This window comes from Scyliorhinus torazame, chromosome 14 (assembly GCF_047496885.1).
Source record: "Scyliorhinus torazame isolate Kashiwa2021f chromosome 14, sScyTor2.1, whole genome shotgun sequence".
NCBI classification, from domain to species: Eukaryota; Metazoa; Chordata; class Chondrichthyes; order Carcharhiniformes; family Scyliorhinidae; genus Scyliorhinus; species Scyliorhinus torazame.
The window spans coordinates 8,442,118-8,514,206 of NC_092720.1; the positions used below are offsets into that span (position 1 = coordinate 8,442,118).

The window sequence follows — 72,089 nt, forward strand, 5'->3', positions numbered from 1 at the left end:
GTACCCCTCCAAGTCTGCATTCATCTTGTTAATTTTCCTCAAAGCCACACACCTTCCTCAGTTGGAAATATATTGCTGTTTCCTCACTGTCATTGTAAATACCCTCCCTAACACACTGTGGAGTTTCTACTACACATGGACTGCAGCATCTCCAAAAGGCAGTGCATTCTCAAGGGCAATTCATGATCCGTGATAGATGCTGCTTTAGCCAATGGCAACCACAGCCCATGAAAGAATTGAAAAATGCACAAGCACTACGCACACAGATGGTTGGTCACTCATTTCATTCACACTTCAAAAATTATTGTTCCTCCTGTGGCTACATAAAGGGTCTTTTACTCACCCAGAAGAGCAGCAGGAATGCTCACAATTCCAGTGCCCGCTCCAAGTTCAATCAGTTTCTTATCCAAAAATCTTGTTCCCTCTTTCTCAAAGTACTGACACAGACCAGCGGCCTTTAACAAGAAAAAAACATATTTTGATGTTACAGTGCAGGAGTTAGAGAGCATGGTACGAACATAGGAACATGTGAACATGCAAATTAGGGTCATGAGTAAACCATTCAGCTCCTCGTGTCTGCTTCAACATTTAGAAAAATATTACTGATCAGATGTGGTCTCAAATCTACTTTCCTAACTACTACCTATCTGGTTGACACTTATCAATTAAGAAACTAAGATATTCAATTACCTAGCCCACGTTAATCTATCGGGGGTAGAATTCCACAAACTAACAATCCTCTCAGAGAGAACAGATCGGTATATCCGCATTTTAAAAGGGAGGCCACTAATTTTGAAACTATATCCCTTAGTTCTAAGCTCTTCCATAAGGGGAAATATCCATCCAGTATCCACCTTGTTAATTTCCCGCAGCATTTTACAAGGTTCATTAACATCATCTCTCATTCTTCTAAACCCGAATGGATATAGGGCCAACCTGTCCAACCTTTCCTCACAACACAGCACCCTCATCCCAGCAGTCAGTCGAGTCTCTGATTTGTTTCTGAGTCTATTTTATAATTTCTCAAATAAACAGACCAAAACTGTACACAGTACTCCGGATCTAATCGCAGAAAAGCCTCGTACAATTTTAACAAAATTGCTGTACCTTCATTTTCTAATTCCCTTGCAATGAACTGTATCATTCCATCAGCCTTCCTAACCTCTTGCTGTGCCATCAAATTAACTTTTTGTGATTCATGTCGAAGGACAGTCAGACCCGTTTTGTTTTACAATCCTTCATCATTTCTATACTACTTTCCTATTGATCCTACAAGTTCACCTGACATCAGGAATGGTCCTGATTTGGCTGTAACGTTTGATGGGAGATGGTCAGAACTCTTCCCGATTGCAATGTTAAACAGACAGCAACTTTGGCTGACTGGGCGTATGCTTTGATAAGTGGGCTCCCGAAGATTGCTGTCAGTGACACCTTGCTCCTCCCAGGGCGACATGGTTGCATTCTTTGGAAAGGAAAGAAATAGCAAAGGAAAGAAATGTGAAACTGAGAGCACAATCAGGTGGTTAAAAGATTGTAAAAAAAAAAGAGCTCTCCGAAGGAAAGATAAACAGTTGGGTAGGTAGTCCTACTACTTTTGGTTACAATTGTTAAGATATCATTCTGTGATTCATTGTTTGTAGGAAATATATTCTACAATAACAAAGCAGAATGAAAAAGGACCTGGTTGATATTGTTTGATATTAAAAAGGATTATTTTTGTTTAAGGTGTAAGACCATGCAGGAGAACTCCAAACCATGGTTTATTCGGAATGTTCCATGTGTGAGACCAGGAACGCTTCCAGTTCCCAGGACCAGCATGTGTGCAGGAAGTTTCTCCAGCTGCATCTCCCGAACCCCGAGACACTGTGGAGTAACCCCCGAGGCAGAGAGTTTAGTGGAAAGCAGGCGTGGAGAGATGGTCACAATGCCGGTTAATACTCCCCAGGCACGAAGGGAATGGGTGGCCACCAGGCAGAGCAAAATGACGAGTCAAGCAGTGCAAAAATATTTTGTGTTTAACCTTATTCATGGGGGCATGGTTTGTGAACAAGCCTGATTTCAACCTTGCGGCCCTCTGAGATGGAGGAGGACAACTCATGTGGCCCACTCACTCGGCGAGTTTTCCCATTCATCCCAGTTGGAGATCATACATGAATGCAAGGGTAAAATTCAGAGTGGGGTTACCAGTGCATTGAACTCGAGCTGTAGCTGTTTGTGATCTACAGAAATAAACGGAATCAAAAACACAATACAATGTGATCTAATTTACTGATGATACAAGCTAACATGGATTGACCGGGGATAATACTGACAAAATCTGAAGCTGTGCAGGATAGGGACAGATGACACTGAAAAGGCTCATCAAAAGTGCTACAGTATGAAAGAACAATAACAGCATGCATATTTCTAGATAGCAGTTACACTTTTTCCATTCATTGTGTAATTCCTACATACACTGTACCTTCCAAAGTGCATTACCTCACACTTCTCCGGATTAAACTCCATCTACCATGTCTCCGCCCAAGACTCCAACCAGTTTCGATTTCGCTTTATCCTCTGACAATCCTCTTCATATCTTTTATTTTTATAAATTTAGAATACCCAATTAATTTTTTCCAATTAAAGGGCAATTTAGCGTGGCCAATCCACCTACCTACCCTGCACATCTTTGGGTTGTGGGGGCGAAACCCACGCAAACACGGGGAGAATGTGCAAACACCACACGGACAGTGACCCAGAGCCGGGATCGAACCTGGGGTCTCGGCCTTGTGAGGCGGCAGTGCTAACCACTGCGCCACCGTGCTGCTCTCCATCCTCTTCATATCTGCAAGTCCACCAATTTGTGTATTGTCTGCGAACACCCTAATCAGACAAACTATGTTTTCTTCCAAATCATTTACATACACGACAAACAACAAAGGTCCCAGAACTGATCCCTGTCGATCACAGCTACTCAGAGCCTTCCATTCAGAAAAGCACCTTTCTACTGTTACCCTCTGTCTTCTGTGATGTTGGGGACCTCTGGAGCAGGCAGAGATGGATCATCCACTCAGCACTTCTAGTTGAAATTGGTTGCGAATGCCTCAGCCTTGTCTTTTGCACGTATGTGCTGGGCTCCTCCATCGGGTGTTTAGCCTATTGAGTCTTGACCGACATGTGAAATGAAAAAATGAAAATCGCTTATTGTCACAAGTAGGCTTCAAATGAAGTTACTGTGAAAAGCCCCTAGTCGCCACATTCCGGCGCCTGTTCGGGGAGGCTGGTACGGGAATTGAACCGTGCTGCTGGCCTGCCTTGGTCTGCTTTAAAAGCCAGCTCTTTAGTCCTGTGCTAAACCAGCCCCATGTGGAACACCTGACCTAGCTACCGAATCCTATTTGCCAGCACTTGTCTCATAGCCTTGCATGTTATGACATGCCAAGTGCTCATATAGGTACTTTTTGAAGGATGTGAAACAATCTGCCTCGACAACCCTCCCAGGAAATGCATTCCAGATCCTGACCACTCTCTGGATAAGAATGTTTTTCCTCACATCCTGCCTAAATCTTCTGCCCCTCACCTTGAATTTCTGTCCCCTCGTGACTGTCCCTTCAAATAAGGGGAACAGCTGCTCCCTATCCGCACTGTCCATGGTCCTCATTATCTTGGACACCTCGATCATGTCACCCCTCAGTCTTTTCTTCTCCAGCGAAAACAATTATAGCCTATCCAACCTCTCTTCATAACTTAAATGCTACATCCCAGGCAACATCCTGGTGAATCTCCTCTCCATCCCTGCCTGTGCAATAAAATCCTTCCGATAATGTGGCAATCAGAATTGCACACAGTGCCTCGATTGTGGCCTCACCAAAGTTCTATTGAACTCCAACATGACCTCACTGATTTTGTAATCAATGCCTCAATTGATAAAGCCAAGAGACCCATATTCCTTTGTAACCACCTTCGTAACTTGCCCTTCCATCTTCCGAGATCTATGGACAAAAAGGTCACGGTCCCTTTGTTCCTCGGAAGTTCCCAGTGTCAGGCCATTCATTGAATACTTCCTTGTAAAATTACACCTTCCAAGGTGTATCATCTTGCAAGGTTAAATTCCATCTGCCACTCATCTGCCCATTTGACCATTATATCCATATATTCCTGTCACCCAAGACACTCAACCTCACTGTTAACTTCCTGGCCAATCGTTGTGTCATTCATACAATTACTGATCCTATCCCTGACATTGTCATCTATGTCTTTTATATAAATGATGAATAATAACGGAACAGCACAGTGGTACGTCACTGGACATTGGCCTCCTGCCCCTAAAGCAGCCTTCAGTCATCACCCTCTCTCACCTACAACTAAGCCAATTGTGAATCCACCTTATCAAGTTACCCTGTGTACTATTTCCATTTATCCTCTTTCTATTCTCTCATATGTGACCTTGTCAAAGGCATTGCTAAAATCCATGTAAGTTCCATCAACTGCACGACCCTCGTCGACACACCTTTCATCGTGTTTGGATGAGAGTGGGGGCCGCAAAGTGAATGCTGAAAACAACCACTGCCCCTTGGTGCAAGTCGGGGGAGTGGTTTGCAAACAGGAATGTAGCGGTGGTAGGGGACAGTGTGGTGAACGGGAATGACATTTCCCTGCAGAAAAAAGCGAGAATCCAGAAGGACGTGTTGTCTGCCCAGCGCCAGGGTTTGGGGCACCTTCTCAGGGCTGGCGGGGAACTTGCAGAGGGAGGGCAGGATCCAGTCATTGAGATCCATGGCAATTACATAGGTAGAACTGGAAAAGTGATTCAGCATAGAGATTATCCAGAACTGTTTGGATGTTTCACCACCTGAACCATGCTGGGACCAGTGTTCCAGTGAGCCACATAATGAGGGAAGTAGAGAGGCTTTTAAATAACATAGTCGGAGAAAGGGATACAAATTGGGAAAACGTGGTGAGCCTCAAAGAGGAGATAAGGCAAGTGATATACGCCTTAATACAAGAAATGATAAACAGAAGGTGACAGGAAGGGATAAAGATTACAAATCTAAGAGTAAACCAGCAGTCAAATCTAGAGGTTACAAAAATAATAAAATGTTAATACTGACAGCTCCATATCAATCTGATCGCACATAGTATTAAAACAAAACAGATGATGTGATAGCACAATTAAAAAATAATATGTACAATTAGATAACTGTTCGAGACAAATGGCTGAAGGATGCCATGTACTAGGACCTGTTTACTGAACGATACGTTGTGTGGCACGGTGGCACAGTGGTTGGCACTGCTGCCTCACAGCCCTAGGGTCCCTCGTTCAATTCCAGCCTCGGTCTGGAGCTTGCACTTCCTCCCCGTGTGTGAGTGGGTTTCCTCCGGGTGCTCCGGTTTCCTCCCACAGTCCATAAATGTACAGGTTAGATGGATTGGCTCTGCTAAATTGCCCCTTAGTGTCCAAAGGTTAGGTGGGGTAACTGGTTTACGGGGATGAGGTGGAGGCGTAGGGTGCTCGTTCCAAGGCTCAATGAGGAATAGATGGGCCGAATGGTCTCCTCCTGCACTGTAAATTATATGATTCTGAAGTGATTTAAAGGAAACTTGGAAAGGTGGAATGTCGCTCTGCTAATTAATGATGGCATAAATGCATTATGGACGGATGAATTAATATCAAGGAAACTGAAAGTGAAAGCAGTGAGTTTAGCTCATTCATGCCAGCAGAGCTGGTTTAGCTCAGTGGGCTAGACAGTTGGTTTGTAGAGCAGAACAAGGTCAAGAGCGCAAGTTCATAGATTATCATAGATTATCATCATAGATTATCATAGATTATCATAGAATTTACAGTGCAGAAGGAGGCCATTCGGCCCATCGAGTCTGCACTGGCTCTTGGAAAGAGCACCCTACCCAAGGTCCTCACCTCCACCCTATCCCCATAACCCAGTTACCCCACCCAACACTAAGGGCAATTTTGGACACTAAGGGCAATTTATCATGGCCAATCCACCTAACCTGCACACCTTTGGACTGCGGGAGGAAACCGGAGCACCCGGAGGAAACCCACGCACACACGGGGAGGACGTGCAGACTCCGCACAGACAGTGACCCAAGCTGGAATCGAACCTGGGACCGTGGAGCTGTGAAGCAATTGTGCTATCCACAAGGCTACCATGCTGCCCGATTGAATTCAGGTGCAGGTTCAGTCGGCATTGGTGATGATCTTTCAGGAATGACTGGAGGCAGGAAGGGTCCCAGAAGACTGGAAAGTGGCTAATGTAACACCACTGTTTAAGAAGGGAGGGAGGCAGAAGACGGGAAATTATAGGCCGGTTAGGCTGACTTCGGTCATTGGTAAGATTTTAGAGTCTGTTATTAAAGATGAGGTTGTGGTGTACTTGGAAGTGCATGGTAAAATAGGACTGAGTCAGCAGGGCTTTGTCAAAGGGAGGTCGTGTCTGACAAATCTGTTAGAGTTCTTTGAGGAGGTAACAAGAAAGTTAGACAAAGGAGAACCAGTGGATGTGATTTATTTAGATTTCCAGAAGGCCTTTGACAAGGTGCCGCATAGGAGACTGTTAAATATGTTAAGAGCCCATGGTTTTAAGGGTAAGATCCTGGCATGGATAGAGGATTGGCTGACTGGCAGAAGGCAGAGAGTGGGGATAAAGGGTCTTTTTCAGGATGGCAGCCGGTGACTAGTGGTGTGCCTCAGGGGTCTGTGCGGGGACCACAACTTTTCACAATATACATTAATGATCTGGAAGAAGGTACTGAAGGCACTGTTGCTACGTTTGCAGATGATACAAAGATCTGTCGTGGAACAGGTAGTATTGAGGAAGCAAGGGGGTTGCAGAAGGACTTGGACAAGCTAGGAAATCGGACAATGAAGTGGTAAATGAAATACAATGTGGAAAAGTGTGAGGTTATGCACTTTGGAAGGAGGAATTTAGGCATAGACTATTTTCTAAATGGGGAAATGCTTCAGAAAGCAGAAGCACAAAGGGACCTGGGAGTCCTTGTTCACGATTCTCTTAAGGTTAATGTGCAGGTTCAGTCAGCAGTTAAGAAGGCAAATGCAATGTTAGCATTCATGTCACGAGGGCTAGAATACAAGACCAGGGATGTACTTCAGAGGCTGTATAAGGCTCTGGTCAGACCCCATTTGGAGTATTGTGAGCAGTTTTGGGCCCCGTCTCTAAGGAAGGATGTGCTGGCCTTGGAAAGGGTCCAGAGGAGGTTCAGAAGAATGATCCCTGGAATGAAGAACTTGTCGTCTGACGAACGGTACTCGTTGGAGTTTAGAAGGATGAGGGGGGATCTTATTGAAACTTACAGGCTACTGGGAGGCCCGGATAGAGTGGACATGGAGAGAATGTTTCCACATGTAGGAAAAACTAGAACCAGAGGACACCCTCTCAGACTAAAGGGACGATCCGTTAAAACTGAGATTTGAAGGAATTTCTTCAGCCAGAGGGTGGTGAATCTGTGGAACTCTTTACCGCAAAAGGCTATGGAGGCCAAATCATTGAGTGTCTTTAAGACAGAGATAGATAGGTTCTTGATTAATAAGAGGTTCAGGGGTTATGGGGAGAAGGCAGGAGAATGGGGATGAGAAAAATATCAGCCATGATTGAATTGCGGAGCAGACTCGATGGGCCGAGTGGCCTAATTCTGCTCCTATGTCATAGTTCTTATGGTCTAATTCACGTACCAGCTGAGAATTCTGAATTCTCCCTCTGTGTTCCTGAACAGGCGCCAGAATGTGGCGACCAGGAGCTCTTCATTGCAGTGTTAATGTAAGCCTACTTGTGAAATGAACATGAAATGAAAGTCGTTTATTGTCACAAGTAGGCTTCAAATGAAGTTACTGTGAAAAGTCCCTTGTCACCACATTCCGGCACCTGTAAAAGATTAACAAGTTTATTACGGAGGGCAAGGTCGGGTAAAAGAGAAAGCTGGATGGAAATAAAAAGATGTATTGAACGAAATTCTATAGATATTTATCTAAGAAGTTAATTAACACAGGGAGCATTACTCCTGCGGAAAATAAGTCTGGGGACTTAATAATGGAAAATAAACAGGTACAACTAAATTGAAGAGGTATGCTGCATCGGTGTTCTTCGGAGGATATACAAGTAACATCCGATATCTGGTTTCACATTAGGAAGGGAGGGCGAGACTCAGGAAACACTTACACATGTCCAGATCCTGATGGATTTCATCCTTGCTTTTTTAAATCAGTGGAAAATGAGATAGTCGATGTGCAGGTTTTAATTTTCCAAACTTCCTTGGATTCTGGGAAGGTCCCATTAAAGTGGTAAATAGCAAAAACTAGAGGCCGTAATTAAAATCCTTTGCAGGGAAAATGTTGGAAGCTATTATTAGCTTATTATATGGCAGGACACTTAGAAAAATTGAGTAATAATAATAGCTTATTGTCACAAGTAGGCTTCAATGAAGTTACTGTGAAAAGCCCCTAGTCGCCACATTCCGGCGCCTGTTCGGGGAGGCCGGTACGGGAATTGAACCCACGCTGCTGGCATTGTTCCGCATTGCAAGCCAGCTATTTAGCCCACTGTGCTAAACCAGCCCCGCTGAAAGCACTGAAGCAGAGACAACACATCATTGTGAAATGGAAATCGTAGTAATTGAGTCATATATTTTTACAGCATAATATGAGGCCCTTCGGCCCATTGAGTCATCCCTGGATATCATGGCCAACCTAGTCAAACCACATTTTCCAGCACTTTGTCTGTCGCATTGTATGCTATGGAGTTTAAATTACTCATCTAAATGCGTCTTAAATATTCTGATGGTTCCCTCCTCTGGCACCATTTCAGGCAGTGAATTCCAGTCCACCTCCATTATCCTGTAATCTAATTCTTTCCTACTCGCTAGTTAACATGCCACCCATTTCTGACCCTGCTGCAAATGTACTGATCATACCGTCACATTCACGTCAACATAATTAATATACTCCCAGCAGCAAGAGACCCAGCACCGATCCTTGAAGTTCACCACTGGAAACAGTTTTCAAGTCACAAAAACAACCTTCAATCATTAATCTCTGCCTCCTGTCACGAAGGCAATCCTGGATTCAACTTTTCAAATTGCCCTGGGTGCCATGGCTCTTCCCTTCTTCAGCAGTCTTCTGTTATGGGAGAGGTGTTTTCAAAACCCCAAAATGTATCATGGAGTTCAACCAACCTCCCCCTTTAATAATGTCTTGTTGCTTTTGAAGCACATGGCTTGTTCTCCAGGTGTGGTATTGCAATTATGGACATGTGGTTTTTAACACAAAACAATGTTTATTCCATGAACTCAACTTAACCTTTTAAATAAACATTGGATCCCTTAACACCCCTGACTTCAAAGATAACCCCGAAAATAATACAACACTAAATAATCCCTCAAAATGTTCCTTCAAACATCCAAAAGGTTTCAAACCTTCAAAACAGTAATACACCAAGTCACAGTTAATATATATTTTCTGTTGGATGGCAGAGATATATCAGCTTGGTTGACTTCAGCTTCAGCACCTTGCTTTTTTTCCTGCAGCCCTCTGGAAACACACAGACACACCCAAGCTGCTTTCCCAAACTGAAACCAAAAGCAGAAGTGAGCTCAGCTCCCCCCCCCCCTGTGACCTCACTTCAGTAATATGATCAGCTTCATCTGTTGAAGGTACATTGCTTAAACATCCATTTCTTAAAAGTACTCTCACATGACACTTCCATGTGGGAACTTGTCAAATGCCTTATGGAGGTCCGTTTAGAAGACTACTTCAACTGCACTGCCTTCATCGACACACCTCATCACCTCCCTTAAAAAAATCATGCCTAACCAATTTATTGAAGTCCTCTGAAGGTGTAAAATGTGCTGTGGATAAAGGGGAACCAATGGGTATACTGTACTTAGATTTTCAGAAGGTATTTGTTCAGGTGCCACGTTAAAGTTTATTGCGTAAAATAAGCTCTCATAGTGGCATGGACATAATATTAGCTCGGTAACATGGTATTAATGGCATCCAAATGGGCCGCATGGTGGCGCAGTGGTTAGCACTGCTGCCGCACAGGGCTGAGGTCCCGGGTCATTGTTCATGTGGAGTTTGCTCATTCACTTTGTGTCTGCATGGGAATCGCCCCACAACCAAAAAATATGTGCAGGGTAGGTGAATTGGCCACGCTAAATTACCCCTTGGAAAAAAATAATAAACCTCGCCACTCTAAAAAAACATATTTTAAAATGGTATCCATGAATGCGTCTTATTCAGGCCGGTGAAATGCAGTGCATAATGTGTCACAGTGATCAGAGCTGATGCTTCAAGGATCTGTTATTTGTCTAAATGATTTGGATGAAGGGACAGATGGTATGATCACTAAATGTGGAACTTTGACAAGTTCCCACATGGAAGAATAAAATGTAGAATATTATCAGAATGGGAGTGAATATAGCGCTCTGAGATGTAGATGGATCTGCCTTTCCTTGCGCAAGAAGAACAAAAGGCCTGTGTACAGAATTGGTCTCCTTATTTAACGAAAGATGTAAATGTAGACAGATCTTTGAGAAGCAAGGTGTGGAAGGTTTGGGTGTGGGGGCGAGGTGGGTGGGGGGGTTAGAGTCAGATCCGCCATGCGTGTGGGGCAGGCAGGAATAGGCCCAATTGGCCAGTGGCCTCCTCCTCCCATACTTTGTACGTTCAGATGTACTCCTGAGTGTTAGTCGGTGCATTATGAATGACGTTTGTAGCGATTTGTAAGATTCCATTTGGAATTAAGGCAAAATATTGTTGGCAATAAATTGAGAATCGAAAAAGATGATGCTGGCTGACACGAGGGAATTGTTATTCTAAACTTAATGTGAGGAGCTTGTTCTTCAAGATGTTGAAACTTTTATGGATTGATGCATCAAGATGGGCTGAATGGACTTGCTCGTCTGTACAGTCGTGTTGTCAACAGGCGTTCTCCAGTACTGTTTCAGGAGTTTTCACCGCTATAACGTCCAGAAGTTGAGAACTTTAAACACGAAAAGTTTCAATCTTGGTCTCATGTCAGGTGGTGGCAGAGTGGTCCCACCTGAAAGATTATAAATGCATTAATTTCTTCAGTATATCGCAGGTGTTACAAGGGATACCTTGTGATCAGGAGCGACGCCAACAGCAGGGATTAAATTACCCGATCGGCAGCGGATAATCTTTATTCGTGTCACAAGTAGGCTTACATTAACACAGCAATGACGTTACTGTGAAAATCTCCTAGTCGCACACTCCGACGCCTGTTTGGATACACTGAGGGAGAACTCAGAATATTCAATTCACCTAACCAGCACGTCATTCGGGACTTGTGGGAGGAAACCGGAGCGCCCGGAGGAAACCCACGCAGACACGAGGAGAACGTGCAGACTCCGTACAGACAGTGACCCAACTGGGAATCGAACTCGGTCTTTGGCGTTTTGAAGCAACAGTGCTAACCACTGTGCCATTGTAGTTAGGAGAATTATGTAAGGCTGAGGAAACAAGGTTCAGACAGGGCGCTGGAGGGATACAAGATAGCCAGGAGGGAACTGAAGAAAGGGATTAGGAGAGCTAAGAGAGGGCATGAAAAATCTTTGGCGGGGAGGATCAAGGAAAACCCCAAGGCCTTTTACACATGTGAGAAATATGAGAATGACTAGAGCGAGGGTAGGTCCGATCAAGGACAGTAGCGGGAGATTGTGTATTGAGTCTGAAGAGACAGGAGAGGTCTTGAACGAGTACTTTTCTTCTGTATTTACAAATGAGAGGGGCCATATTGTTGGAGAGGACAGTGTGAAACAGACTGGTAAGTTCGAGGAAATACTTGTTGGGAAGGAAGATGTGTTGGGCATTTTGAAAAACTTGAGGATAGACAGGTCCCCCGGGCCTGACGGGATATATCCAAGGATTTTAAGGGAAGCAAGAGATGAAATTGCAGAGCCGTTGGCAATGATCTTTTCGTCCTCACTGTCAACTGGGGTGGTACTAGGGGATTGGAGAGTGGCGAATGTCATGCCCCTGTTCAAAAAAGGGAATGGGGATAACCCTGGGAATTACAGGCCAGTTAGTCTTACTTCGGTGGTAGGCAAAGTAATTGAAAGGGTACTGAGGGATAGGATTTCTGAGCATCTGGAAAGACACTGCTTGATTAGGGATAGTCAGCACGGATATGTGAGGGGTAGGTCTTGCCTGACAAGTCTTATTGAATTATTTGAGGAGGTGACCAAGCATGTGGATGAAGGTAAAGCAGTGGATGTAGTGTACATGGATTTCAGTAAGGCATTTGATAAGGTTCCCCATGGTAGGCTTATGCAGAAAGAAAGGAGGCATGGGATAGTGGGAAATTTGGCCAGTTGGATAACAAACTGGCTAACCGATAGAAGTCAGAGAGTGGTGGTGGATGGCAAATATTCAGCCTGGATCCCTGTTACCAGTGGCGTACCGCAGGGATCAGTTCTAGGTCCTCTGCTGTTTGTGATTTTCATTAATGACTTGGATGAGGGAGTTGAAGGATGGGTCAGTAAATTTGCAGACGATACGAAGATTGGTGGAGTTGTGGATAGTGAGGAGGGCTGTTGTCAGCTGCAAAGAGACATAGATAGGGTGCAGAGCTGGGCTGAGAAGTGGCAGATGGAGTTTAACCCTGAAAAGTGTGAGGTTGTCCATTTTGGAAGGACAAATATGAATGCGGAATACAGGGTTAACGGTAGAGTTCTTGGCAATGTGGAGGAGCAGAGAGATCTTGGGGTCTATGTTCATACATCTTTGAAAGTTGCCACTCAAGTGGATAGAGCTGTGAAGAAGGCCTATGGTGTGCTCGCGTTAATTAACAGAGGGATTGAATTTAAGAGCCGTGAGGTGAAGATGCAGCTGTACAAAACTTTGGTAAGGTCACATTTGGAGTACTGTGTACAGTTCTGGTCGCCTCATTTTAGGAAGGATGTGGAAGCTTTGGAAAAGGTGCAAAGGAGATTTTCCAGGATGTTGCCTGGAATGGAGAGTAGGTCTTACGAGGAAAGTTTGAGGGTGCTAGGCCTTTTCTCATTAGAGCGGTGTGGCCACCTGGGTTGGCCACTTCCCGACTTTAAAATGGAGATCCGCTAAGAATGCAGGGAAATTCAGCCAACGCAGGAGAAACAAGCAGCTACAAAGTTTCCTGTGTATCAGAACTTGCAGGAACCCAGACAGCACTGAAACTAACAACCATCTACATATTGATGAGCGATCCCCGGGAACAATTGGAAACAGTTAAGATAAACAAGGCCAAGCCAGACTCCTCGGCGCCAGCAGGAGCCAAGACAAAGGAAGGCCAACGGACACTTAGGAACCGCCCAGCGATCAGGGAACAGCTCCAGTATTGGAGAAATCGATCCAAGTGATAAGAACTTAGTCCAATCACTTGGAACCAGGTACGGGGTCCGCCCAAAAGGGCACGAAGCCCCTGGGGACTGTAAAATAGAGCCCCCAAGTTCAATTCGTCCTTCTTGGCAGGGCCTCTCAGCAGCACGAAACAACCCTTGACCGTGACCTGCCTAGTAGCTGCACCAACCAAGTAAGTCTGCAGTCAACGCACGCTACGAGATAGGCGCTCCTAGCTATCAGTCTATACCAGCTTTGAACCCTGCAGACTCAGAATCGAAAGGAAGGCCATTTGTCCCCCTGACCTGGTGGGCCAGTTCCAAAGCTAAGTATCTTTTAGTGATTTGCCATCACTAAAGCTAAGTATCATTTAGTAAAAGGAAGGCCTTTTAGTGATAGAGATAGTCTAGTAAGTAGAGTTTTATGCATGAGTAGTGATTGACTGTGTATAATAAATGTGTTTTGATTTGAAACTTACTAACTGGTGTATTGAGTTATTGATCAGCACTTGAACTTGAACCTCGTGGTGGTATCATAAAGATACCTGGCGACTCTAGAGCAAAGGTTATAACACAGAGCAAATTAAGTAAAGACACAACGAACAACATTTGGATAACCAAATTAAGCACCAACAAAAAATTAGCAACATTTACTGGCGACATCTGACGGGACTCGACTTAGAAGTGGCCTAACCACTCCGAGAGAACCCAAAATTTGAATTGAGGATCAAATTGTGAACAGAAACATTCACAAGTGTTCAAGCAGTTCTGATCAATCCTCATAATTAGGAAGTGTGTTAATGCATGCGTAACTAACAGGGCTATAAGGTAAAACTGATAGATTTTATTGCGAAAAACTGTCGGGGGTTTGTATTCCGGAAAGTAGCGAACGCCGTACCCGTGTTTACAGCACCGCCTTAGCACCCCTCGTTCCAAATTTTAAAAGAGAGCATTCAGATAGGAAAAATGGCAATGAAGGCAATGGAACGCCTCATGAACCCTCAAGAATTCGAGGTTGCAGCGACCAGCAGCAGAGTAGGTCAGTGTCCCGTTTGGGAAATTGAGATTAGAAGGTACCTCAAAGGGAAGGGATGGCCCCTTTGGAGTGACTTTTGTTCAAATGAGGAAACAGGTCCCGAGAGTATAGGATATACTTGGTGGGAGAACCTGAGCGAAATCCATAAGAGGAGCTTAGGGAAAGGTCGCAAGCCGATGGCAATCGTGTCCTGTCTGGCACAATTGCGAGGCATAGAGGAGGTCGTTCAGATGCTCCGCAAAGAGATAGAAGAGAGACATCGAATGAGCAAGGTTGATGTTAGTGAGATCGAGAGGGAGAATGTAGAATTGAGAAGGAAGTTGGCAGCAAAGGACGGAGATGTGGATGATACCAAGCGGGCACACCAGTCTTGTCTAGTGCATCTGAGCAGCTTCCAAACCCAATACGATAAGGCCTATCAGGAACGTGCAGTCCTGGTAAGAGAAGAGACAGAGAAACAGGTAGAGGCATTGCAAAGGCAGTGCAGCGATCTAAAAGCAGCGTTAAAAGCATTCCATGCTGCCACCACGGAGCACAGACAAAGCTCAGTGGATCATGCAAAATGCCGGAAGCAGATTGCGGAACTGCAGTATTTGCTTTCAGTGCAAAATGGGTTTCAAAACACCTTTGGATCCCAATTAGATGAAGAAGACGGCCCTGATTGGCAAGAACTAAACGAAACCACGCATAGATATGTACAGGGAACATGTGCGCAAGGAAAGCCCCAAAGGAGAAAAGCACCCCAACCCCCCACAGAGCAGATAGATCAGGCAACATGAATCCAGTAACTACCCACCGCACAGTCACCTCGGACGGAGACGCGGAATTCCTTTACACCACCCCCTTAACCGTGACCCAATTACGGGGCGCGTGCAAAAAGATCACACCGTTCCTCCCCACCTCAGACCCCCACCACTTCTTTGCTAGAGTGAAGCAGCAGGCGACCATGTACGGCCTGGATGAGCGTGAGCAAGTGAAGCTCACAGTTTTAAGCTTAGACCCTTCTGTTGTAGCAGGCCTTCCCGACCCACAGAATGTAGGAGGAGGCACCCTTGCAGAGATGCACACGGCGATCCTAAATGCGATCGGTTATAACAGAGGTGACCCAGTAGAAGGCCTGAATAAGTGCAGGCAGAAGAAAACAGCACACCCCACAGCGTTTGCTGGACGCCTGTGGATCCATTTTACAGCCGTTTTCGGAAACTTAGACCGGGCCCATTTGTCCCCAGACAACATGGCCAAATGGACCCGCACCCTTATCTCCCATGCCACAGAAACAGGACAAAAAGCTTGGACTAATTATGACCCCCTCGGAAGAAGCGCACAACAAAAAGTGGGTTTTAAAAAGGTTGTCCCGCTCCTGGGAGCAATCTGCCCACAACAAACCCGCGATTAGAAAACCCGAGGAACAGCAGGCAGAGGCAGACATTCAAGCAGTTAAAGCGCACCAGAACCCCGCATGGGTGAATGAAGGCAGGAACATCCCTCCACAGAAACCACAGGAATGTTACAACTGTGGACAATTAGGTCACTTTGCACGAGAGTGCAATGCCCCACGAAAGCCACAGAGAGCCCAGCAGGCAGGCACTCTGAATAGAAACAGGACAAAGCCCATACATAGTGTAAGCACCCTTTCAGACCAGACAGACATGAACAGAACTGACTGACGGTGTTCGGGCTCCCCCACTTGGGTCTGCGACACCCTTTGGAATAGGTCCGGTCAACCAGTCATTGCAGCAAAAATACGGGGACAGCCCATCAACTTTCTCTGGGACACAGGAGGGTCCCGCAACACAATTAATTCCTCCACCATGTTCCAAAAAGATACGTGGCCCACTACAGCCACAATCGCCCTCAGCGGCTTCACAGACAACTCACAGCAGGGTCACATCACAGCCCCTGTACCCATTCAAATTGGCAACATTACAACAAAACACCCCATAGTTTTGGTCGATCAGCCCCACACAGCAGAACACATTTTGGGCATCGATTTCATGAACTCCCACAACCTGTCATTTGACCCAGTAAATCAATGTGTCTGGAAATTGAGAAAGTCAGCAAGAGCCCCCGCAACGCTCACAGTAGGTGAGTATGCTAATAAGATTAGCGCAGTCGGCAATTTTTGGTTTGACCCGACCACGATTAGCGCAGGAAAACAGGTTAGGGCAGTTCTCCAGAAAAACAGGACCGCATTTGCAAGTCATTAACATGACTGCGGCAGGATGGCTGGTTCGGTTCAAATAACAGGACCTGACCCTAGACCCCAGAAGCAATATGGATTTCCCCAAGAGGTAGAGGGAGAAATCTCAAAAGTTATTGATAGTTTATTAGAACAAGGCGTACTTAGATCGGTAGCCTCTACTAATAATGCCCCGATTTGGCCAGTGAGAAAGCCCGATGGATCATGGCGACTGACCATCGATTACCGGGAACTCAACAAAGTCACCTCCGCAGCAGCCCCCACGGTAGCCACAAGTCCCGAGACCATGCTCAAACAGGGACTCAACTCACGATATGTTACGGTTTTGGACATCAGTAACGGATTCTGGTCCATTCCTTTGGCAAAAGCGTGCCAGTACAAATTTGCCTTCACTTTTAAAGGTCAGCTGTACACGTGGACATGCCTTCCACAAGGATTCCACAACTCCCCCTCCATTTTCCACCGACAGCCGGCCAATGGTTTATCAAACTTTTCTCGCCCCGAATGTCTGGTCCAGTATGTAGACGACCTATTACTGCAGACAGACACCAAGGCAGAGCACATCGCGCTTCTGTCTGAACTCCTGGAACTTCTACAGTGAATTGGATGTAAAGTGAACCCCAAGAAGGCCCAAATTTTGGAAAACAAAGTGGTATATTTGGGAACGATTATCACGCATGGTAAACGCGAGATCGAGCATAAAAGAATTGACTCGATTTTCAAATTGCCCCTTCCCCAGAATGTTTCCGCCCTCCGGTCGTTTTTAGGACTGGTTGGCCACTGCCGAACCCATATTGACGGTTTCGCCAACAAAGCAGCGCCCCTCTCGGAACTCCTAAAGAAAGAAGCCCCTTGGGAATGGCTTCCGCAGCACACGGATGCTGGAGATGCCTTAAAGCGCGCACTCATTGCAGCCCCCGCACTACTGGTTACAGACCCGGTTTCCCCCTATGCTATAGAGATAGCTAGCACAGACCGTACCCTTTCGGCCGTGCTCCTCCAGGAACGGCACGAACAGTTAAGACCCGTGGCTTACGCCTCCAGAGTTTTAGATCCTGTGGAGCAGGGATTTTCGGCCTGTGAAAGGCACCTGCTCGCAGTTTTCTGGGAAGTTCAATACTTTTCATATATCACCAGACTAAACCCCAACACAATCCTCACGGAACACACCCCCACCCAACTTTTACTAGACGGACAACTTAAGGACGGGACAGTAAGCCAGATCAGAGCAGCCAGATGGACTCTTCTTTTGCAGGGACGGGACATCACTGTTAAAAGGACCAAGACCCACACTTTCCTAGCCGACAACCTTCAGTACCCAGGCACCCCCCACGAATGCGAAATCATCTCACCGCACTACAACACAGACCCCTTTATCGTGAAAACACACCCCAAAAAGATAGGTAGTTCACCCCAGAGCCCCCAGCACACAGACACGTGCGAACCCTTGAGAATATATGTGAATGGTTCTTCCACTATATTAAACGGAAAGCGCATTACAGGATGCGGCATCTATGTTGAGGATGCGCAGGGACGCTCCCTAGAAGAAATCTCTTTATAACTGCCAGGACACTTAGGCGTGCAGGCAGCAGAACTAGCAGCCATTGCATACATTGTAGATCACCCAGATTCCTTCCCCAGCCCAGCAGACATATACCCGGATAGCCTCTATGTCTGTAACAGCCTCACAGAATTCCAGAAGCTCCAGGAAGAGAGAAGAGATTAAAAGGAAGAGAAGAGAAGAAAGAAGAGAACAATGAAGACATCATACATGTTGTTCGTTCTCATTATAATTTGTATTTGGTTACGCGCGAACGCGAACCCCCTGACCCCTACCCCCCCACCCCCCCCCCCCCCCACCCCCACCCCCGGCCATCAATGATTCACTTCCCCATAGCACCCAGAGCCCAGTGACAAGTAACAATACGCCATCATGGTACATTAGGTTTCTAACGTGGTACTCCCTTTCATATGTAATTGAATCCCTTTTAGTATTGGCGATATTCTGCAGCATCGTGCAGACTATCCGCATGAGAAAATGGCGAAGGAGAGCCTACCGCTCTCGCACCCCGGTATACAGGATAAGATCCCCTACTTTCGGTTTTCACCAGGCCCCCGAACCCCTTGATCTACAATAAAGGACATTTGTTTTGAGTCATTTGTGAATAAAGAAATAGGTCTCATTTGCAACTGAAAGATTGTACAACTCTGTGCTTGACCGCCAAGCCAGAGGAAAATGTGAATGCTGCTATTATTTTTGTATTGTTAGGAAGTTAGTATGATTCGATGTTTAAGTGAGTGTAGTTTATGGAAGATAGTTAGAGGTACCATTTTTTTTATATGCTGTACTGCATGTCCCTGTTGTGACATAGCGCCACTTAGAATTGTCAGTTAAAATTTTCATGCACAGTTATGGTCAGTGTAGAGGCTATGGAAGAGTGCTCACTGGGTCAGGGAGTGAAGACGACGCAGTTATGTGATCCTTCATGCTTCGCGTTAGGGATCACAAGGAGGCAGTGTAGCCACCTGGGTTGGCCACTTCCCGACTTTAAAATGGAGATCCGCTAAGAATGCAGGGAAATTCAGTCAAACGCAGGAAAAACAAGCAGGTGCAAAGTTTCCTGTATATCAGAACTTGCAGGAACCCAGACAGCACTGAAACTAACAACCATCTACATATTAATGAGCGATCCCCGGGAACAATTGGAAACAAATAAGAAAAACAAGGCCGAGCCAGGCTCCTCGGCGCCAGCAGGAGCCAAGACAAAGGAAGGCCAACGGACACTTAGGAACCGCCCAGCAATCAGGGAACAGCTCCAGTATTGGAGAAATCGATCCAAGTGATCAGAACTTAGTCCAATCACTTGGAACCAGGTACGGGGTCCGCCCAAAATGGTGCGAAGCCCCTGGGGACTGTAAATTGGAGTCCCCAAGTTCAATTTGTCCTTCTTGGAAGGGTCTCTCAGCAGCTCAAAACAACCCTTGACCATGACCTGCCTAGTAGCTGCACCAACCAATTAAGTCTCCAGTCAACGCACGCTACGAGATAGGCGCTCCGAGCTACCAGTCTATACCAGCTTTGAAGCCTGCAGACTCAGAATCAAATGGAAGGCCATTTGTTCCCCTGACCTGGTGGGCCAGTTCCAAAGCTAAGTATAGGCCTCTTAGCGTTAGATATAGTCTAGTAAGTAGAGTTTTATGCATGAGTAGTGATTAACTGTGTATAATAAATGTGTTTTGATTTGAAACTTTCTAACTGGTGTATCGAGTTATTGATCAGCACTTGAACTTGAACCTCGTGGTGGTATCATAAAGATACCTGGCGACTCTAGAGCAAAGGTTATAACACAGAGCAAATTAAGTAAACACAATGAGCAACATTTGGATAACCAAATTAAGCACCAACCAAAAGTTAGCAACAACGGAGAAGGGTGAGGGGCGACTTGATAGAGGTTTATAAGGTGATCAGGGGAATAGATAGAGTAGACAGAGACTTTTCCCCCGGATGGAACAAACCATTACAAGGGGACATAAATTTAAGGTGAATGGTGGAAGATATAGGGGGGATGTCAGAGGTAGGTTCTTTACCCAGAGAGTAGTGGGGGCATGGAATGCACTGCCTGTGGAAGTAGTTGAGTCGGAAACATTAGGGACATTCAAGCAGCTATTGGATAGGTACATGGATTACGGTAGAATGATATAGTGTCGATTAATTTGTTCTTAAGGGCCGCACAGTAGCATTGTGGATAGCACAATTGCTTCACAGCTCCAGGGTCCCAGGTTCGATTCCGCCTCGGGTCACTGTCTGTGCGGAGTCTGCACATCCTCCCCGTGTGTGCGTGGGTTTCCTCCGGGTGCTCCGGTTTCCTCCCACAGTCCAAAGATGTGCAGGTTAGGTGGATTGGCCATGATAAATTGCACTTAGTGTCCAAAATTGCCCTTAGTGTTGGGTTGGGTTACTGGGTTATGGGGATAGGGTGGAGGTGTTGATCTTGGGTAGGGTGCTCTTTCCAAGAGCCGGTGTAGACTCGATGGGCCGAATGGCCTCCTTCTGCACTGTAAAGTCTATGATTCTATGAAATCCATCATTTGGTCCCCGACCCGCTCGATATTCATCTCTCTCTGGTTCAATACTGCTGAGGGTGGACAGCATAACAGACAATTTTGGACACAGACAATTTTAATTCAACGACTGAGACGAATTTCTATATTAATGTGTCTGAACTTTTCCCAGACCCTGCTTGTTGTTCTGAAAAAAGAAACTGACGTTTACAAATCTTCCGTTTCAGAAATCTAATTTTCTTTTCCCAGAAAGAATCAAGTGAAGATACACGGCTGCCTCTGAGATTGATCCACCAGAAACTGAGGACAACCCAGAAAAATGTGTGAGACGAAGGTGATGAAACTGATGCAAAGAGCCTCTTCTCTGTATATCTATGGGGACGATAACCCCACCCAACACTAAGGGCAATTTTGGACACTAAGGGCAATTTAGCACGGCCAATCCACCTAACCTGCACATCTTTGGACAGTGGGAGGAAACCGGAGCACCCGGAGGAAATCCACGCACACACAGGGAGGATGTGCAGACTCCGCACAGACAGTGACCCAAGCCGGAATCGAACCTGGGACCCTGGAGCTGTGAAGCAATTGCGCTATCCACAATGCTACCGTGTTGCCCAATGTCACTTCTCTTCCACAACTGTTCAAGTGACTATAAATGAACATTGACTAAGGGAAGAGTAGAGCAGTGAGCGGATACAGTTATAACACTGACAGCTGTGGGAAGTAAAACCGTTCCAAAGAAATTGTACATTTTGGTCTGAACATGACGTCTCGTTTTGTTATAGGTATAAATGAAACTGTTGCAAGAAACCCCTGAAACATTTAACAATCACGAACAGAAAGTACGTTTAGTAATGAACCTTGAGGTGCTGAATGTGCTTCACATTTTGCTGATATTCATTTCCAAATTGTTGACCTTCAGATCCTGTGCAATCGAAATAACTAGCCAATAGCAGGAAGAGCAAGTGAATTGGAGCGATTCATCCAACCAGACCTTTAGATATCTTTCAGTTGCAACATCCAAATTCTTTCGTAAAAGGTTTATTTTGTCGAATCAGATATTTATCTCATACTCAAATCTCTCTCTCAATGCAGTGTCCTGATCTCCACACTGCCAATACACTTTGTCGTTTTAACTCATGTTACTGGGGTTATGCCGGCAATTTCATTACAAGCAATGTTCCGGGTTTGTAAATACCACATGGAGCCACAATTTCTGGTTGGAACTTCCACATTCATCCAATACTTTGCTCAGAAGACATCCCTTACATTGAAGATCAGTCTCTGCAGTGTCGCCCGCATGGGAATGCCTTTCTTACTTTGCAACGACCAGAATTGGACATGGTATTCCAGATTGAGTCTACCAATGCACAGTGTGATTTGATAATTATCCCCATTTACATCATCCGTTTTTTGATCATGTGGTTCGGAATTATATTGGTATCTGTGCGGTCTCAGTTAGACATATTGAATCCTGACTCCATTCTGACTCCTGGGTCTCCATGAGTCTCATCCTATTTCTACATGATTCCTGAATTATGTTTTTTATATTTGTTCTTGGGGTGTGGGCGTCACTGGCTGGGCCAGTATTTGCTGCCCATCCCAATTCACCCATGAACTGAGTGGCCTTGCTGGGCCATTCCAGTTGTGAGCAATTAAGAGTCAACCGCATCTCTGTGTGGGTCTGCAGTCACATGTAGGCCAGACCCCGCAAGGATGGAAGGTGTCTGTCCCAAAGGGAAATTATTGAAACAGGTGGGTTTTTTTTGCAACAATCAGCAATGGTTGCATGATCATCGTTGGATATTTAATTCCAGATTTATTTTGCATTCTGGCGGGATTCGAACCCGGGACTCCAGGGGAATACTCTGGATCTCTGCATTCCTAGTCCAGCAGCAATATCACTCTGTCGCCACCTGGCCAATAACATGAATCATTCATATTATTTCTTTCTACATTGCGCACATTGTACTTCTCATTTAAATATCTTTTCCAAGTTCATTGTATCATTTCTCATTTACCTGTCATCATTTAACTTTCCATTTTAGCTTGGCATCATGTGAAAATGTGGCAAGCTGTTTGTGAATTCGGGCCCATGATTCAAATTAGAAATACTAGTTCCAGTGTTGTATTATTATCCATTCCAATCACAGGTTTCCGACTCAGATGTAAGTGTTATGACACCATGGGCGGGTGTACGGTCAATTCCAGCCCACAGATCCCAGAGTCCCAACGTAAGGGAATTAACCCATAATTCGTATTTTCCGAAGATCTTTAACCCTTGACTGCTCAATGAGTTACAGACACCAGATTTATAAGTAAATCATTAACAAACTGCTGATTAATAAAAAAGAGAAAAGATGAATCTCTAAGGATATAACAGGATAAATGACTACCAGACTACGTAATCCCAAGACCCTGTCCCACCCTCTACCAAGACACAGTGAAGACAGCCACAAATTAAGGGCCAGTGGGGAATAAAATAAAATAGGGATTAAAGGGGTAGGTCTGAGATGAGTCTCCACTACTGTGGTCGCAGCCTCCTGGAAATAGATTTAGCCGAGAGGTTCAGTTTGGCGCAATTCCGTCCATTGACCACCAGATGTTGTTTCACCTAAGAATTCGAGGTCTGTGTGATTCCACTTTTTAGCCACCAGGTGGAGCTAAGCCCGGGAGTTCAGATCAGTGCAGTTCTCGTCGCCAGCCACATGATGATGCTGTACATGGCGGTTTAGCTCACTGGGCTAAATCGCTGGCTTTTAAAGGAGACCAAGGCAGGCCAGCAGCACGGTTCAATTCCCGTACCAGCCTACCTGAACAGGCGCCGGAATGTGGCGACTAGGGGCTTTTCACAGTAACTTCATTAAAGCCTACTTGTAACAATAAGCAATTATTATTATTACCTAATTCCAGGATTAGGCTCCCCTTCACGTTCCAGATGATTCCCACCACTTTCCAGTATCTTAAGTTGGAAGACTCGATCTAATTCTTTCTCATTTCCATCGCCATTTCTTTTTCCTTTTGCTCTTTCTCGCTTTCTTCTGTCTTCCTATTTGTTTCTATTTCTTTCTGGTATTCCTGTGTTTCACTTCTCTCTGTTTTTTGCTGCTTTTCCAATGTTTCATCTGTAACAGACAATTCGACTGACTGTGGATCTGGCCTTGGCTACATTGCCTTCAAATTTAAATGTTGAGCAATCATGTTAATTACCTCTGTCTACTGAGCTCTAGCTGGTACAACCAGTTTCAATTCCCTTGCCAATTCAATGAGTCTGTCTTTGTGAAGCCCCTCGGAAAATATGTCATCAAACTAGAGATGTTTCTTCGCAGTTTCCATCGCCACATTGTTATATTAGTACAAATCTGGTGTCATTGTGGAATTTACTCTGTACCCCCAAATCCACCATCGGCTGTTTACAATCCTGGACGAGCCCCCAATTTATTTTACGACACCCTAGGTGGGTGCGCGGTCATTTCCAGCCCCACAAACCCCAGAGTCCAATATATGTGAAGTAACCAATAATTTGTATTTTCCGAACATCTTTAACACTTGGTTGCTCCTTTGAATTACGGACACCAGATTTATCATCACACATTAACAAACTGTTTATGAATAAAAAGGAGAATGGATGAACATATAAGGAAATAATAGGGTAACCATGTACCAGACTACCTAATCCCAAGACTCCGTCCTACCCTCTACCCAGACACACACAAGACAGATGCAATGTGAGGTCGGAGGGGAATAAAATAAAATAGGAATTATAAGTGTAGGTTATATAGAACATACAGTGCAGAAGGAGGCCATTCGGCCCATCGAGTCTGCACCAACCCACTTAAGCCCTCACTTCCACCCTATCCCCCGAACCAAATAAACCCTCTTAACCTTTTTGGACACTAAGGGCAATTTATCATGGCCAATCCACCTAACCTGCACGTCTTTGGACTGTGGGAGGAAACCAGAGCACCCGGAGGAAACCCACGCAGACAATGTGCATACTCCGCACAGTGACCCAGCGGGGAATCGAACCTGGGACCCTGGCGCTGTGAAGCCACACAAGTGCTATCCACTTGTGCTACCGTGCTGCTCTGATATGAGTCTTCATTACTGTGGTTGCGATTTACTCCAGAGTTTCAGATTGGCGCAATCACCAGATGGTGTTTCACCTGCGAATTCCAGGTCCATGAAATTCTGCTTTTCAGCCGCTCTGCGAAGCAAGGTGCGGGGAGTTCAGATCGTGGGCAGCACGGTAGCATTGTGGATAGCACAATTGCTTCACAGCTCCAGCGTCCCAGGTTCGATTCCGGCTGGGTCACTGTCTGTGCGGAGTCTACACATCCTACCCGTGTATGCGTGGGTTTCCTCCGGGTGCTCCGGTTTCCTCCCACAGTCCAAAGATGCGCAGGTTAGGTGGATTGGCCATGATAAATTGCCCTTAGTATCCAAAATTGCCCTTAGTGTTGGGTGGGGTTACTGGGTTATGGGGATATGGTGGAGGTGTAGACCTTGGGTAGGGTGCTCTTTCCAAGAGCCGGTGCAGACTCGATGGGCCGAATCGCCTCCTTCTGCACTGTAAATTCTCTGAAATCTATTGCAGTTCTTGTCTCCGGCCACTAGATGGTGCTGGACAGAGGCTCCTCAAGTCCGTGCACTTCTGCTTTCTACCACCAGATGGAGCTTCCACCTGCCCGTGAGAACAGTACAGCTCTAATTCCGGACTTTTGCAATGTTGTTTCTGGCCTGTTTCCTGTATAAAACTCTGGTGGCTTTGTCACATTCATCCCCATTTTAATCATTAATCTTTCTGCTCTTCCCAGCCCCTGAGACACTTATCAAGGATCAGCTACTGCGTGTTCTTGATAAGTATGTACCTGTCAGGCAGGGAGGAAGTGGTCGAGCGAGGGAACCATTGTTTACTAAAGTAGTTGAATCACTTGTCAAGAGGAAGAAGGAGGCTTGTGTAAAGATGAGACGTGAAGGTTCAGTTCGGGCGCTCGAGAGTTACAAGTTAGCTAGGAAGGACCTAAAGCGAGAGCTAAGAAGAGCCAGGAGGGGACATGAGAAGTCTTTGGCAGGTAGGATCAAGGATAACCCTAAAGCTTTCTATAGGTATGTCAGGAATAAAAGAATGACTAAGGTAAGAGTAGGGCCAGTCAAGGACAGTAGTGGGAAGTTGTGCGTCGAGTCTGAGGAGATAGGAGAGGTGCTAAATGAATATTTTTCATCAGTATTCACACAGGAAAAAGACAATGTTGTCCAGGAGAACACTGAGATACAGGCTACTAGACTAGAAGGGCTTGAGGTTCATAAGGAGGAGGCGTTAGCAATTCTGGAAAGTGTGAAAATAGATATGTCCCCTGGGCCGGATGGGATTTATCCTAGGATTCTCTGGGAAGCTAGGGAGGAGATTGCTGAGCCTTTGGCTTTGATCTTTATGTCATTGTCTACAGGAAGAGTGCCAGAAGACTGGAAGATAGCAAATGTTGTCCCCTTGTTCAAGAAAGGGAGTAGAGACAACCGCGGTAACTATAGACCAGTGAGCATTACTTCTGTTGTGGGCAATGTCTTGGAAAGGTTTATACGAGATAGGATTCATAATCATCTACAAAGGAATAATTTGATTAGGGATAGTCAACACGGTTTTGTGAAGGGTAGGTCGTGCCTCACAAACCTTATTGAGTTCTTTGAGAAGGTAACCAACAGGTGGACAAGGGTAAAGCAGTTGATGTGGTGTATATGGATTTCAGTAAAGCATTTGATAAGGTTCCCCACGGTAGGCTACTGCAGAAAATACGGAGGCATGGGATTAAGGTGATTTAATGGTTTGGATCCAAAATTGGCGAGCTGTAAGAAGACAGAGGGTGGTGGTTGATGGGAAATGTTCAGCCTGGAGTTCACTTACTAGTGGTGTACCACATTGATCTGTGTTGGGGCCACTGCTGTTTGTCATTTTTATAAATGACCTGGAGGAGGGCGCAGAAGGGTGGGTGAGTAAATTTGCAGACGACACTAAAGTCGCTGGTGTTGTCGACAGTGCGGAAGGATGTTGCAGGTTACAGAGGGACATAGATAAGCTGCAGAGCTGTGCTGAGAGGTGGCAAATGGAGTTGAATGCAGAAAAGTGTGAGGTGATTCATTTTGGAAAGAGTAACAGGAATACAGAGTACTGGGCTATGGTAAGATTCTTGGTAGTGTGGATGAGCAAAGAGATCTTGGTGTCCATATACATAGATCCCTGAAAGTTGCCACCCAGGTTGATAGGATTGTTAAGAAGGTGTACGGTGTGTTAGCTTTTATTGGTAGAGGTATTGAGTTTCGGAGCCATGAGGTCATGTTGCAGCTGTACAAAACTCTGGTGTGGCCGCATTTGGAGTATTGCGTGCAGTTCTGGTCACCGCATTATAGGAAGGATGTGGAAGCATTGGAAAGGGTGCAGAGGAGATTTACCAGGATGTTGCCTGGTATGGAGGGAAGATCTTATGAAGAAAGGCTGAGGGACTTAAGACTGTTTTCGTTAGAGAGAAGAAGGTTAAGAATTGACTTAATTGAGGCATACAAGATGATCAGAGGATTAAATAGGGTGGACAGTGAAAACCTTTTTCCTCGGATGATGATGGCGAGCACGAGGGGACATACCTTTAAATTGAGGGGAGATAGATATAGGACAGATGTCAGAGGTAGGTTCTTTACTCAGAGAGTAATAAGGGCGTGGAATGCCCTGTCTGCAACAGTAGTGGACTCGCCAACATTAATGGCATTTAAATGGTCATTGGATAAACATATGGACGATAAGGGAATAGTGTAGATGGGCTTTAGAGTGGTTTCACAGGTCAGTGCAACATCGAGAGCCGAAGGGCCTGTACTGCGCTGTAATGTTCTATGTTCTATTTTCTATAGTTCGAAGGTTACTCAACTTTGGGGAAACTGGAATTTTCACACTCCAGATCTCTTTCCCAGTTCTGTCGGCTGTCTGTGCTCCTTTAACACAGGAAAGTCTTCACAGATTTGTTTAGAATACATCTTAAAATCATCCAGCACAAAGAGAGAAAGAGAGGGGCCGTCTTCAGGATGCTTGCTCCTTGGTTTTCCACACAAAACTGCGCAAAAGACAGCACGCTCCAGAAGACATGTCTTCTTCCCTGAAAGTTACTGACGGGTTTAACCAACCACACGCCCCGATAGAAGAAGGTTGAAAATCCTATCTGACATCCTATCCATCTGGATCAGGGACTTGTTTCCCATTTATTTTCCTTCACACCTCTCTACCCTCTCTGTGTTTGTCTGTTTTATGCATGTGCAGAGCATGGGCGAGTTCCAGATGGGGAGGGGTTAGGAATTAATCAATAGTTAACCAGTTGTACTTGCTGCCTATTTAATTATAATTATTGGCATTACGGAAAATTAATGTGTTTATATTTACAAACCTGATGACTTTAGTTATTGGATGAGAGCAAAGGCTTTGGGTATTTTTAAGAATTAGTGTGTTAATTTCAATGGTAATTGTATTGTGACTCCAGGACAAGTGGGGCTAGACTGCTCACAGGTCCACGCCGTGAATATATTGGTAAAATATCTGAGTTTTGTAAACTTTGCTTGCTAATCTCTTTCATGCCTTCCCTTAGATTTCCTTATTCCCTTTCTTACTTTGTCCCTATACGTCCTATAAAGTTTGTGGATCTTCATGTCTATCGTGCGCTTTCATTTTCAGTTTGATCTTCCGCTGTATTGCTCTAGACAACCAGGATGTTCTTGATTTGACAGTGCCACTCTTATTTATGGAGGCGGCATGTCTAATAATTGCATTTAGAATCTCACGTTTTAGTGCTTCCCACTGGTTTTCCACTGATTTGGCATTTAGTAGTGCTGTCCAGTCCACGTCAGCCAAATCCCTTCTCATTCCTGCAACATTTGGCGTCCCCCAGTTGAAACCTTTTAGTCCTGTTTTATCTCTGTCCTTTTCCAGGTTCATACTGAATCTAACTGAATTGTGGTGGCTATCCCCGATATAGTCGGCAACTGTCGTTTCACCCATTTGCCCTCCTCTGCACTCTCTCCAAAGCCTCCACATCCTTCTGGTGGTGTAGCGACCAGAATTGGCCGCAATATTCCAAGTCCGGCCTTACCAAGCTTCTATACAACTGTAACATGACTTGCCAGTTTTTATACTCGATGCCCCTTTCAATGAAAGCAAGCTTTCCGTATGCTTTCTTGACCACCTTGTCCACGTTGGTTGCCACTTTCAAACATCTGTGGACTTGCACACCCACATCTCTGCTTTTTTATACATCTAAGAGTTTTTCCATTGACGGTATATTTTTCCTCGATGTTAGACCTACCAAAATGCATTACCTCATTTGTCTGGATTGAACTCCTTTTGCCACTTATCTGCCCACGTATCTATGTCCTGCTGTAACCTCTGACAAACCTCAACACTATGCACCACTCCACCAACATTGGTGTCATCCGCTAAATCAGACCAGCTAGCTTTTCCTCCAAATGTGGAACACCATTAGTCACAACCTTCCATTCAGAAAAACACCCTTCTACTGCTCCCCTTTGCCTTCTGTTAACGACCCAGTTCAGTATCCATCTTACCACCTCACCTCTGATCCCGTGTGACTTCACCTTTTGCCCCAGTCTGCCACGAGGCACCTTGTCAAAGACTTTACTGAAGTCCATGTAAAGAACATCCACCACACTCCCCTCATCAATCATCTTTGTCACCTCCTCAAAAAACTCGTTCATGTTAGTTAAGCACGACCATCCCTTCACAGAAACATGCTATGTCTAACGCTAATGATTCCATTTATTTCCAAATGGGTATAAATCCTGTCCCTGAGAATTATCTCCAATAATTTACCTACTACCGACGTGAGGCTCACCGACCTATAGTTTCCAGGATTATCCCTGCTACCTTTCTTAAACAGTGGTACAACATTCACTATTTTCCAGTCCTCGGGGATCTCACCTGTAGCCAATGATGATACAAATATGTCAGTCAAGGCCCCAGCAATTTATTCCCTTGCTTCCCTCAGTATTCTGGGGTACATCCCATCCAGCACTGGAGACTTATCTACCTTAATATCTTTTAACAGACCCAATACCTCCTCCTTCTCGGTGTGACAGAGGTTTTCTACACATAAACTATTAATTTTGATTGGAAAATCATGTATGAATCTACTGTGAGAAAACAGTAATGTTGCATTTAAATGTGAATTACTGAACAGCATAATTCTTGCTTCAAGTTACTATGCTAGACTTGTATGCAGAATTGGAGAAAAGTAAATTACAACATGCAAACCATGAAAAATATTTAATGAGAGCGATCCAGCTTTAGAATGATCCAATCGAATGGCAAACCAACTTCTCCTCTATTAATTGGGGAGATGTACTTTGGTAGGAGTATTGAGACGCATTCTGTAAACGTTAACATCTTCGACATCGTACCTGCAAACAAGCTCAGTTTGGAAATACTGAGACAGGGTCACATGGCCCTCTCTGGTCACATTCGTGCCATAGGACAACATAGAGGCAAAATAAATGGTTGTCTTTTCGTTGCTGAGGTGCAGAAGCGTCTCGAGAATTGAAGGAATACTGTCATGAAAATACATAATGTCCGAGCAGAGGATATAGTCGTAGTCTGAGGGGAACAGGCTGTTGTCAAGGCCCCAGCGGAGGGCACGGACTTTGACCTGAGGTTTGAAGGAAGAAGGGATGTTGAAAGACACATTCCGTTCTATTCGATTCAGCAGCTCCGGTTGGTCTGTAATGGTGACATCGCCACCTGAAACAAGAAAAAGAGAGACCTATCTCCGTTACAGGTATCCCCTTTAATAGGGGAATATCCTAAACTTTATTGCCAAGCAGTGCGACTATAAGTTACTTTCTTCCCATTTTGCTAACATTCTCTGGAGGTAACATCACAAGCCATCAGTGACTCTCCGGGTCTGGGGACTCGCGGAAAATAATATTGGTAACAGGGAACAGCAGGCTAGGAGCACTGGTGTATCATCCTATTAAATTTATGATTGGAAAATCAGGTATTGGTGGACCCATTTGGAGATAGTTTAGTTCTGGAAACATGGAACAATACAGGCAGAGCGGCAGGTTACTGAACCCGAAGAGCAGGTTCTGTTATAATATGTATGTAAGTGATTGCAGCATGGCATCACTAGAAAGTAAGTGTGTCATGTGATACAGTTATTGTTTCACTTTTGCTGTTAGCGAGCTCACACACGAGCTTAATAGCTCTGACATCATCAAGCTTTATGTCCATAAATGTCTTCACATGTGCGTATTCTTAATAAATGAACCCAAAATGTGCCAACTCACCCCTATGCAAAATTAGTGATTACATATCATTATTACAACACCATGCGCCTCAATAGATTCTATCTAATGCATATTTTTAGATTATGTCCCAATTTTGATCAATATCCCTTTCGAAATAAAAAATCATTCCGTTAAAGTTTTCTATCATTCAATTTTCTAGACATTTTCACAGATATTTGGGGGACATTTTCAGATATCTTTTGGTTGGGAAAATAATACACCTTGATTTTTTTCACTGACATTTTTGGCTCTAATTTTTATGTGTGTTTTGTTAGACGTTTTAGTTGCTGTGATACGAATAGTCTAAAGTTCTGTTCCTTTTTCACCAACACACATTTATTTCATTCCAACTGCCTTTGCACAAAACTCTCACCATACATCACCTGACAGAGGCCACCTGAAGCCCCTTTACATATCAGTGTCAATTAATGGATACTTAACATAAATGAGACAACTAATTGCAATGTCTCTTCACCCATTACTTAACATGTTTCCTTGTTTTGAATTTCCAAATAATGAAAATAATTTCCCTTTGACTCCATTATGAAGCCCTTTTATTATCCTATCCATCTAAGTTACATCACCCTGTAATCTTCATCGCTCAAAGTAATGGAGACTCTACTATGCAATCTGCCCTCATAATGTACCTCTTTTAAATCTGGTATTATTCTGCTGAATTGGCACTGTGCCCCCTCCATTGGCACTGTATCCCCTCCAACGCTGCTGTATTCTTCTTAAGGTACAACAACCAGGTAAATAGTATCCAAACAGAGCAAAGATATACTGGCATTGGAGGCAGTCCACGGAAGATTCTCATGGTTGATTCTGGATATGGAGGTACACTGTTATCAGGGGATGTTGAGTATTTTGGGCCTGCAATCACTGAAGTTCAGCAGAATGGAAGATGTCATCATATTGGATCAGAGAGGATCATCAGGGGACTTCTCCCAGGGTAGATGCTGAGCTGTTCCCACTGTGGGAGAGTTTAGGATCAGAGGGCGTAATCTCAGAGTAAGGGGTCGCCCATTTAAGACAAAGATTTGGAACAATTTATTTTTTCAGAGCGTAATGAATCTATGGAATTCTCTACCGCATAGCTCTGTGGAGGCTTGGTGATTAAGTATGTTCAAGGCTGATTGACACTAATACGATTATTATATTGATAATTTGTATGTAGACAAGCTGTTAAGGATTTTGTGTTTATAACCTAAAAATACATTCCTAGCTGGCAAAATTCAGCTGCAGTGGTCCACAACGCATGACATGACATTACATCTAATCATACCGAGCAAAAAGAATGATGGTCGTGGTTCTTGGCGATCAACTAACTCAATCGCAGGGCATGATTCCAAGAGTTGCACAGGGTAGTGTCCTCGGCCCAAACATCATGAGCCACTTAATGAATGACCATTCAACCCTCCCCCCGCCCAATCATATGGTCATAAATGGGGATGTTCGCTGATGATTGCACAAGATTTTGTACCATTCAAAACTCCTCAGATACTGCCCATAGACAGCAAGATTTGTACAACATGCAGGTTTGCACAGAGACGTATCCCAGAATCACAGAGCGCAGAAGAGGCCCTTTGGCTCATCGAGTCTGCACTGACATGTGGAAAATAACTGACCCACCTACCTAATCCATTTACCAGCACGTGGTTCATAGTCCTGAATGTTCTGACTTGCCAAGTGCTCGTCCATGTACTTTGTCGGGGATGTGAGGTCTCCACCACCCTCCCAGGCTGTACAAGTACCATGTTACCATATTTCAACCGATAATCCAACAATCTCCCCTTGACAGTAAATTGAATTATCCTCACTGCCAACATCCTGCGGATAAAGATTGGTCAGAAGGAGAACTGGACTAACCATTGAAATACTGCGGCTGGAATGCAGACCAGAGGCTGAGAATTCTATTGTTAGTAACTCATCCCAAACACTGTGAAACCTGTTCATCATCTACAAGGTACAAGACAGGAGTGTGATAGAATATTTTCCAGATGCCTGGATGCGTGCAGTTCCAGCAACACTCAAGAGGCCCAGCATGAGTCCAAATGTGCAGTTTAGATGGACTGGCCGTGCTAAATTGCCCCTTAGTGCTCAAAGATGTGCAGGTTAGGCGGGGTTACAGGGATAGGGTGGGTGAGTGGGCCTTGGTAGGGTGATCTTTCAGAGGGTCAGTGCAGACCAAATGGTTGATGGCCTCCTTGTGCACTGTACGGAGTCTGTGGTTTTGTGACAAAGCAGCCAACTGGACTGGCAACCCATCCATCATCATCCAACATCTTCAATATTTACTCCCTCCACCAGTGCTGAACAATGGCGGTGCTGTACAGAATCTGCATGATGTCCTGCAGCAACTCACTAAACCTCCATGGACAGCACCTTTCAAACCTGTGACCTCTACCAGCGAGAAAGACAAGCCCAACAGACATCCAGGAGCTCCACCAGCTGCAAGTTCCCCTCTTGGCAATATATTGCTGTTCCTTCACTGTCACTGTGTAAAAGCCCTGCAGCTCCCTCCCTAACAGCACTGTGGGGTTTCTACTGCACACGGACAGCAGCAGCCCCAGAAGGCGGTTCATCATCACGTTGTCAAGGGTGTGGTGGTATGTATTAGGGGTAATACGGTACCTGTGAAGCCGAGAGGCTATTGGCTGACAGGTCCCGGGTCCTGGTTGGATCTGCCGCTTTCTGGCTCCGCCCTGAAGGCAGACATTAAGAGCTCGAGTTCTCCCAGCAGCCGCATTCTGTAAATGAGCTGCTGGGGAACTAGTCTTGCTTAATAAAGCCTCGATTGACTTCATCACTTCTCGACTTGTGTAAGTCATTGTTGTGCTACAATTTATTAAGCAAGCTTAAAAGACTATGGAGCTCCGGATCGCCTCGGAGTGTCTGCGAATCAGCCCCCATGCAGCAAACTCGGCGGCTGTGTTTAAACACTGGCTAGCATGTTTCGAAGGTTACCTTCGAACGGACCCCGGCAGGAACGGAAGATCAAAAAATGCAGGTCCTGCATTCCAGGGTGAGCCCGGAGATCTACACGCTCATCGAAGACGTGGAGGATTTCCCGAAGGCGCTCGCCATGCTGAAAGGAGTCTACATTCGCCCCATAAACCAGGTCTACGCACGCCACCAACTCGCGACGAGACGGCATATCCCCGGAGAATCGCTCGACGAGTTCTACAGCGCACTGCTGATTTTGGGACGGAACTGCAACTGCCCGTCGGTGAACGCGATCGAGCACACGGAGCTGCTAATCAGAGTTGCGTTTGTGGCAGGTATGACTTCTTCGCAAATTCGCCAAAGACTGTTAGAGAGAGACTCGTTAGGACTCACAGAGGAATGGGCCCTCATGGCCTCTCTCGATGTGGCCTCACAAAATGCCCGCGCCTACGGCCCCGACCGCGCGGCAGCCCCTTGGGCTCCGTGGACCCCCGTTGTGACCGACTCACCGGCGCACCCTACCCCCCCGCAAGCCTGCGCGGCCAGAGCACCAGACCATCCCGGTGGGGCCCCGCTGCTATTTTTGCGGGCAGGCGAAACACCCCCGGCAGCGCTGCCCGGCCCGCTCAGCTATTTGTAAAAGCTGCGGCAAAAAGGGGCATTACGCAGCGGTGTGCCAGTCCCGGGGGGTCGCCGCAATCTCCGGGGGAGAACGGGGACAGCAGATCCAACCCCCCCCTCAACCCCCCCCCCCCCAACGATCCATGTGTGACCCGCGGGCGCCGCCATTTTGGGTCCCGGACACCACGCGGGAAGGATGGGCGCCGCCATCTTGTGACCCCCCCCCCCCCCCCAGCCACGTGCGATTCATGGGGGTGGCCATTTTGTCCATCCCAGACCGCGTGTGATCCATGGACGCCGCCATCTTGGCTGATAGCCAAGGATCCCAGCATAGACGGCTCCACGGGTCCTGAAGAAAACGCCGCGATGCTACAACCACGACGGGCTTCGGTGACCCTGGACCAATCGCGGCCCCGGACGCTCCAAACGGAAACAACAACGGTGCTGGTCAACGGGTACGAGACGCCATGCCTGATCGACTCTGGGAGCACGGAAAGTGTTATCCACCCGGATACGGTAAGACGCTGTTTTCTTTCCATTCGTCCGAGCACCCAAAAGATTTTCCTGGCAGCGGGATCCCATTCCATAGAGATCAAAGGGTTCTGCATCGCGAACCTAACGGTGCAAGGGAGGGAGTTTAAGAATTATAGGCTTTACGTCCTTCCCCAACTCTGCGCTCCCACACTATTGGGGTTAGATTTCCAGTGTAACCTCCAGAGCCTAACATTCCAATTCGGCGGCCCTATACCCCCACTGACTATCTGCGGCCTCGCAACCCTTAAGGTTGAACCGCCTTCCTTGTTTGCGAACCTCACCCTGGATTGCAAACCCATCGCCGCTAGGAGCAGACGGTACAGCGCCCAGGATCGGACGTTTATCCAGTCTGAAGTCCAGCTGCTGCTGAGGGAAGGCATAATCCAGGCGAGCAATAGTCCCTGGAGAGCCCAGGTGGTAGTTGTGAAGACCAGGGAGAAGCAGAGGATGGTCGTAGGCTATAGTCAGACCATCAATAGGTACACGCAGCGAGATGCGTACCCTCTCCCCCGCATATCCGACATGGTCAATCGGATTGGACAGTACAGGGTCCTTTCCACCGTGGACCTCAAGTCCGCATACCACCAGCTCCCCATCCGCCCAGGTGACCGCAAGTACACGGCCTTCGAGGCAGACGGGCGGCTCTACCAATTTTCAAGGGTCCCATTTGGTGTCACGAACGGGGTCTCGGTCTTCCAACGGGAGATGGACCAAATGGTTGACCAGCACGGGTTGCAGGCCACGTTCCCGTATCTCGACAACGTAACCATCTGCGGCCATGACCAGCAGGACCACGACGCCAACCTCCAAAAATTCCTCCAGACCGCAAACGCCCTGAACCTCACCTATAACGAGGAAAAATGCGTTTTTAGCACCAACCGTCTGGCCATCCTGGGATACGTAGTGCGCAATGGCGTGATAGGCCCCGACCCCGAACGCATGCGCCCCCTTATAGAATTTCCCCTCCCCCACTGCTCCAAAGCCCTGAAACGCTGCCTGGGCTTCTTTTCGTATTACGCCCAGTGAGTTCCCCAGTACGCAGACAAGGCCCGCCCGTTAATCCAGTCCACTACCTTCCCCCTGTCGACAGAGGCCCGCCAGGCCTTCAGCCGCATCAAAGCGGATATCGCAAAGGCCACGATGCACGCAATCGACGAGTCCCTCCCCTTCCAGGTCGAGAGCGACGCATCCGATGTAGCTCTGGCGGCCACTCTCAACCAAGCGGGCAGACCCGTGGCCTTTTTCTCCCGGACCCTCCACGCCTCAGAAATCCGCCACTCCTCAGTGGAAAAGGAAGCCCAAGCCATAGTGGAAGCTGTGCGACATTGGAGGCATTACCTGGCCGGCAGGAGATTCACTCTCCTCACCGACCAACGGTCGGTAGCCTTTATGTTCGATAATGCACAGCGGGCAAAATCAAGAATGACAAGATCTTGAGGCGGAGGATTGAGCTCTCCACCTATAACTATGAGATCTTGTATCGTCCCGGAAAGCTGAACAAGCCGTCCGATGCCACATGTGCCAACGCACAAGTAGACCGCCTCCAAGCCCTCCACGAGGACCTCTGCCACCCGGGGGTCACTTTATTCTACCATTTCGTAAAGTCCCGCAACCTCCCCTACAACGCATACTTCCTGAACGTTGTGGACGAGTACTCCCGTTTCCCCTTCGCCATTCCTTGCCCCGACATGACAGCGGCCACAGTCATTAAAGCTCTCGGCGCCATCTTTACACTGTTCGGTTTCTCCGCGTACATCCATAGCGACAGGGGGTCCTCCTTCATGAGCGACGAGTTGCGTCAGTTCCTGCTCAGCAGGGGCATTGCCTCGAGCAGGACGGCCAGCTACAACCCCCGGGGGAACGGAGAGGGAGAATGGTACGGTCTGGAAGACCATCCTACTGGCCCTACAGTCCAGAAATCTCCCAGTTTCCCGGTGGCAGGAAGTCCTCCTGGATGCCCTCCACTCCATCCGGTCGCTGCTGTGTACCACCACTAACCAAACGCCCCACGAGCGCCTCCTTGTCTTCCCTAGGAAGTCCTCCTCCGGAACGTCGCTGCCGACCTGGCTGGCAGCCCCAGGACCCACCTTGCTCCGAAAACACGTGCGGGCGCACAAATCGGTCCCGTTGGTCGAGAGGGTTCACCTTCTCCACGCAAACCCTCAGTACGCCTACGTGGCGTACCCCGACGGCCGACAGGACACGGTCTCCCTGCGGGACCTGGTGCCCGCCGGAAACACACACACACTCCCAACACCGATCATCCCCTCCCTGCCACCGGCGCACCCAAATGACCGCCCCCTTCCCGGGTGGATCAGTCCTCCTCCTGTGCCCGTAAAGAAACAGGAACGAACAGCGCAACGCTCCCAGAGACGACAGTGCCCGAGCCAGCACCTGCACCACCACCGGGGCTGAGGCGATAGACAAGGGCGACCAGGGCACCCGCTCGACCCGTGGAATCCGCGTGACACCAGAAAAACTTGTAAATAACTCTGACAAAACCTGTACGTAATAATTCTGACAAAACTTGTACATAGTTAACTGTTGGGCTAAATGCATAGCCACTGTTCGAAATTTGTTCCAGGACCAGCCTTGTAAACCCCTACCACCATGCGAACCACCACCCCGCCGGGTTCTTTTTTTAACAAGGGGTGAATGAAGTGGTATGTATTAGGGGTAATATGGTACCTGTGAAGCCGAGAGGCTATTGGCTGACAGGCTAAGAGCTCGAGTTCTCCCAGCAGCCGCATTCTGTAACTGAGCTGCTGGGGAACAAGTCTTCCTTAATAAAGCCTCGATAGACTTCATCACTTCTCGACTTGTGTAAGTCATTGTTGCGCTACAAAGGTTAATTTATGATGGGTGATAAATGCTGCTTTAGCCAATGGCAACCACATGAATGAATTGAATAATGCACAAGCACCGCGCACACAGAGAGTTGGTCATTCGTTTCATTCACACTTCAAAAATTATTGTTCCTCCTGTGGCTACATAAAGTGCATTTTACTCACCCAGAAGAGCAGCAAGAATGCTCACAATTCCAGTGCCCGCTCCAAGTTCAATCACTTTCTTATCCGAAAATGTTATTCCCTCTTTCTCAAAGTACTGACACAGACCAAGGGCCTTTAACATGAAAAAACATATTTCTTTGTTACAATGCAGCAGTGAAAGAGCATCGTACAAACATATGGACATGTGAGCATGCAAATTAGGAGCAGCAGTAAACCATTCAGCCCCTCGAGTCAACATTTAGAACAGTTTTGCTGGTCAGATGTGGTCTCAAACCTACTTTCCATGGTTGACCCTTGTCAATTAAGAAGCTAAGATATTCAATTACCCAGCCTGCGCTACTTTCTCGGGGGTAGTATTGCCCAAACTAACAATCCTCAGAGAGAATAGATCGGTACATCAGCATTGTGAAAGGGAGGTCACTAATTTTGAAACTATATCCTTTAGTTCTAAACTCTTCCATAAGGGGAAATATCCATCCAGCATCCATCTAATTTCCCGCAGCATTTTCATTCACATCATCTCTCATTCTTCTAAACCCGAAGAATTAGATCTGTCCAACGTTTTATCACAATTAGCACCCTCAGCACTCTCCCCGATTGCAAAGTACAGCAGACACAACTCAGCTGAACGGACATTTGCTTTTATAAGTGGATTCCCAAAGGTTTCTATCAGTGACACCTGACTCCTTCATAGGCGACATGTTGCATTCTTTGTAAAAGAAAGAAATAGCAAAGAAAAGAAAAGTGAACCTCGGACCAGAACCAGGTGGTTAAAAGGCTAAATATTCTATCACACTCCCGTCATCTGCATCTCCCGAAGCCCAGGACACTGAGGAGCATCCGCGAGACGGACAGTTTCGTGGGAAGGGAGGTGGTCTCGATGCAGGTTCATACTCCACTGGCAGGGAGCGAATGGGTGACCACCAGGCAGAACAAGATGACTGGTTAGGCAGTGCATAAATACTGTGTTTAATCCTATTCATGGGGTCTGATTTCAATCTTGCTGCCCACTGAGATGAAGGAGGACCACTCAGCCAACTCATTCTGCGAGTTTTCCCTTCATCCCAGTTGGAGATCATACGTGAATGAAAGGGTAAAATTCAGAGTGGGGTTATTTTGCACAGAACGCGAGCTGCAGCTGTTTGTGATTTATGGAAATAAGCTGAATCAGAAAATCAACACAACGTGATCTAATTTACTGATGATACAAGGTAAGAGGCAACATGGATTGACCGGTGGATAATACCGACAAAATATGAAGCTGTGCAGGTTGCTGACTGATGACACTTAAACAGTTCGTCCAAAGTGCTACAGTGTGAAAGAAAAATAACAGCTGCATACGTAAGAGTAAAAACAACAGGGTTGTGGTGATGGGAGACTTCAACTTCCCCAATATTGACTGGGACTCACTTAGTGCCAGGGGCTTAGAAGGGGCAGAGTTTGTAAGGAGCATCCAGGAGGGCTTCTTAAAACAATATGTAGACAGTCCAACTAGGGAAGGGGCGGTATTGAACCTGGTATTGGGGAATGAGCCCGGCCAGGTGGTAGATGTTTCAGTAGGGGAGCATTTCGGGAACAGTGACCACAATTCAGTAAGTTTTAAAGTGCTGGTGGACAAGGATAGGAGTGGTCCTAGGATGAATGTGCTAAATTAGGGGAAGGCTAATTATAACAATATTAGGCGGGAACAGAAGAACCTAGATTGGGGGCGGATGTTTGAGGGCAAATCAACATCTGACATGGGGGAGGCTTTCTAGTGTCAGTTGAAAGGAATTCAGGACCGGCATGTTCCTGTGAGGAAGAAGGATAAATACGGCAATTTTCGGGAACCTTGGATAACGAGAGATATTGTAGGCTTCGTCAAAAAGAAAAAGGAGGCATTTGTCAGGGCTAAAAGGCTGGGAACAGACGAAGCCTGTGTGGAATATAAGGAAAGTAGGAAGGAACTTAAGCAAGGAGTCAGGAGGGCTAGAAGGGGTCATGAAAAGACATTGGCAAATAGGGTTAACGAAAATCCCAAGGCTTTTTAGACGTACATAAAAAGCAAGAGGGTAGCCAGGGAAAGGGTTGGCCCACTGAAGGATTGGCAAGGGAATCTATGTGTGGAGCCAGAGGAAATGGGCGAGGTACTAAATGAATACTTTGCATCCGTATTCACCAAAGAGAACGAATTGGTAGATGTTGAGTCTGGAGAAGGGTGTGTAGATAGCCTGGGTCACATTGAGATCCAAAAAGACGAGGTGTTGGGCGTCTTAAAAATATTAAGGTAGATAAGTCCCCAGGGCCTGATGGGATCTACCCCAGAATACTGAAGGAGGCTGGAGAGGAAATTGCTGAGGCCTTGACAGAAATCTTTGGATCCTCACTGTCTTCAGGTGATGTCCCAGAGGACTGGAGAATAGCCAATGTTGTTCCTCTGTTTAAGAAGGGTAGCAAGGATAATCCAGGGAACTACAACCAGCGGGAGATAGAGGAGCAGATAGGTAGACAGATTTTGGAAAAGAGTAAAAGCAACAGGGTTGTGGTGATGGGAGACTTCAACTTCCCCAATATTGACTGGGACTCACTTAGTGCCAGGGGCTTAGACGGGGCGGAGTTTGTAAGGAGCATCCAGGAGGGCTTCTTAAAACAATATGTAGACAGTCCAACTAGGGAAGGGGCGGTACTGGACCTGGTATTGGGGAATGAGCCCGGCCAGGTGGTAGATGTTTCAGTAGGGGAGCATTTCGGGAACAGTGACCACAATTCAGTAAGTTTTAAAGTGCTGGTGGACAAGGATAAGAGTGGTCCTAAGATGAATGTGCTAAATTGGGGGAAGGCTAATTATAACAATATCAGGCGGGAACTGAAGAACATAGATTGGGGGCGGTTGTTTGAAGGCAAATCAGCATCTGACATGTGGGAGGCTTTCAAATGTCAGGTGAAAGGCATTCAGGACCAGCATGTTCCTGTGAGGAAGAAGGATAAATACGGCAATTTTCGGGAACCTTGGATAACGAGAGATATTGTAGGCCTCGTCAAAAAGAAAAAGGAGGCATTTGTCAGGGCTAAGAGGCTGGGAACAGACGAAACCTGTGTGGAATATAAGGAAAGTAGGAAGGAACTTAAGAAAGGAGTCAGGAGGGCTAGAAGGGGTCACGAAAAGTCATTGGCAAATAGGGTTAAGGGAGATCAAAAGGCTTTTTACACGTACATAAAAAGCAAGAGGGTAGCCAGGGAAATGGTTGGCCCACTGAAGGATAGGCAAGGGAATCTATGTGTGGAGCCAGAGGAAATGGGCGAGGTACTGAATGAATACTTTGCATCAGTATTCACCAAAGAGAAGAAATTGGTAGATGTTGAGTCTGGAGAAGGGTGTGTAGATAGCCTGGGTCACATTGAGATCCAAAAAGACGAGGTGTTGGGTGTCTTAAAAAATATTAAGATAGATATGTCCCCAGGGCCTGATGGGATCTACCCCAGAATACTGAAGGAGGCTGGAGAGGAAATTGCTGAGGCCTTGACAGAAATCTTTGGATCCTCACTGTCTTCAGGTAATGTCCCGGAGGACTGGAGAATAGCCAATGTTGTTCCTCTGTTTAAGAAGGGTAGCAAGGATAATCCAGTGAACTACAGGCCGGTGAGCCTTACTTCAGTGGTAGGGAAATTACTGGAGAGAATTCTTCGAGACAGGATCTGCTCCCATTTGGAAGCAAATGGACGTATTAGTGAGAGGCAGCATGGTTTTGTAAAGGGGAGGTCGTGTCTCACTAACTTGATAGAGTTTTTCGAGGAGGTCACAAAGATGATTGATGCTGGTAGGGCAGTGGATGTTGTCTGTATGGACTTCAGTGAGGCCTTTGACAAGGTCCCTCATGGTAGACTAGTACAAAAGGTGAAGTCACACGGGATCAGGGGTGAGCTGGCAAGGTGGATACAGAACTGGCTAGGTCATAGAAGGCAGAGAGTAGCAATGGAAGGATGCTTTTCTAATTGGAGGGCTGTGACCAGTGGTGTTCCACAGGGATCAGTGCTGGGACCTTTGCTCTTTGTAGTATATATAAACGATTTGGAGGAAAATGTAACTGGTCTGATTAGTAAGTTTGCAGACGGCACAATGGTTGGTGGAATTGCGGATAGCGATGAGGACTGTCAGAGGATACAGTAGGATTTAGATTGTTTGGAGACTTGGGCGGAGAGATGGCAGATGGAATTTAATCCGGACAAATGTGAGGTAATGCATTTTGGAAGGTCTAATGCAGGTAGGGAATATACAGTGAATGGTAGAACCCTCAAGAGTATTGAAAGTCAGAGAGATCTAGGAGTACAGGTCCACAGGTCACTGAAAGGGGCAACACAGGTGGAGAAGGTAGTCAAGAAGGCATACGGCAAGCTTGCCTTCATTGGCCGGGACATTGAGTATAAGAATTGGCAAGTCATGCTGCAGCTGTATAGAACCTTAGTTAGGCCACACTTGGAGTATAGTGTTCAATTCTGGTCGCCACACTACCAGAAGGATGTGGAGGCTTTCGAGAGGGTGCAGAAGAGATTTACCAGAATGTTGCCTGGTATGGAGGGCATTAGCTATGAGGAGCGGTTGAATAAACTCGGTTTGTTCTCACTGGAACGACGGAGGTTTAGGGGCAACCTGATAGAGGTCTACAAAATTATGAGGGGCATAGACAGAGTGGATAGTCAGAGGCTTTTCCCCGGGGGTAGAGGGGTCAATTACTAGGGGGCATAGGTTTAAGGTGAGAGGGGCAAGGTTTAGAGTAGATGTACGAGGCAAGTTTTTTTACACAGAGTGTAGTGGGTGCCTGGAACTCGCTACCGGAGGAGGTGGTGGAAGCAGGGACAATAGTGACATTTAAGGGGCATCTTGACAAATACATGAATAGGCTGGGAATAGAGGGATACGGGCCCAGGAAGTGTCGAAGATTGTAGTTTAGTCGGGCAGCATGGTCGGCACGGGCTTGGAGGGCCGAAGGGCTTGTTCCTGTGCTGTACATTTCTTTGTTCTTTGTTCTTTGTTCTGGATTGAGATGATACTGTTTTCCCGATGACGTCGGGCCTCAAAAAGACCTTCAATCTGAACAGATGCCAATGTGATCCAGGAAAAAACCCGTGTGGAGTGTTTGTGGCTCGAGCACCTTTGCTCAGAGTAATTGAACTGGAGGCTGCGCTGTGAAACACCAGGGAAGGGGAAGGTTACTTGAATGCTTTCGACAAGGAGAAAGTCATACCAATTAGCATCGGCTCTGCTGAACTGATCAGTGGTCAGTAACAGGAGGGTGTGACTGTGAGTGAGGCGGATGAGGAAACCGGAGGGGAAAAGTGCTGCAGTCTCAGCCTTTGAAATCCCGCAATAGGTTTTCGGATCTTTCAGCGAATGACAGAAATAAACAGTGCAGAAGAGGCCCTTTAGTTTTTAAATTTGTTCTTCATTATTCATTTCCGGGATGTGGGCGTCGCTGGATCGACCAACATTTATTGCCCATCCCTAGTTGTCCTTCAGAAGGTGGTGGTCAGCTGCTTTCTTGAACCACTGCAGTCCTTCAGGTGTAGGTGTAGTTCTGCTGTAGTGCTGTTAGGTGTAGTTCCAGGATTTTGTCCCAGTGACAGCAAAGGAACAGGTATATATTTCCAAGTCAGGATAGTGAGTGACTTGGAGGGGAACTTCCAGGTGGTGGGGTTCCCAGATATCTGCTGCTCTTGTCCTTCCAGATGGTAGTGGTTGTGGGTTTGGAAGGCGCTGTCTAAAGAACCTTGGTGAGTTACTACAGGGCATCTTGTAGATGGTGCACATGGCTGCCACTGTTCGTTGGTGGTGGAGGGAGTGAATGTTTGTGGAAGGCGGATCAATCAAGTTGGCTGCTTTTGAGTTGGATGGTGTGAAGCTTCTTGAGTGTTGCTGGAGCTGCACTCATCCAGGCAAGTGGAGTGTGTTCCATTACACACCTGACTTGTACCTTTTGGATGGTGAACAGTCTTTGAGGGGTCAGGAGGGAGTTACTGGCTGCAGAATTCCGAGCCTTTGAACTGCCCTAGTAACCACCGTATTAATGTGGCTAGTCCACTTCAGTTTCTGATCGATGGTAACTCCCAGGATACTGATTGTGGGCGATGCAGCGATGCTAATGACATTGAATGTCACGGGGCGATGGTTAGATCCTTTCTTGTGGGTCATTGCTTGGAATATCTATGGCGCAAATTCACCTTGACACTTGCTGCATTTGGACTGCTGAATTATCTGAGGAGTCGCGAATAGTGCTGAATATTGTACAGTCTTCTGCAACATCCCCACTTCTGACCTTTTGATGCTTCACAGCTCCAGGGTCCCAGGTTCGATTCCCGTCTTGGGTCACTGGCTGTGCGGAGTCTGCACGTTCTCCCCGTGTCTGCGTGGGTTTCCTCCGGGTACTCCGGTTTCCTCCCAAGGTCCAAAGATGTGCAGGTTAAGTGGATTGGCCATGATAAATTGCCCTTAGTGTCCAAAAAGGTTAGGTGGGGTTACTGGGTTACGGGGATAGAGTGGAGGTGTGGACTTGGGCAGGATGCTCTATCCAAGGGCCGGTGCAGACTCGATGGGCAGAATGGCCTCCTTCTGCACTGTAAATTATATGATTCTATGATGCCGGTGTTGTAGCTGTATTGGAACAACTTGCCTCGGGGTGCGACACGTTCTGGAGTACGTCTTCATTACTGTTGCCTGAATATTATCAGGAACCATACCCTTTGCAGTATTCAGTGCCTTCAGCCATTTCTTAATAGCGCATGGAGTGAATCATATTTGCTGAAGTCTGACATCTGTAATGCTGGGGGCCTCTGGAAGAGACTGAGATGGATCATCCATTCGGCACTTCTGGCTGAAGATTGTTGCGAATGCCTCACTCTTGTTTTGCACATATGTGCTGAGCTACTCCATCGGATGTATAGTCCATTGAGTCTCTACAGACACATGTGGAACACCTGACCTACCTACTGAATCCCATTTGCCAGCATTTGCCTGTTAGCCTTGCATGCCATGACATGCCAAGTGTTTATCTAGGTACTTTTAAAGGATGTGAAGCAATCTGCCTCTACAATCCACCCAGGCAATGCATTCCAGACCATCACCACTCTCTGGATGTTTAAGCAATGTACCTTTAAGAAAACAGTGATGTCAGAGAGTGGGTGGAGCTGAGGTCAGGTCAGCCATTTTGCAGTTTAGTTTTGCAGTTTGGAAGAAAAAAGCTGGGTGTGTGTCTGTGTTTTGCAGTGAGCTGGATCTCTGCCATGAAAGACTATCTCTGGATCATTTGGGTGATTTAAACTTATAATAGTGAAGCCTTTAACCTGATGTGATTTTGTTTAAAGGTGTTAAGTCTCTTGGAAGTTTGAAGGAACATTTTAAGGAATTATTTGCTGTTGCAATATTTTCTGAGTTATCTTTGAAGTAAGGGGTTTTAAGAGATCCAATGTTTATTTAAAAGATGTTAAGTTGAGTTCATGGAATAAACAGTGTTTTGTGTTTAAAAACCCACGTGTCCATAATTGTAATCCCATGCCTAGGGAACAAGCCATGTGCTCGGAAAAGCAACAAATACATTAAAGGGAGAGGTTGGTTGAACTCCATGATACATTTTGGGGTTCTGAAAACGCCTCGCCCATAACACTTTTCTTCTCCAGTGAAAACAATTAAAGCCTATCCAACCACTCTTCATAACTTAAATGTTCCATCCCAGGCAACATCCTGGTGAATATCTTCTCCGTCACCTCCAGTGCAATCACATCTTCTGATAATGTGTCAATCAAAATTGCACACAGTACCTCGATTGTGGCCTCATCAATGTTCTATTCAACTCCAACATGACCTCACTGATTTTGTAATCAATGCCTTGATCGATAAAGCCAAGAGACACATATTCCTTTTTAACCACCCTCTTGACGTGCCCTTCTGCCTTCCGAGACCTATGGACAAACAGGTCAAGGTCCCTTTGTTCCTCAGAACTTCTAAATGTCAGGCCGTTCATGGACTACTTCCTTGTCAAATTACTCCTTTCAAAGTGCATCACCTTACAGGGTTAAATTCCATCTGCCACTTATCTGCCCAGTTGACCATCGTATCCATATATTCCCGTCACCCAAGACACTCAACCTCACTGTTAACCACCTGACCGATCATTGTGTCATTCACACAATTACTGATCCTATCTCTGACATTGTCATCTATGTCTTTTATATAAATGATGAATAATAACGGAACAGCACAGATCCCTGTGGTACTCCACTGGACATTGGCTTCCTGCCCCTAAATCAGCCTTCAGTCATCACTCCCTCTCACCTACATCTAAGACAATTGTAAACCCACCTTATCAAGTTACCCTGTGTCCCATGTGCATTTGTCTTCTTTTTAATCTCCCAAATGGGACCTTGTCAAAAGCATTGCTAAATTCCATGTCAGCTACATCAACTGCACGACCCTCATCGACACACCTTTCATCGTGTTTGGCTGAGAGTGGGGACCGCAGAGTGAATGCTGAAAACAACCACTGCACCTTGGTGCAGGAAAGCCATTCAAGTCGGGAGGAATAGTTTGCAAAAGGAATGTAGCGGTGGTAGGGGACAGTGTGGTGAATGGGATTGATTCTTACCTGCATCAAAAAGCGAGAATCCAGAAGGGTGTGTTGTCTGCCCAGTGCCAGGGGTTGGGAAGCCTCTCAGGGCTGACGGGGAACTTGCAGGATCCAGTCATTGTGATCCATGGCAATGACATAGTTAGCATTGGGAAAGAGATTCAGCATAGAGATTATGCGGTACAGTTTGGATGATAAACCACCTGAACCATGTTGGGACCAGTGTTCCAGTGAGCCACATAATGAGGGACTTAGAGAGGGTTTTAAATTACATAGTGGGAAAACGTGATTAGCCAAAGAGAGGGGATAAGGTAAGAGATATACGTCTTAATATATGAAATGGTAAACAGAAGGTGACAGGAAGGGATAAAGATTACAGATCTAAGAGTAAAAAGCAGTCAAGTCTAGAGGTTACAAAAATAATAAAATGATAATACTGACAACTCTGTATCTATATTATTATTATTATATGAACCCACATAGCATTAAATCAAAACAGATGGAGTGATAACACAATTAAAAATTCAGAGGTACAATCCGATACCTGTTCGAGACAAATGACTGCAGGATGTCATGTACTAGAATCTGTATATTGTAGTGACATTCACATTTTTACCCTGGGTCTCCGGAACACGAGTCCAGTAACAACACCGCCGGCCACCGCCTTCCGGTATCTCTCTCCACCAATTGCACACTTGACCAAGCAGGGCGCTTTTGTATCCATGTTGCGATGAACAACAGCTAGAAAGGTTCACGTTTCTGTTAACCTGCCGCAATGGATTCATTCCAGTCAACCTATCCCCACCCTTAAGCAACTGTTGCGAATTGTCTACTGTGAAACCCAACTCATATTCCCTTCCAGTTACATGCAACTTTGGAAGATTAGAAACATGATCAATGCTTCCAGCCGATTCCTGTTGAACTGCACATTTGACAAAAGGGAACTGCGGTGAACTTACAGCTTTCCAGACCAAGGATCCAAATCCCTGCCCAGAAGATGGATTCACACCGATTTCTAATTTAAAACCACAGGTTTGGTAGTAGTCTTTCCTTCTGAAATCATCGTCCCCGTCGATATACAGAAAAGAGACTCTTTGCATCAGTTTCATCACCTTCGTCTCGCACATTTTGCTGGGTTGTCCTCAGTTTCTGGTGGACCAATCTCAGAGGCAGCCGTGTATCTTCACTTGATTCTTTCTAGGTAAAAGAAAATGAGATTTTTCAATCAGAAGGTTTGTAAACGTCATTTTCTCCTTTCAGAACAAGAAGCAGAGTCTGGGAAAAGTTTAGACGCATTAATGTCGAAATTCGTCTTCGTCATTGACTTAAAATTGTCTTTGTCCAACGGGACGTCTGTTATACCCTCCACCCTCAGCAGTATTGAACCAGAGAGAGACGAATATCGAGTGCGTCTGATAAAAAAATGATGGATTTGATGCCCCTTCTAGTCCAAGTGACTCTGAAAATGAACATTGACTCAGGGAAGAGAAGAGCAGTGAGCTGCCACAGTTATAACACTGACAGCTGTGGGAAGTATAACTGTTCCATAGAAACTTGGACATTTTGGCCTGAACATGACGTCTCGTTTTGTTATAGGTAAATGAAACTGTTGCAAGAAACACGTAAAACATTTATTAATCACGAACAGAAAGAACGTTTAATAATGAACCATTTCATCTTTAGACCTTGCGGTTTCGAAACTGCTTCACATTTGCTCATATTCAACTCCAAATTGTCGACCTTCAGATCCTGTCGAATCTAAGTAACTATCATCACTGCCAATAGCAGGAAAAGCAAGTCATCCAACTAGACCTTTGGCAGCATCCAAATTCTTTCGTAAAAGTCTGAAGGATTATTTTGTCAAATCGGATATTTATGCCCTACTCGAATCTCTCTCTCAATGCAGTGTCCTGAAATCTACGCTGACGATATGGCGAATTTGGAGAAATTCCGATCGGTCGGACAGCCAGTCTGCAGGATTCTGCGGCGGACGATCCGGGAGGCAAGGGCGCTGTGTAGTTTTAACTCATGTTCCTGGGTTGATACCGGAAGTTTTGTTACAAGCAATGTTCTGGGTTTATAAATATCACATGGAAGCCTCAATCTCTGGCTGGAACTTCCACATTCATCCCTTACATTGAAGATCAGTCTCTGCAGTATCGCCCGCATCTTACTTTTGGGCGACCAGAATTGGACATGGTATTCCAGATTGACTGTGGCAATGCATGATGCGATTTGATCAATATTCCCACTTACATTTTTCGAGCATGTGGTTTGGAATTATATTGCCTTGTTTAAATCTGCTCGGTATTAGAAAGACATATTGAATCTTGACTCCATTATAACTCCTGGGTCTCCATGAGTCTCATCCTATTTCAACACTATTCCAGGAGTGTGTTTTTTTTATTTGTTCTTGGGGTGTGGGCGTCATTGGCTGGGCCAATGGTTGCTGCCCATCCCAATTTACCCATGAACTGAGTGGCCTTGCTGGGCCATTCCAGTTGTGAGCAATTAAAAGTCAACCCATCTCTGGGTGGGTCTGCAGTCACATGTAGGCCAGACCCGGTCAGGATGGAAGATTTCTTTAGTGAAACAGATGGGGTTTTTACGACAATAAGCAATGGTTTCAATGTCATCTTTATACTTTTAATGCCAGGTATATTTTTCACTCTGCCAGGATTCGAACCCAGGGCCCTAGGCATTACCCTGGATCTCTGGATTACTAGCCCAGCAACAATGTCACCATGTCTCTGCTTCCCCAATAACGTGAATCATTCATTTTGTATCTTCCTACATTACGCACATTGTACTTCTCATTTAAATATCTTTTCCTAATTCATTCTATCATTTCCCATTTACGTGTCATGATTTAACTTTCCATTTTCGCTTGGCATCATGTGAAAATGTGACACGCTCTTTGTGAATTCGGGCCCATGATTCATATTAGGAATACTAGTTCCAGTGTTGTATTATTATCCATTCCAATCACAGGTTTCTGACTCGGATGTAAATGTTATGACACCATGGGCGGGTGTACGGTCAATTCCAGCCCACAGACCCCAGAGTCCCAACGTAAGGGAATTAACCCATAATTCGTATTTTCCGAAGATCTTTAACCCTTGACTGCTCAATGAGTTACAGACACCAGGGGCGGGATTCTCCGTGAATTGGCGGGGCAGGCAGAAACGGCGCAGTGGAGTGGCGGGAACCACTCCGGCAGCGGGCAGCCCCAAAGGTGCGGAATCCTCCGCACCTTCATGGGCTAGGACGGCGCCGGAGTGGTTTGTGCCCCGCGCCAGGCGTGGCCGAAGGGACTCTGCCGGCCGGCGCGGGTCCGCGCATGCACAGGAGTGTCAGCATCTGCTGTCGTCATCCCCGCGCATGCGCAATGGGGTTCACCTTCGCGCTGGCCATTGCAGAGGCTTACACGGCCGGCATGTAGGAATCAAATGCCCCCACGGCACCGGCCCGCCCGCGGATCGGTGGGGCCCGACCACGGGCCAGGCCTCCGTGGGGGCACCCCCCAGGGCCAGATCGCCCCGTGCCCCCCACCCCCACCCCGAGGACCCCGGAGGCCGGCCACGGAGCTGGGTCCCGCCGGTAGGGACCTACCTTGGTTTATGCCAGCAGGACACGGCAAAAACAGGTGGGAACTTGGCCCATCGCGGGCCGGAGAATCGCCGGGGGGGAGGCCGCCGATCGGCGATGCGCAATTTCCGCCCCCGCCAAATCTCCGGCGCCAGAGAATCCGGCAGCCAGTAGGGACGGGATTCACGCCGCCCCCCCCCCCCCGGCGATTCTCCGACCCAGCGGGGGGTCGGAGAATCCTGCCCCGCCTCAGATTTATAAGTAAAACATGAACAAATTGTTGTTTAATAAAAAAGAGAAAAGATGGAGATATAAGCAAATAGCAGGCTAAGAGTCTCCCAGACAACCTAATCCTAAGACCCTGTCCCACCCTCTACCGAGGAACACACACAATACGGCCACAAATTAAGGGTCAGTGGGGAATAATATAAAACAGGGATTGAAGGGGTAGAGGTCTGAGATGAGAGCTAAGCCCGGAGAGTTCAGATCAGTACAGCTCTCGTCACCGGCCACCAGGTGGTGCTGAACACTGGAATTACAGGCCGGTGCGCTTGTGCCTTTCTACCACCAGATGGAGCTTTCACCTTCCTGTGAGAACAATACAGCTCTGGTCCTGGAGTTTAGCCATTTTTTTACTGGCCTGTTTTCTGTACAAGACTCTGGTGGTTTTATCACAGATACCCCCACTTTATGCCTTAATTCTTCAGCCCCTGGCACACACAGTTCGAAAGTGACTGACCTTTGAGAAAACTTGTATTTTCACACTCCATCTCTTTCCCACTCCTGTTGGCTGTCTGTGCTCCTTTAACACAGGAAGCCCTTCACAGATTTGGCGAGAATGTTCCTTAAAGTCGTCCAGCACAGAGAGAGAGAAAGAGAGAGGCCGTCTTCAGGATACTTGCCCACTGGTTTTCCGCACACAACTGAACAAAAGATGGCACTCTCCAGAAGATATGCCTTCTTTCCTGAAAGTTACACACTGGTTTCGCCAACCACATGCTCCGATAGCAGAAGGTTGAAAATCCTATCGACACTGCTTGGCTGCTTGCCATGTCTATCAACCAACATCACAGATTCTGCCACAGAGCCTATAGGGGATGTTTTTGGACCAGCCCAATTGAAAGGAAAGACTTCTCCAGTGTCCAAAGACTCCAATTTAAACAGAAATCCCAAAGGCTCTAGTAACATGGCAGCAGCCACCCCAAAGAACGTGTGTCAGAACAGGCAGCAGGACAGGCATTGAAAGGTAACACAGGACCGACAGATGATATCCTAATATAACTCCTAATTCGTTATTACCCACTTATTCTCACCCCCTTCCACCCCACCTACCCCCGATGCTGATTCATGCTTGGTCATCAGGTTGGATTGGATTTGTTTATTGTCACGTGTACCGAGGTACAGTGAAAAGTATTTTTCTGCGAGCAGCTCAACAGATCATTAAGTACATGAGAAGAAAGGGGAATAAAAGAAAATACATAACAGGGCAACACAACATATACAATGTAACTACATAAGCACTGGCATCGGATGAAGCATACAGGGTGTAGTGTTAATGAGATCAGTCCATAAGAGGGTCATTTAGGAGTCTGGTGACAGTGGGGAAGAAGCTGTTTTTGAGTCTGTTCGTGCGTGTTCTCAGACTTCTGTATCTCCTGCCCAATGAAAGAAGTTGGAAGAGTGAGTAAGCCGGGTGGGAGGGGTCTTTGATTATGCTGCCCACTTTCCCCAGGCAGCGGGAGGTGTAGATGGAGTCAATGGATGGGAGGCAGGTTCGTGTGATGCACTGGGCGGTGTTCACGACTCTCTGAAGCTTCTTGCGATCCTGGGCCGAGCAGTTGCCATACCAGGCTGTGATGCAGCCAGATAGGATGCTTTCTATGGTGCATCAGTAAAAGTTGGTAAGGGTTAATGTGGACATGCTGGGTTTCCTGAGGAAGTATAGGCGCTGTTGTGCTTTCTTGGTGGTAGCGTCGAGGTGGGTGGACCAGGACAGATTTTCGGAGATGTGCACCCCTAGGAATTTGAAACTGCTAACCGTCTCCACCTCGGCCCCGTTGATGCTGACAGGGGTGTGTACAGTACTTTGCTTCCTGAAGTCAATTACCAGCTCTTTAGTTTTGCTGGCATTGAGGGAGAGATTGTTGTCGCTACACCACTCCACTAGGTTCTCTCTCTCCTGTATTCTGACTCATCGTTATTCGAGATCCGGCCCACTATGGTCGTATCGTCAGCAAACTTGTAGATGGAGTTGGAACCACATTTTGCCACGCAGTCGTGTCTGTACAGGGAGTAGAGTAGGGGGCTAAGTACACAGCCTTGCGGGGCCCCGGTGTTGAGGACTATTGTGGAGGAGCTGTTGTTGTTCATTCTTACTGATTGCTGGTTTAGCACACTGGGCTAAATCGCTGGCATTTAAAGTAGACCAAGGCAAGCCAGCAGCACGGTTCAATTCCCGTACCGGCCTCCCCGAACAGGTGCCAGAATGTGGCAACTAGGGGCTTTTCACAGTAACTTCATTTGAAGCCTACTTGCGGCAATAAGCGATTTATTATTTATTATTATTGTGGTCTGTTGGTCAGCAAATCGAGGATCCAGTTGCAGAGTGGGGAGCCAAGTCCTAGGTTTTGGAGCTTTGATATGAGCTTGGTTGGGAATATGGTGTTGAAGGCAGAGCTGTAGTCAATAAATAGGAGTCTGATGTAGGAGTCCTTGTTGTTGCGATGCTCTAGGGATGAGTATAGGGCCAGGGAAATGGCGTCTGCTGTGGACCGGTTGCAATGGTATGCGACGGTTCATTTCCCACAACTCTGAATTTATTTCCTAACTCCTTATATCCCGCTTTCAGGACCTCATCCCACTTATCTATGTCGTTGGTATTGATATGAAGCATAACCATTGGTTGTTCACACTGTCCCCCTACCCCATTTAGAATGTCTGCAGACACATCATTGAACCTGCGACCAGCGAGGCAACATGTCACCCTGCTATCATGTCTGTGCCCGCAGAACGGTTTATCTGTTCCCTTAAATCATTATTGATCTCTGATTTTTTGTCTGTTACCATTCCACCCTGGTGCATTTAAGACATTCCCAGGAGTATCCAAAACAGAAATCCTGTTAGGGAGATGGTCCCCGGCACCTTCTGCCTCGTAGTTATTCTCCAGCTGTCGGTCACCCATTTCCTTTCTGCCTGTGCTGTCTTCAACTGCAGCGTGACAATATTACCATATGTGCTACCGATGAAGATCTCAGCCTTGTGGTTGCTCCCCAGAGACTCCACTCATAGTTCTTAAACATGCATTTTGAGCAGCTGCAGCTGGAGTCACTACCAACACATTTTGTCACCCTAGACACTGGATCTGTCAGTATCCCACGTCACACAGGAGGGGCATTCCACAGATCAACTCCTCTGCCTTGCCTGACAAAAGACGTCCGAGTGTGGTAAATAACCAGGAGGAAAGCCTGAGATTATAGAGCAATTTTTACGGGCTGGTCAGATGGGCAGGATATTTAGTGTCAAGTGGAATGTAACCCCGAATAGTTTGAAGTGATGCATTTTGGGAGGACGAATAACACGAGGGAATACACAATGAACAATAAGACCACGAGAAAGTACAGAGGGCCAGAGGGAAATGAGTCCATGTTAATCCTTTCCTGAAGGCATTGGGAGTGGTTGATAATCAGTTTATAAGGAATATGGGATATTCACCTTTATTATTTGAGGCATAGTATGTAAGAAAAGGGAGGTTATGATGGAACTGTATCAAATATTTGTTCAGCCTCAGCTAGAACCATGTGCAGTTCTGGTCACCAGACTATAGAAAGGATATGATTGTGGCAGAAAGGGCCTCAGGAGATTCAGCAGGATATTGTCTTTATTGCAGCATTTCAGCTGTGAAGAGAGGCTGGTTTGGCTGGGTGGTTTTCCTTAGAGCAGAGAAGGCTGAGCAGGGACCTGACTGAGGTGTACGAAATATTGAGGGACATCGAAATGGGAGATAGAAAGAAAATGTTTCCATCCCAATATCAAGGAGGGCATATATTTAAGGTATTGGGCAGGGTATTTAGGGGGGTTTGGGGGAAATCTTTTGCACCCACAGGTGGGAATGTGGAACTCACTGCCTGAAAACGTGATAGAGGTGGGAACACTCCCAACATTTCAGGAGCATTTGGATGAACGCTTCAAGCATCATAGCATACAAGGCCACGGACCAAGCGCTGGAAAATGCATTAGAGTAGATAGGTGGGTGATGCCCAGCTCGCCACGATGGGCTGAAGGGCTTCAGTTTGTGCTATAAAATTCTGACTCTATGACTAGGACTCTGTGACCCTTAAATTACACCCTTTACTTTTCCTTCTAGTTTAGGATTATATTAATGATGGTATAAATACTCATCAGGCAAACGTTCGTCGTTTGAGGTAATGTAGAAAAGGACGGCATCACCTCATTCTCTGTTCACCAATCTGCTGTACCTACTGACAATCCTCAACGCTGCCTGCCAGTCCACTAAACGTGGTGTCATCCTCGAAATTAGCAATCAGATTAGCGACATTTTCCTCCAAATCGTTTATGTATACTACAAACAACAGATGCCCCAGCACAGATCGCTGTGGAACACCACTAGTCACAATCTTCCATTCAGAAAAACACTCTTCTACTGCGACCCTTTGCCTTCTGTGACCGAGCCAGTTCTGTATCCATCTTGCCACCTCACCTTTGACCCCGTGTGACCTTTTGTCCCAGTCTGCCATGCGGCACCGTGTCAAAGGTTTTACTGAAGCCCATGTAAACAACATCCACCGCCCTCCCCTCATCCATCATCTTTGTCACCTCCTCAAAAAACCTGATCACGTTTGTGAGGCACGACCTCCCCTTCACAAAACTATGTTGCCTCTCGCTAATGTTGCCTATCGCTAATGTTGCCTATCGCTAATGTTGCCTATCGCTAATGAGTCCAGTTGTTTCCAAATGGGTATAAATCCTGTCCCTGATCATTCTCTCCAATAATTTACCGACTACCAACTTGAGGGTCACCGGCCGATAGTTTACAGGATTATCCCAGCTCATTTTCTGAAACAGCGGTACCACATTAGCTATTCTCCAGTCCTCTGGAATCTCACCTGCAGCCGATGTGGATGCAAAGATGTCAGTCAAAGCCCGAGCAATTTCTTCCCTTGCTTCCCTCAGTATTCTGGGTTAAATCCCATCCGGCCCAGGAGACTTATCTTTTTAAATGTCTTTTAAAAGACCCAATACCTCCTCCTTTTCGATGTTAACATGATCCGGGCTGTCCACACACCCTACCCAAGAATCTTCTTCCACAAAGTACCTTTCTTTAGTGAACACTTATGCAAAGTATTCATTTGTACCTTGCCTATTTCCTCTAGCTCAACACATATATTCCCTGCACTGTTAGTGGTCAATTCCTTTCCCTGGCCACCTGCTTGCTTTTTACATATGAATAAAAAAACCTTAACCCTACTTGCCAAGGAATTTCATGACCCCTCCTAGCCCTCCTAATTTGCTGCTCAAGTAGATTTCTGCTTTCTTTATACTCCTCAACAGCTTCGATTGTCCCCACCCTTCTCGATCGTACAAAAGTCTCCTTTTTCTTTTTGATTAGGTTCATAATATCCCGTGTTATTCAAGGCTCCCTAAACCTCCCACACTTATCCTTCGTTCTCTCAGGAACTTGATTTTTCCTGAATCCTAATCATCTGTCGCTTGAAAGACTCCCACATGTCCGATGTTGACTGTCCAGCAGCCGCACACAATCCAAATTCTTCAATTCCTGACTAATGTTACCATAATTTGCCTTTCCCCAGTTTAACACCTTAACGCGAGGGTTACCCTCATCTCTATCCAAAAGTACCCTAAAACATACAGAATTGTGGTCACTACTCCTAAAATGTTCACCGACTGAAACCTCAACCACCTGCCCAGGCTCATTCCCCAATACCAGATCCAGTACTGCCCTTCCCCTAGTTTGGCTATCTACATATTGCATCAAGAATGCTTCCTGGATACACCTTACAAATTCTGTCCCATCCGAGTCCCTACCACTAAGTGAGTCCCAGACAATATAGGTGAAATTAAAATCCCCTACCACAACAACTCTGTTACTTTTGCACCTATTCAAAATATCTCTACCTATCTGCTCATCTATCCCTCGCTGGCAGTTGGTGAGCCCGTAATAAACACCCAACATTGTGATTTCCCCCTTCCTGTTCCTGAGCTCTACCCAGAATGCCTTATTGTATGAGCCATCGTAGGTGACCCCCTGCAGTACGGCTATAATATTCTCCTTAACCGGTTATGCCACTCCCCCATCCCTTTTACATCCCCCTCTATCTCTCCTGAAGCATCTACATCCTGCAACGTTCAGCTGCCAATCCTGCCCTTCCTTTAACCACGTTTCTGTGATAGCCACAACACATAATTCCAAGAACTAATAAGTGCTCTAAGTTCATCTGTCCTATTGCAAGGCGACCAAAACTGAACCTAATACTGCAAGTGCTGCACCAAGGTCCTGTACAACTGGAACAGAACTTCCCAACTTCTATTCTAAATGCCCTGCCAGATTTAGGCCAACATGTCAAAAGCCTTCTTCACTGCCCTATCTACCTGTGACTCCACCTTTCGAGAATGGTGCACCTGAATTTCAAGGTCCCTCTGTCCCACGATACTCCCCAAGTTCCTACCATTTACTGTGAAAGTCTTACCTCGATTTGACTTTCCAAAATGCAACACCTCGCACTGCCATTTCACGGTCCACTTCACCAGTTGATCAAGATCCTGTTGAAATTTTTGTTAACCTTCCTCACTGTCTACAATACCACCTATTTTAGTGTCATCTGCAAACGTACTGATCATGCCTTGTACATTCTCATCCAAATCGTTGATATTGATAACAAACAGCAATGTTCCGAACGCTGACTCCTGAGGCACACCATTCGTCACAGGCCTCCAGTCTGACAAGCGTCCTTCCACCATTACCCTCTGCTTCCGATTATCAATTGTACATCAACGTTGCCAGCTCTCCCTGGATTCCATGTGATCTAAACTTCCAGAGCCCTACCATGTGGAACGTTAGCAAAGGCCTTACTGAGGTCCATGTAGACTATGTCTACTGCCCTGCCCTCATCAACGTCCCTGGTCACGTCATAAAAGCTCTAACAAATTTGTAAGGAATGATCTCCCATGCACAAACCGTGCTGACTACTCCTAATCAAACCCTGTCTTTCCAACTGGCTATATGTCATATTCCTCAGAATCGACTTTAGTAACTTAACTACCACAGATGTTAGGCTTACCGGTCTATAACTCACAAGTTTTTCTTTGCATCCCTTCTGAAATAAGGGCAAAATATTTGCTACCCGTCAGTCTTCTGGTAGCTCACTTATGGCTAACAATGATGCAAATTCCTCAGCCAGGGCTCTCGCAATTTCTTCTCTCGCCTCATGCAGTGTTCTTGGACATACCTGGTAAGGGCCAGGAGATTTATCCACCTTCACACATTTTAATATGCCCATCACCTCCTCTACTGTAATGCGAACTGTCCCCAATATATCGCCACTAACCTTCCCAGGTTCGCAAGTCTTCACGTCTTTCTCCACGGCAAACACAGAGGAGAAATATTCATTGAGAGCCTTGCCCGTCTCCTGCGGTGCCACACATATCTGTCCACTGTGGTCCTTGAGGGGCCCTATTCTCTCTCTAGCTATTCTTTTTCCATTAATATACTTAAAGAATCCCTTTAGATTCACCTTAATCCTCTCAGCCAAAGCTACCTCATGCCCCCTTTTTGTCTCCTAATTTTCTCCTTGAGCGTACTCGTGTATCCCCAGTACCCCTGCAGGGAATCCCTTGATTCCAGCTGCTTGTACCTGAGCCATGCCTCCTTCTCTTCCCTCGCCAAAACCTCAATATGTTTTGTCCCCAAGGGTTTCCTTGTCAGCCTTGCTCTTGACCCTAACAGGAACCTCTCAACCCTGAACTCTAGCTATTTGAGTTTGAAAGGCCTCCCACTTGCCGGAGGTCCCTTTGCCCTCAAACAACTATCCAATTAACCCTTGCAAGCTCCTGTCTAATTCCATCAAAATTCACATTACCCCATCACCTGTGAACCAGTGTTGTCCCATTCCATGACTATTTTAAAATGAATAGAACTGTGGTCACTGGCCCAAAGTGGTCCCCCACTGTCACCTCTGTCACTTACCCTGCCCTAATTCCCAAGAGTTGGTCAAATTTTGCCTTTTCTCGAGTAGGATCCACCACACACTGCCTGAGGAACCTTTCCTGAACACGCTAAACAAATTCCACCCCATCTAAGTCCTTAACACTGTGGCAGTCCCAGTCTGTGAGAGGAAAATTAAAATCTCCTACTATGGAAAGCCTGATACTCCTACAAGTCTCCCCAATCTCCCTGCATATTTGTTCTTCTAAATCCAACTGACTATTTGGGGGCCTATAGCACAAGTCCAATAAGGTCACCTTCCCGGTCTTATTCCTTAGTTCCACCCACAAAGCCTCGCTGGATGATCCCTCGGTTATATCATCTCTGACTACTGCCGGGATGCTCCTCTTAATCAAAAATAATAATAATCGCTTATTGTCACAAGTAGGCTTCAATGAAGTTACTGTGAAAAGCCCCTAGTCGCCACATTCCGGCGCCTGTTCGGGGGGGCCGGTACGGGAATTGAACCCACACTGCTGGCATTATTCTGCATTACAAGCCTGCTGTTTAGCCCACTGTGTTAAACCAACTCCCCCTCCTCTCTTTCCTCCACCTCTGCCCCGCCTAAAGCACCTATACCCTGGAACGTTAAGCTGCCAGTCCTGTCTCTCCCTTAGCCACGTTTCAGATATGGCTATAATATCCCAATCCCATGTACCTATCCATGCCCTGAGTACATCAGCCTTACCTGTCAGCCCTCTTGCATTGAAATACATCCTAATTAATCCAGCAGGTTTTCCCCACTCCATGTTGTGCTCCTGGCTATTATGCCTATTCAGCTTGCCGTTGCTGAGTACTGCCTCTGCTTTCAGCTTCTCATTTGCTTCCCTGCTGCTGAGGATCCCACCCCTGTTAATCTAATTTAAACCCTACCATGTAGCACTAGCAATCTGCACCCCAGAATATTGTTCCCCCTCCAGTTCAGGTGCAACCAGTCTTTCTTAGACGGCCCATCTGTGCCCCAGAAAAGATCCCAATGATCCAAGAATCTGAATCCTTGCCCTGTGCACAAATTCTTTGGCCATTCATTAATCTGTCATGTTATTCTGTTCTTACCCTCTTACCTTCAGTAGCTTGCGGCACTGGAACTAATCCAGAGATTATCACCCTCGAGGTCCTGCTTCTTAACCTTTTTTCCAGCTCTCTATAATCATTCCTCAGGCCCGCATCCCTATTTCTATTTATGTCATTTGTGCCAGCGTACTGAACGACTTCTGGCTGCTCTCCCTCCCCCTTGAGAATGTTCTGTAGCTACTCTGAGATATCGTTGACCCTCGCATCGGGAAGGAACACACCATCCTGTACTCCCGTTTGCGCCCACAGAATGTCCTGGCTGTCCTCCTAACTATCGAGTCCCCTATAAATAAGGTCCTGTTCACTGTTACCCTTTCCCACTGTGCCCCAGAGCCAGACGTAGTGCCACATATCTGGCTACTGCTGCTTTCACCTGAACGGTTACTCCCCCCAACAGTATCCAAAACGGCATACTTGTTCGCGAGGGGAATTGCTACAGGGGTGTCGTGCACTCTGCCTGCTCTCTTTGCCTATCCTGGTGGTCACCCAGCTCCTCTCTGCCTCCACTTTAGGTGTGACCGCCTCACTAAAACTCTTAACTATAACTGCTCAGCATCCCAGATGATCCTGAGTGTATCCAGCTCAACTCCGGCTCCCTAACCCTGTCTCCCAGGAGCTACAGCCCGGTGCACTTCCCACAGGTTTGGTCATCAGGGACAACGGAATTCTCCCTGAGCTCCCACACCCTGCAGGAGGAGCATATCTCTGCCCTTATTGCCATCCTAACTGCACTATGACCAAAGAGGCAAGTTAAGAGGACTTACCTGAGATATTCTGTGCTCTGCTGTGACGCCACTCGGCGAAGACGCGCCAGCCAAAGTCGGACCACTCAAGCACGCTGCTGCAATTTTTCTAATAGCACACCTCTCTCCCTCCCTTTTTCTTTATTTTGCTTGCAGTCCTCACAGTGGCTGCATTTTTTGTGGGGGTTAGAGGAAGAGGGAGGAACGCAAACACTGAAATAGTGTTTGGAGTTTAACTGTACCTTGACAACAGCTCCTCCACAAACCACTTTCTACAAGCGCTAACTGCCCGATCCAAATCTTGCCCACAACAGCTGGCAGCATTACCACTCTGGAGGACAATTGCTTTCACTCGAACACAGAGGGTGTCTTGCTGAGGTCTGGAAGCATTGGAAGCACTGAGCACCCCATGCAAATATTCCCCGTAACAGCCAATCTGCGTCGCCGCTCTGATGGATTCTGATTGTACTAGACAGACATGGGTAACATTCTGAACTGCCATTATCTTTTAACTGTTGTGGCAATCTCTAAAACCCAGCATCTTTGTTTAGTTATCTTCACAGCAGCAACTATCCTGAACTAAACATTGCCTTTAAAATATTCACATGAACCATGGGCGAAATATTGATCACACAGAAGTAAGGGGCGAAACTTTCATTTTCTATACCGCATTACAAGATCTCAGATCCTCCCGAGATGTAACGCAGCAGCAGATTACATTGGAGTTGCTGTCGCTGCCGCAAGCAATAGTAGCCGCCAATTTCTTCTTATCAAGATCGCACAAACAGAAATCAAACAATTTACAAAGAAAAAAACGGCAGCAAGTTCCCGATGCGTTTAACTTGTAGTTTTAAAAATCGTGAAACCGACATCATGGCTGCTGAGGGAGAGGGGGTTCAGAAATGTCCAACATCGCCATAGTTTGCTGACAGTTTTGCTGTTGGCCTGGGGGCTTCTGCCAGGGCGGTGGGTAGTGGAATGGGAGTAAAATAAAAGTGAATTATAAAATGCAAACCATGGACTTCCAGTGGCGGCCATGGTGTGAGTGGTCGCACATTTGGTGGCCCCCACTCGTGGTGGATATTTTGGACCTTTTCCCCAGCTAATGGCGGAGCTGAGTGATTGTAAAACGTGCAAGAGGAGTAAAAGAAGAGAGTATCCCACCGGTTTATGGATTCATGAACCAGAAGTGGTCTCAAAAGGAGCCCGTGACACAGGGGAAGATGGCAGAGGGTCAGGGTCCGAACCTGCCTGCCCAGTGGTCAACTGATCAGCTTGTGAGCTTCCTCCGTGAGACATTTTCCCAGCAGAGGAAGGAGAATTTGGAGGACCTGGCAAGGGTGGACCCGATAAAGCCAGGGATCGACCGTATGGAGATGAGGTTAGACGCCCAGGGCCAGGCGATCCAGAAGGCGATAGTGGTGCGAAACTGCACTGTTCCTGGACACGAAGCAGATTTTCAGGTGGGCCAGGCAGACGAGGAGCTGTACGTCGGAAGGCAGTGAGCTGTGTGTCTATCAGGACCTGGGTGTAGAGCTGGCCAAAAGGAGAGCAAGCTTCAATCAGGTGAAGTCGGCCATCTTCAAGAAGCGGATGAAGTTCGGAATGTTCCACCCAGCACGTTTGTGAGTAACATGTGAAGGCTGGGAATTCTATTTTGGGCAGCCAGAGAAGGCGATGGAATTTTTTGGCGACAATGGACTGGCAGGAGATGGAGGACATGGGAGATGTACCCATTTCGCTTTTCTCCTGGTTTGTATGAACCACTGTTGCACTGCATTTGGGGCCGTTGCTCTATTTTGGGTTTGTCGCGTTCTTGATGGGGGACAGTGGTTGCTCTTTTCTTTGTGTTTGGTGGAGATTGTAAAGTTTGCACTGGGAGAATGATTGAGCTGGGGGGGTGGGGAATGAGGTGGGGTTAGGATGCTAGGCGCCATAGGCAGCCGCTACCAGGCTAGCTGGGTGGGCTAGCTCACCGAAGTGCAGTGGGGTGAGCAGGTGGCGAGTGTGTTGATGGGGATTTGGATGGTTAATTTGTTATGGGGTGGGAGTGAGGGCGGGGGTTAGAAGACTGCTGACAGGGGAGGGGTTGTTGAAGGGTGACATGGTGAGGGTCAATGATGGTGGGCCTGAGGAGGTGTGGGACGCAACTTGGCAACTGGCCCAGTGAGGGTTATGGTTGATCAGCAGGAGGAGTAGATGGGGGGCGGGGGGGGGGGGGGGGGGGGGGGTGGAGGTGCCCCCCAACCAGGCTGATCACATGGAATGTGAGCGAGTTGAATGAGCCAGTCAAGAGGGCCCGTGTGTTTGCACATTTGAACAGCTTAAAGGCGGACGTGACAATGATACAGGTGGCACACCTGAGGGTGGTGGATCAGACTAAGCTGAGGATGGATGGGTAGGGCAGGTAATTCATTCAGGACTGCACTCTAAAACAAGGGGGGTGGCAATTCTGATTAACAAGTGGGTGGCGTTTGAAGTGGGAAGTATAGTGACGGACTCGGGGGGTAGATACATTATGGTGAGTGGGAAGTTGGAGGGGGTGCTGGTGAACATTTATGCACCGAACTGGGATGGCGTAGAGTTCATGAGGCGGGTATTGGGGAAGACCTCTGATCTGGACGAACTTGAATACAGTTATAGATTCGAGGCTGGATCGGTCGAGTTTGAGGGCAGACAGTGTGTCGGCAGCTGTGAAGAAACTAAAGAAATTTATGGAACTCATGATGGGGCCGGTGGGGGGGGGTTGGATCCTTGGAGGTTTGGGCTGCCGAGAGCGAAAGAGTACTCATTTTTTTCCCATGTACACAAAGTGTACTCCCAAATGTACTTTTTCATTATGGATAGGACGTTGCTAGCGGGGGTGGTGAATGTTGCATACTCGGCAATAGTGGTGTCAGATCATGCCCCGTAATGGGTGGACGTGTGGGTGAGTAAGGGGGGCCAGCCCCCTCACTGGAGGCTTGATGTCGGGCTATTAGCGGAGGAGGAGGTGTATGTGCGGGAGTCCATTCTGCGATATGTGGGGATAAACGATACAGGGGGGTTTCGGCAGCTACAGTATGGGAGGAGTTGAAGGCAATGGTGAGAGGGGAGTTTATTTTGATACGGGCACACAGGGAGAAGGTGGAGCCGGTGGAGATGGATATGTTAGTGTGGGAGATTCTCCAGGTAGACAGGAGGTACTCGGAGAACCCAGAGGCGGGGTTGTTGAAGGAGCAGCAGAAGCTGCAGGTGGAATTTGGGTTGGTATCTACAGGGAAGGTGGTGGGGCAGTTGAGAAAGGTGAGAGCGGCAGGTGTATGAATATGGGGAGAAGGCTAGTAGGATGCAAGCACACCAACTGAGGAAACGGGAGGTGGCGAGGGAGATTGGGAACACTTCAAGCGGCATAGCATACCGCCGCATGTTACTCGTCGGCTCATCATTTTCTGGCAGCGTGATTCTCAGGACCCGCCGCTGTCAATGGGAATTCCCATTGAAGTCACCCCACGTCGCTGGGAAACCCACGACAGGTGGTACACTGCTGGAGGGACCAGAGGATCACGCTGCGTGGTAAACTGGAGAATAGCGACCTTTTCTTATTTAAAAAAGAATCGAATGGTAACGTTGCTTATTACGTTAAAGCAAATAAAGAAAGTTACAAAGTTATGCAGCTTACAGTAGAATTTAAGTGATAATGGTTTTGATATGTGCTTTTATTTGGGGTACGGCAGCGCGCGATGTCTGGGAGCATCGATTCATTGATCTATGGGTATCGATATGTCCTGAAGAACTTCACTAAAACAGGCTTATCAATTTATTTTTGCTGAGACAATTACTTTGCTATGGTGTATTTTTGATTTATCTGTCATTGCTTGGTACAAATTAGTACAAAATGCAGAGTGGCTTTGCAAAAGCCACAAAGTTACAGCAACAGCACAAAGTCTGTGTAAAATACATTTAAAATCAAGGATATAAATTAGTTAGTGTGCTAAACGCAGCAGCACATTCAACTGACAGACAAATTCAAAGAACTAGAGTTACAAAGGTTAATTACATAACTTAACTGTGATCTTAGAAATCAAAAATGGTCACATGATTTCCTTCAAACGTCACAAGTTAAACTGCACTAATTCAATGCACAAGGCTGAATATTTTAACACTTGTTTTTCCTTGCAAAATGGGACTTCGAATTTAGAGAACAAGTGGTGACATCTTCCCTCTGTTCACACCGGCGGGATCTTCCGGTCCCACTGACTGGGCACTCTCCTCGGGTTTCCCGGCAGTGTGCGGAGGATTGAATGGGTAATCCCGTAGACAGCAAGGTCTCGCCACCGGCCAATGCCGCTGAGAAATATGCCTTGGCAAGGCCAGAGAATCTCGCTCCAGAGCTGATCTTTCTAATTCTCAACTTGGTGCATTATTCCAACCGGTAAGTTTTCAACTTTGACATCTTGCTGTTAAATTATCATTTGTGGTAATATATTACATTCTTTATTCTTTGTTCCAGAATGATCTGATGTGTTGTTGACAAAGAATTCACCAATTAAAAGATTGAAACAAAACTTATTTATGACAGCACTATTAATTAAATGAAGTTCGGACACTCTACTGAGCTACAGATGATAATTAAGTAATATTGAATCTGTCTAACAGCACTCAATAATCTAAAGAGTCACTAACGACACTATGATTTAACCTCTTGCTAACTCTGTCTAATCTAATCCTCTTCTCATGTTTTCACCATGCTTTCCCCCTTTGCTGCTCCTTCCAGCTTTCCAGCTTCCCCCAGAATTCCCCCAGAGTCTGATTTAAATACAAAGAACTGGTAGCACCCTCTAGTGTTTGATTTACACAGAGATGTAATTATTAACCCTTCACTAACCTGTCTATGTACTGATCATTACATCCCTCTTTTTTTTTGAGACACTTCTTTTCTGTTAACAAAGGAAAAAATGTAAAATATCGGTGCACAATACATGATATGCATATGAATTTAACATTAGTGAAAAAATCAATAATTTAACAGTCCATTTGTGATGATTCACAAATTGAGTCTGTACTTGGTCTTTACTCGTGGTGTGTTGAAGTACCAACAAGTCATCATCAGGTGTTCGACTGGTTGAACCACTTTTGTTGTCTGACCTGGTCTTTTGGTCTGCGCTTGTGGTATCGATTTTGTACGTCTTTTGCCTTACCAACTGGCTTGTTTTTTTGTCCTTGAGCAAATACGAATTCAGGAAATTCATTGACATGGCTTTCTTTTTGTCGAAACATTGCAGTGGAATGTGCTGTCCAGTTGCTCTTCAGTTGCACAGTTGTACCATTGTGTAGTCTGCTGTTTCGTAGTTTCTCTTTTTGTGCTCAATAACTGTTCCTTCTGGATTGTTTGAGTCATTTTCAAACTTTTTAGTATCAGTGTCCTTTGTATTATTTGACATTTCGCTGAGCTCTACGATTTGAGGTTCCTGTGAATGGTCTGATGTATCATTGATCTTGGTGACATCAGTCATTTCTGGGTGATCTGATGTATGTTTGATTTCTTGATGCTCCTCTTCTGGAGTCAACTTCTCCAAGATGTCCATAAGACCATAAGACCATAAGACATAGGAGCGGAAGTAAGGCCATTCGGCCCATCGAGTCCACTCCGCCATTCAATCATGGCTGATTTCAACTCCATTTACCTGCTCTCTCTCCATAGCCCTTAATTCCTCGAGAAATCAAGAATTTATCAACTTCTGTCTTAAAGACACTCAACGTCCCGGCCTCCACCGCCCTCTGTGGCAATGAATTCCACAGACCCACCACTCTCTGGCTGAAGAAATTTCTCCTCATCTCTGTTCTAAAGTGACTCCCTTTTATTCTAAGGCTGTGCCCCCGGGTCCTAGTCTCCCCTGCTAATGGAAACAACTTCCCTACATCCACCCTATCTAAGCCATTCATTATCTTGTAAGTTTCTATTAGATCTCCCCTCAACCTCCTAAACTCCAATGAATATAATCCCAGGATCCTCAGACGTTCATCGTATGTTAGGCCTACCATTCCTGGGATCATCCGTGTGAATCTCCGCTGGACCCTCTCCAGTGCCAGTATGTCCTTCCTGAGGTGTGGGGCCCAAAATTGCTCGCAGTATTCTAAATGGGGCCTAACTAATGCTTTATAAAGCTTCAGAAGTACATTCCTGCTTTTATATTCCAAGTCTCTTGAGATGAATGACAACATTGCATTTGCTTTCTTAATTACGGACTCAACCTGCAAGTTTACCTTTAGAATCCTGGACTAGGACTCCCAAGTCCCTTTGCACTTCAGCATTATGAATTTTGTCACCGTTTAGAAAATAGTCCATGCCTCTATTCTTTTTTCCAAAGTGCAAGACCTCGCACTTGCCCACGTTGAATTTCATCAGCCATTTCTTGGACCACTCTCCTAAACTGTCTAAATCTTTCTGCAGCCTCCCCACCTCCTCCATACTACCTGCCCCTCCACCTATCTTTGTATCATCGGCAAACTTAGCCAGAATGCCCCCAGTCCCGTCATCTAGATCGTTAATATATAAAGAGAACAGCTGTGGCCCCAACACTGAACCCTGCGGGACACCACTCGTCACCGGTTGCCATTCCGAAAAAGAACCTTTTATCCCAACTCTCTGCCTTCTGCCTGACAGCCAATCGTCAATCCATGTTAGTACCTTGCCTCGAATACCATGGGCCCTTATTTTACTCAGCAGTCTCCCGTGAGGCACCTTATCAAAGGCCTTTTGTAGGTTGTTTAGAATAGATGTGGTCTCAATTGATTCATTTATTGTTTTACTTTGATTGTCATGATCTTTTGTACAGTCGAGTTGATAGTCGAGTCGATCTGTCAGTCTCGCTTTTGTATTGCCCATCTCGTATGCTACTTGTAATCACTTTGTCACTATTTGCAAATGCAGTGGTAGACAGTCATAGTCTTCTTGTTAAGATAACTGGATGGACCTTCATAGTCTTCTTCTTGTTGATCAAATAAGCCAGAGAAACCATCGTAGTCTTCTTGCATTGTTCCCTTTTTGGAGTATTTCATTGCTTCCATTCTGGGGTCTGTCAGTGCTCTCTGTGGAGTCTTTCAGTGCTTTTCCTGTGGAGTCTCTCATCGCTCTCTCTCTGGAGTCTTTCATCGCTCTGTGTGTGGAGTCTTTCATCGCTCTGTGTGTGGAGTCTTTCAGTACTCTCTGTGTAGTCGTTCAGTGCTCTCGTGTGGAGTACAGTTACTAGTGGTGTACCATAAGGATCTGTTTTGGGGCCACTGCTGTTTGTCATTTTTATAAATGACCTGGAGGAGGGCGTAGAAGGATAGGTGAGTAAATTTGCAGATGACACTAAAGTCGGTGGAGTTGTGGACAGTGCGGAAGGATGTTACAAGTTGGACATAGATAAGCTGCAGCGCTGGGCTGAGAGGTGGCAAATGGAGTTTAATGCAGGAAAGTGTGAGGTGATTCATTTCGGAAGGAATACCGGAAGACAGAGTATTGGGCTAATGGTAAGATTCTTGGTAGATTCTTGAGCAGAGAGATCTTAGTGTCCATGTACATAGATCCCTGAAAGTTGCCACCCAGCTTGAGAGGGTTGTTAAGAAGGCATACGGTGTGTTAGCTTTTATTGGTGGAGGGATCGAGTTTCGGAGCCATAGAACATAGAACATAGAACAATACAGCGCAGTACAGGCCCTTCGGCCCACGATGTTGCACCGAAACAAAAGCCATCTAACCTACACTATGCCATTATCATCCATATGTTTATCCAATAAACTTTTAAATGCCCTCAATGTTGGCGAGTTCACTACTGTAGCAGGTAGGGCATTCCACGGCCTCACTACTCTTTGCGTAAAGAACCTACCTCTGACCTCTGTCCTATATCTATTACCACTCAGTTTAAAGTTATGTCCCCTCGTGCCAGCCATATCCATCCGCGGGAGAAGGCTCTCACTGTCCACCCTATCCAACCCCCTGATCATTTTGTATGCCTCTATTAAGTCTCCTCTTAACCTTCTTCTCTCCAACGAAAACAACCTCAAGTCCATCAGCCTTTCCTCATAAGATTTTCCCTCCATACCAGGCAACATCCTGGTAAATCTCCTCTGCACCCGCTCCAAAGCCTCCACGTCCTTCCTATAATGCGGTGACCAGAACTGTACGCAATACTCCAAATGTGGCCGTACCAGAGTTCTGTACAGCTGCAACATGACCTCCCGACTCCGGAACTCAATCCCTCTACCAATAAAGGCCAACACTCCATAGGCCTTCTTCACAACCCTATCAACCTGGGTGGCAACTTTCAGGGATCTATGTACATGGACACCTAATCCCTCTGCTCATCCACACTTTCAAGAACTTTACCATTAGCCAAATATTCCGCATTCCTGTTATTCCTTCCAAAGTGAATCACCTCACACTTCTCTACATTAAACTCCATTTGCCACCTCTCAGCCCAGCTCTGCAGCTTATCTATATCCCTCTGTAACCTGCTACATCCTTCCACACTATCGACAACACCACCGACTTTAGTATCGTCTGCAAATTTACTCACCCACCCTTGAGGTCATGTTGCAGCTGTACAAAACTCTGGTGCGGCCACATTTGGAGTATTGCGTGCAATTCTGGTCGCCGCATTATAGGAAGGATGTGGAAGCATTGGAAAGGGTGCAGAGGAGATTTACCAGAATGTTGCCTGGTACGGAGCGAAGATCTTATGAGGGAAGGCTGAGCGACTTGAGGCTGTTTTCGTTAGAGAGAAGAAGGTTAAGAGGTGACTTAATTGAGGCATACAAAATGATTAGAGGATTAGATAGGGTGGACAGTGAGAGCCTTTTTCCTCGGATGGTGATGTCTAGCACGATGGGACATAGCTTTAAATTGAGGGGAGATAGATATAGGACAGATGTCAGAGGTAGGTTCTTTACTCAGAGAGTAGTAAGGGCGTGGAATGCCCTGCCTGCAACAGTAGTGGACTCACCAACACTAAGGGTATTCAAATGGTCATTGACTAGACATATGGACGATAAAGGAATAGTGTAGATGGGCTTTAGAGTGGTTTCACAGGTCGGCGCAACATCGAGGGCCGAAGGGCCTGTACTGCGCTGTAATGTTCTATGTTCTATGTTCTATGTTCTGGTAGTATTGTACTTTATGTATAAAGCCATTGGGTAATCTGTGTTTGATAGAGATGGTTGATGAACAAATCCTGGCCAGCAGAATGGGTCGACTTGCAGGTCCTCCTCAGCAATGGAATATCAGTATTTCCTCAATCAGATAAATGTGGCTCCCGGTTAATGTCTTAGTCAACACACCTTAGCCCTGGCTGTGCAACTCTCTGGACTACTGCATTGCATTGAAGTGTGATGTGAGCTTAGTTTACATGGTGGCAGCACAGTGGCACAGTGATTAGCACAGCTGCCTCACAGCGGCAGGGAACCGGATTCAATTCCGGCTTGGGTGGCTGCCTGTGCGGAGTTTGTACTTTCTCCCCATCTCTGCATGGGTTTCCTCCGGGTGCTCCGGTTTCCTCCCGTGGTCCAAATATGTGCAGGTTAGGTGGATTGGCCGTGATAAATTGCCCCTTAGTTTCCAAAAGGTTAGTTGATGTTATGGAGATAGGGTGGGGTGTGTGCCTAGACAGGGTGCTCTTTCACAGGATCGCTGCAGACTCAATGAGTCGAATGGCCTTCTCTGCAATGTATGATTCTATGATTCTAAGCGATGTCCTGTACTGAGTTTGTACCCAAGACTTAATGTCACAGAGACAAAGAGGACAGGATCCTCCACCGCCCACCACCAGCAGCGGAGTTTCCGATGTGGCGGAAAATATCGCGATGCTCTGGTCACCCGCTGCATGTGGCATTAACGATTCTTTTGGTCGATGGATGTAAATGGTCATTTGAACCCACTTGCATCTTATCAATGGGATGGGTACTGGGTTATCCATACTTCCATGATGCTCCAGCCCTCTTGGCCGCATTCACGCAGACATGAATTGGGGCAAGAATTTTCCAATGTGCCCCTGATGTAGTGGCCAAAGTGATAGGTATTCAATGCAGGTGACACCAAAGTGAACCAGAAGGCCCCCACAACACAGATCCTGCTACACTAACCCCCAACTACCGTCAGCACCTCCATCAGAGACCCTCCATCAGAACCTTGTCAGACCCCACATCAGAAACCGCCCAATAGAAGAACACATCAGAGCACCCCCATATCAGAGAACCCCCCCCCAAAAAAAAACATCAGTCACTCTTTGCTGAAAGCTAATTAGCAGTCCAGGCAGAAACAGTCGAGTCATTGCTTTTTCACTTACCTGTCCCTTACACCTGCTGCCTCAAACTGATGTTAAGAAAGCAACTGCTGTTATTTATTTATGGCAAAAACTATATCATAAGGCTTAACCGCCCCCCCCACCCCCGCAGATGTTTATACACATCCAGGAGTTAAGTGTTTTCACTTCCTCATTTTCTCGCCAGAAAGCACTTAACTGCTTTTGCTGTGGTCATGAGCTGACAATCGTAGCTTGTTGTGTATGAACATTGTCGTTAAGGTACTTGAGATACATTCAAGTGTGGAGAGAAATGAAAATTTAATAATCCAGACAATTGGCTGTCTGGAAGATATGACACTGTCAACGACAGACTGATGTTTCTTTGAAAGTGAATAGAAGACGAGCAGATCAACGGATATTAGTGAGTTTAAAGCCTAATGATGTTGTTTGACTTTGTAAGAACTGCTTCTTTCTAGATGGGGCAGATGTAAGAGATTTGTTAACTGAAACTGTCCGCTGGCATATCTGATGGGAGGGAGTATTGAGGCCTCTGATGGGGGTCTTGTCCGTGGATTTGATGGGGGCATCTGGTAGGATATTCCAATGGAGAACCCTGATGCTGGGTCTCGGGGAGCCTGATGGTAATCTGATGGGGGTTACCCTCATGTGTACTGTGGTGGGGCGGGGGTGACCAATCAATTTCCAAGGTGGGGGAGAGGATGTTAGCGGGGAGGGGCAGGATTTGCATTGTGAGGTGGAGGGGGGGGGCAGCGTGGGAAACTCGGTATCGGTCTGCACGCTCACAATGATGGCCCAGGAGCAGCATTCAAAATGAAATCCGAGGAAATTCCAGCCATGCAAAAATTAGGGGGATGGAGTCGGGTGAATCACTTCTAGCCCCAGTGCAGACAAGGGGTGATTCATATCCGGACGATGACCCGAAAGGACAATCCTGCCAGAATGTCATCTCAGGCTCAAGCAGGCTTTCAGAAAGATTCAGTGCTTCAACGTGGACACCTGGAGATAGAACAACCAACAATGCAACACAGGAACAGGCCCTTCGGCCCTCCAAAGCTGTAATGGTACCAAACCTTGGCCGAAACCCTCAGCACCTCCCAGTGCCGTGTTCCTCCATGCCCATCCTATCCATGTATTTGTCAAGATGGCTTTTGAAACAAAATGTAAGTAGGAAGGACAAACCTTTCTGTATAATACAGTAAATAAATTTGGTCAACAATGTACATAATGGTTTATAAATTTTGAAAATGTTAATAAAAATTTTTTTTTTAAAGATGCCTTTTGAACGCCGTTAATGTATCTGCTTCCACAACCTCCCTTGGCAACGCGCTCCAGGCACTCACCACCCCCTGTGTAAAAAACCTGCCTCGCACATCTCTGCTAAACTTTACCCCATGGACCTTAAACCTATGCCCCTGGTGACTGACCCCTCCACCCTGGGAAAGAGTGCCTGCCCATCCACTCTATCCATGCCCC

The 72,089-nt window shown here is 46.4% G+C and overlaps 1 protein-coding gene across 4 annotated transcripts; it reads right to left on the minus strand.

Annotated features, from left to right (window-relative positions):
• Nucleotides 1-29,946: 29,946 nt before the first annotated feature.
• On the minus strand, nt 29,947-59,636 carry LOC140389248 (EEF1A lysine methyltransferase 3-like). Of its 4 annotated transcripts, none has more exons than XM_072473424.1 (4): nt 59,578-59,636; nt 47,646-47,883; nt 38,093-38,204; nt 29,947-30,432 (listed from the first exon to the last, which is right to left on the minus strand). In XM_072473424.1, exons 2-4 carry the CDS (start codon nt 47,811-47,813, stop codon nt 30,023-30,025), a joined length of 690 nt encoding a protein of 229 aa, XP_072329525.1. In that variant the 5' UTR covers nt 47,814-47,883; nt 59,578-59,636; the 3' UTR covers nt 29,947-30,022. The 4 variants fall into 4 exon arrangements, with proteins under 4 accessions (XP_072329525.1, XP_072329526.1, XP_072329527.1 ...); XM_072473425.1 differs by lacking the exon at nt 59,578-59,636 and adding an exon at nt 48,049-48,154; XM_072473426.1 differs by lacking the exon at nt 59,578-59,636 and having other exon boundaries at nt 47,799-48,155.
• Between the last annotated feature and the right edge of the window lie 12,453 nt (nt 59,637-72,089).

Excerpts from the sequence above, each read along its gene's own strand:
- LOC140389248 (XM_072473424.1), bottom strand. The coding sequence starts at position 47,813 with ATGTGCGAGACGAAGGTGATGAAACTGATGCAAAGAGTCTCTTTTCTG. Across the intron at positions 38,205-47,645 it reads GATCCTTGGTCTGGAAAGCT|GCCCTTGGTCTGTGTCAGTA; the intron begins GTAAGTTCACCG and ends TTCATGTTAAAG. Across the intron at positions 30,433-38,092 it reads CATTCTTGCTGCTCTTCTGG|GTGGCGATGTCACCATTACA; the intron begins GTGAGTAAAATG and ends TTCTTGTTTCAG.